At 42.9% G+C, this 72,089-nt stretch overlaps 3 protein-coding genes across 3 annotated transcripts; 2 read left to right on the forward strand and 1 right to left on the reverse strand.

The window, feature by feature from the left end:
* Positions 1-3,194: 3,194 nt before the first annotated feature.
* Positions 3,195-6,872, forward strand: LOC124606850 (cuticle protein 18.7-like). The gene is made up of 2 exons (XM_047138930.1): positions 3,195-3,279; positions 6,271-6,872. The coding sequence occupies exons 1-2, from the start codon at positions 3,268-3,270 to the stop codon at positions 6,721-6,723; spliced, it is 465 nt and encodes a 154-aa protein (XP_046994886.1). The 5' UTR covers positions 3,195-3,267; the 3' UTR covers positions 6,724-6,872.
* An 8,359-nt stretch (positions 6,873-15,231) lies between these two features.
* On the forward strand, positions 15,232-18,802 carry LOC124607113 (cuticle protein 38-like). Its single transcript, XM_047139310.1, has 2 exons — positions 15,232-15,295; positions 18,062-18,802. Exons 1-2 carry the CDS (start codon positions 15,275-15,277, stop codon positions 18,668-18,670), a joined length of 630 nt encoding a protein of 209 aa, XP_046995266.1. The 5' UTR covers positions 15,232-15,274; the 3' UTR covers positions 18,671-18,802.
* A 33,005-nt stretch (positions 18,803-51,807) lies between these two features.
* LOC124606843 (cuticle protein 18.7-like) lies at positions 51,808-55,380 on the reverse strand. The gene is made up of 2 exons (XM_047138919.1): positions 55,346-55,380; positions 51,808-52,377 (listed from the first exon to the last, which is right to left on the reverse strand). Exons 1-2 carry the CDS (start codon positions 55,355-55,357, stop codon positions 51,949-51,951), a joined length of 441 nt encoding a protein of 146 aa, XP_046994875.1. The 5' UTR covers positions 55,358-55,380; the 3' UTR covers positions 51,808-51,948.
* Between the last annotated feature and the right edge of the window lie 16,709 nt (positions 55,381-72,089).

Genomic DNA, 72,089 nt, shown 5'->3' on the forward strand with positions numbered 1-72,089 from the left:
TCCCTATGGAGGTGGGTTACAACAAAATATTTTCGCATTCGGAGGAGAAAGTTGGTGATCGGAATTTCGTGAGAAGATCCCGTCGCAACGAAAAACGCCTTTCTTTTAATGATGTCCAGCCAAAATCCTGTATCATTTCAATAACACTCTCCCATATTTCGCGATAATACAAAACGTGCTACCCTTCTTTGAACTTTTTCGATGCACTCCGTCACTCCTATGTGGTAAGGATCCCACAACGCGCAGCAGTATTTTAAAAGAGGACGGACAAGCGTAGTGCAGGCAGTCTCCTTTGTAGATCTCGTATATTTTCTAAGTGTCCTGCCAATAAAACGCAGTCTTTGATCATCCCTCCCCACAACATGTGTTCCTTCCAGTTTAGGTTGATCGTAAGTGTGATTCCTAGGTATTTAGTTGAATTTACGGCCATCTGATTTGACTGATTTATCGAGTAACCGAAGCTTAACGAATTCACATTAGTACACATGTGGATGACCTCACACTTTTCATTATTTAGGGTCAACCGCCAATTTTCGCACCATTCAAATATCTTTTCTAAGTCTCTTTGCAAATTGTTTTGACCTTCTGATCACTTTATTAGTCGATAAACGACAGCATCATCTGCAAACAACTTAAGACGGCGGCTCAGATCGTCTCCCAATCCGTTGATATAGATAAGGAACAGCAAACAGCCTGTAACACTGCCTTGGAGAACGCCAGAAACCACTTGTGTTTTACTCGATGACTTTCCGACAATTGCTACGAACTGTGACGTCTCTGACAGGAAATCACAAATCCAGTCACATAACAATTTCACTAAAAGCCGCTTGTGTGTTACAGTGTCAGAAGGCTTCTGGAAATCTAGAAATACGGAATCGATCTGAAATCCCTTGTCAATAGCACTGAATACTTCATGTAAATAAAGAGCTAGTTGTGCTTCACAGCAACGATGTTTTCTAAACACATGTTGACTGTGTGTCAATAGACAGTTTTCGTCGAGGTAATTCATAATATTTGAACACAATATATGTTCCAAAATCCTGGTGCATAATGACGTTAAGGATATGTTCCTGTAGTTTAGTGGATTACTCCTACTACCTTTCTTGAAAATTAGTGTGACCTGTGCACCTTTCCAGTATTTGGGTACGGAACCTTCGTCGTGCTAACGGTTGTATATGATTGTGAAGTATGGAGCTAATGCATCAGCATACTTCGAAAAGAACATATTTGGTATTCATTCTGAGCCAGAAGACTTGCTTTTATTGATTTAGGTTGCTTCACTACTCCGAGGATATTTACTTCTACGTTACTCATGCTGGCAGCTGTTCTCCATTTGAATTCTGGAATATTTACTTCGTCTTCTTTTGTGGAGTCATTTAGGAACGCTTTGTTTAGTAACTCTGTTTTGGCAGCCCTGTCTTCGATAGTATCTCCATTGCTATCGCGCAAAGAAGGCATTGGTTGTTTCTTGCCGCTAACATACTTCACATACGAGCAGAATCTCTTTGGATTTTATGCCAGGTTTCTAGACAAAGTTTCGTTATGGAAATTATTATAAGGATCTTGTATTGAAGTCGACGCTAAATGTCGAGCTTCTGTAAAAGATCGCCAATCTTGGGGATTTTGCGTCTGTTTAAATTTGTCATGTTTGTTTCGTTGTTTCTGCAACAGTTTTCTGACCCGTATGCACCAAGGAGGATCACCTCCGTCGTTTGTTAATTTATTTGGTATAAATTTCTCAATCGCTGCCGATTCTATTTCTTTGCAGTCAAGCCACATCTGGTCTACACATATATTATTAATTTGGAAGGCGTGGAGATTGTCACTCAGGAAGGCGTCAAGTGAATTCTTATCTCCTGTTTTGAATACATATATTTTTCGTTTAGTTTTCGAGGATTTGGGGTTACAATATCCAGTCCCGCTACGACAACCTTGTGCTCACTAACCGCTGTATCCGTTTCGATGCTCATTATTAACTCAGGATTATTTGTTGCTAAGAGGTCAAGTGTGTCTTCACAACTGTTTACTATTCGCGTGGGCTCATGAACTAACTGCTGGAAATAATTTTCAGAGAATGCGTTTAGCACAATTTCGGATGATGTTTTGTGCGTACCTCCGGAATTAAACATGTATTTTCGCCAAAATATCGTGTATAAATTAAAGTCACCACCAACTATAATCCTATGCGTCTTTTGATGGAAATAGATAGTTTTGGAGTTCCAAATCTTTAGAGCGAAAATTATACAGTTGGTAGAGAATTTTAAATTCTTTACTTTGAGATGAAGAAATAAACAATATATACTTATAGCAGCAATTAAGGTTAAGGCTACTGTTAAGAAATGTGGATGCCAGTGCCATGTATGCTTACAATGATGAATGTATGCATTACAGCGGTGAATGATATTTTGCCACATTCTCTCAGTAATATAGCCCAATTGTTAATAAGACTTCCATTTTCAATACCTAGTAGTGTTCCATAGCAGGAAATGAACTGTGGGAACAATAAATATGGATGTGTACTTGGTTCCAGGCTAGCATGACTAGAATCGATACAGAAACATAAGCAAGTCTCACATGCACAGCTCGTTCAAGGCATATTATGCGAAATTTTAGCTTGGAACCACTAGTTCCGTATCTCAAAATATTGTGTTTAGGACCCTCTGTCTCCCACACAACTGAGGCGCTAAAGATTCTCTATATTTATATAGCTTCAAACGCTGCTTGTTTTCTTACAAAGTTTGATGGTCATTATGAAACCATTTAAGCTACGGTTGTTCAGTAGTCTAAATAAAGCGTATTAAGCGATGCGCCATCTGTATGAAGATGATTTCAAACATCTTTTATTAGCCGCATAAGCGCATTGCAGTATTGTCTATTTGAAATGAGACGTTTTGCTCGTTGATCTGAAAGTCTGTAAAGACGGTAAAAATTTAGAAATTGACTGTAGTGTACAAGTTTTTTTAACAATGATGAGAGTAAGTTTATTTTATTACAGTTTTTATTTTTTAAATATGTTGCTAATATCTGACAATGGGTTCCGTTGGCTCCTTACCACGGTAGCAACAGCGTTGCCTATAATTTATTGTAATCAGTGTGTGTTGCGTCAGACACAGCGCACAGTCAACGCCCAATGAAGAGATGGAGGGAAGGACACCCGCTAGTACTTTCACGCTAGAGCGGCGCCGGACTGCGGTATATATAGTGTGTGGACGCAGTCCGTAGGCAGAGTTCAGCAGCTGCAACAGCCGACAACCCTCATTGCCGACCATGAAGTGCCTGGTGAGTGCGAGCGTTCGCAACTGCTCTGCGTCGCCGGCCTCTGAGGTGTCGTAATTCGTGCTGTGCTTGACTGCATGGCTCTGCAGCCTGAAAGCTGCGGTTTTCTCCAGAAAACCTGTTGACTGAATGCCAACTCGTCTAGGTTCATAGGTCACGTCATATTTCACCTTAATTTCTTCTTGCACAGCTGATATTTTGTTGTCTCTGCTTAGATCTTTGTTCCCAGTTAGCTGACATACAACACTGAAACTTCCTGGCACATTAAAACTGTGTGCCGGACCGAGACTCGAACTCAGGACCTTTGCCTTTCGCGGGCAAGTGCTCTACCATCTGAGGTACCCAAGCACGACTCACGTGCGTTCTCACAGCTTTACTTCCGCCAGTACCGCGTCTCCTACTTTCTGGAAACATCCTCCAGGCTGTGGCTAAGCCATGTCTCCACAGTATCCTTTCTTCCAGGAGTGCTAGTTCTGCAAGGAGAGCTTCTGTGAAGTTTGGAAAGTAGGAGACGAGGTACTGGCGGAAGTAAGGCTGTGAGGACGTGGTGTGAGTCGTGCGTGGGTAGCTCAGATGGTACAGCACTTGTCCGTTAAAGGCAAAGGTCTCGAATTCGAGTCTCGGTCCGGTACACAGTTTTAATCTGCCAATAAGTTTCATATCAGCGCACACTCCGCTGCAGAGATAAAATTTGACTCTGGAGACATACAGCATTATTTGCAATGTAAGTGCAACGTTGCTAGTGTTGTGCTAACCGACCTCAAGAACTTAGTGGAAAAAGTACCTGTAAACTCATTAAAATACCTAATCAGTTGGAACAGACTCTGGATAAACGAAACTGAGACAGGCAGCACACTGAAAAATAGCCCAAATATCATTAAAAAGTAATTTAATACCAACCAGTTATCCACTAGTATTTTACTTTACTTTGTTTGGTCAGTACACTCAGGATAGCGTGTTATTGATTCCAACGATAAAGATACTTCTCGTTTCTTACCTTATCGCTGCTTTAAATAAAATGCTAGGCAAAATGTCGAGAGTAGCTTGTAATGAATGTTCTCAAGAAATTTCATAGCGCTGCCGGTTTATGCCACCATACATCCTTCTGATTTGCCTTATGTTAAATCAGTTTCCGTCTGTAGCATTTTGAAAATTTAGCTGTGAGGAGAAAAAGAAAATCTAATTCAGCATTATAATATTACATACCATTGCCATATACGAGGTACATATAAAATTAATTTGTTACAAAATACAATCTTAGCAAAATGAGCTGACAGAGCTATGACTATTGCTGCTATCCTCACCTATTTATGCGCTCAGTAAAGATGCATGTTCTCGAGTGGCCGTCTTGTAGACTGGCCAGAGTGCACCATGGGGTGTAGAATTATAAAATACGAAAACATTTATACCAGTGTCTGAGTTCCTCAGTTTTTTGAGGTGTAACAAACAGTTTAACTTTAGCTGCACACAGGAAAAAATGCGAGCATCAAGGCAAAAATTTTAAGTTTGAAAGTTCTGTTGAAAACGTGGCCATTAAAGTAAATCTGGACTGCCACAAGGAGACTTACCCTATCCTGCCGATTGCCAGTCGAGATAGCATGAAACGACAAAAAGTTGTGTTTAGTAGGCACAATATTCAAAATATATATTTTGTCCAAGAGAAACGGACGGAAATGGGGTGCTATCCAAAGAATGTGGAATAGAGATGAATATCGAGTGTCTTACCTATGTACAAACCTAGTTAAATGAAAACAGAATGATTCTCTGTTATCAGAAGAGAAACTTCAACACATATTCTACTTGATTTATCTCCTCACTGCAGAATTATGTCAAGCACTCATTTTCCTGAAGTATAAAATAAAATGGAGATGTCGTGTTATTGATACTATGGGGAGAATTTCGTGTTTTCATGACTAAAACATAATTTTACTCACGTAGTGTTAATTTTCCTTTCGACATTCCTTTCATTATGATGGACCTACTCGATGGAAATATTTTCCTCCATGGGAGACAAACCAGAGATAAAAATAATGATCAGTGTGGTTTTATTAATGTATACAGTAATTGCATTACCCGACAGCTGTTGGAAAGTAATGTGGATCAAGAAAATTTAGATATACTTATGGATTGTGTATGAAGCACAAGGGTAACTTCATGTGTCATTTACAGTCATCAACAACTTCTTAAAATGAAATGTAGAGTAAACATTTTTGAAGGTAATATTGTCAATGGCTGTTATTTATTTTATTTAATGCAAGACACATGGCCCATCATACATGAATAATACATGAACTTTTATTGCAATGGTTAGTAACTGGATCTGCTACTGATAATCAAGTACATACAGACAGCTGAGTGTCATGCATTTCACAGAGCATAGTGTAGACAGTAAGGTGACATTATTTATTTGGTTAGTGCTGGATTGAGACTAGCTATGAAACATGACAACCATGACAGCAGACAGCTTCTATTACACTGAGGCTGCACTACTTGGCCAAGATATCACAACTCCTTACAGGAGGGATCTGAAATGGCAGGTGGCTTAACTTGTCTTTACATTAGAGTTCCTGCAGATAGAGGAGTGCTAAAGAGGTGTAGCGAGACTTCGTTCCCACAATGGTCTGGCAAAACTATCTACATATTATGTCTATACCAAAGACACGCTACAGTTCTGTCAAGACAATGAGTTTAGTGGCTAATGTCGGTGGGACTTAAAAGACAAATGAATATCTTCTCCTAGTGCTAATTTGTTCCACTAGTGGCAGCACATGTAAAAAGGATCTTCCCATAAAGGGCAAACATTTTGCAACTGATTTCAGATGGACTCAGAGTCTTTGAAATGCGTGATGCGAAACAGAAAATATAATCATGTGTGAGTCGATAAGATTAGAACAATTTATGCATATTTTCATGTACCTGCTGTGCTTTCACACATTGCCACATTTTTAGTTTTATGACAGCCTGCAACTTGAAAACGCCTTCTTGTTCTCTCAGATTGTCCTGAGTGCGGTGCTAGCCGTGGCTGTGGCCAAGCCCGGCTTCTTGGGAGCCGGAATCGTGGGCGCCGGTCTGGCAGCCCCGGCCTACGCGGCCGCCCCCGTCGCCGTGCCGGCCATCCCACAGCCTCCGGCCAACATCATCATCGGCCCCGGCGGACACCCCCTGGACACCCCTGAAGTGGTTGCCGCCCGCGGCGCGCACCTCACCGCCGTCGCCCAGACACAGGCCCGCGACGCCATCGTCAACTCGGCCGCCATCCTCGCCGCCCCCGCCGCCATCGCCGCCCCCGCCGCCATCGCCGCCACCCCCGCCTACGCGGTCGGTCCCCCCGCGCTGGTCGGCGGCCTCGCCCCCTCGATCGCCGCCCTGGGCCCAGCGGTGGCTGGCGCCCCTGGAGCCCTGGCTGCCGCCGCCCACCTGCACGCCAAGGCTGCCCTGCTGGGCTGAACTCGACAACACCGTCCTCTGCTGTCCACCGACTGACCATTTACAAGTATTTAGGGCTTCTGCAAGAGCGCCAGCACTGAGGCTACAGATCATTTTGTACATAGATATTTATAAATAAATATGCAAAAATAAATGGAATTACCATCATACACAACTTTTTCACTACATTTTAACATTATTATTTATGAAGTTTCTAACAACCCTACCACAACAAAGGTCAAAAATTAATTGTGATTGTAGTGTTGCTCACGCTGCTAAATATTGCATTTTCGGGCAACAACAATGTTACGTTATGTGGCAGGTGTCATTAGAGCACAGTTAATAAAGTCATTTCTTGAAATAATGGATAAACTAGGCACTCATCTTTTCGTGTTTCCCACGCTGGTCTCGTTGTGAACTCATGGCTCAATCGTCGAAAATCTAAGTAGTGATGATTCCAAGCTCAGATGCAAATACGCCTAGGTGTTATTCTGCGATATTCAAAAGTTTTATACAAGTGTTTCATAAACCATTCTTGAAGATTAAACTTTTGCAAATTAGGACAATGGTGATGTAAAAAAGTAATCAACACTCCGAATTTAAGTTACACTTTTTTTTTATTACTTTTGTTGCAGTATCACGTAACTCGTTGGAAAACATCACTTCACAATATAAAACATACTTGAAAATATCTTCCTCACTGTTACAGTTCACATTTCATAAACTGACTACAATTTGCGCTTCTTAACTTGACGACCAAAGCTTGACTCTCAAATAATCGCTTACGCGCCCAAAAATCACAGTTACAAGTACGTCAAAATCGTAGTGACAAAAGAAAGAATACACACAAGAATAATATCATTGCAATATATACATATCGATGTATCGAAGTACTTCTACGTTAATGAAATCAAATCTGAATATTGTCACAGATATATGTTAACTATTTTACAGAAACATAGTAGAATATTGCTCTTATCGAGAGGTTGAGGTGAGGTGCCGTAATGGTTACGTAATTTAAGTACCATTACAAGTTCCAATCCAGTCTTAAACCTATTTTGATAAGGTGTAATAGACAGAATATAGTGATATGTCCTGTACACATTGATATTCAGCTCCACAGTATCACACATTCTACGCTGGAACACTAGACCGTGTGCCACCATTGTGCTTCATCGTCTTTCTTATACTTCATTAACATTAGGTAGGTTTCATTCTTATGATACATTCACTTCCGATTTCTAGTTTCAGCACTGAGACTCGTCTGTCATCTTTACAGTTGATTTATATAGTATGGCAGCCTGCAAATACTGCTACATTAGTTAAACGTGACTTTAACAAAGCGCTTCACAGAAACATATGTGCTGAAATGAAACGGCTGAGTAGTTACAGATAAGAGCAGTTACAAATACCTGCTCAAGTAACAGATGAAATTTTGTAATACAAATGCTGTAAAACTGTTTTGTTGCTTTTAGGATACTCCACGCTCTACTGTCGTAACTAACATCATATTCATAATGAATGATCTAAGCACATGTATAACCCTCCTTTATTGTTGCTCACAAGATGAAGTATCTTAATATGCACAGTATTTTTTTACTCACCAGCAAGCAGAAAAATCTGAAATATAAAAAGAAGTTCTGAATATCATCAGAAAATACTGTAGTTAAAATTGAAATAGGTGTGTCTTGTTTATAAGTGGATTTTGTGACTGAAATATTTCATGTAGTATGTTAAAATTTATTAAAACATTGTAGAAACAGAGAAATAATGGAACCCTTCCTCTTTGCTGTCCAACACAGCGATGTAAAACTAAAATTACAGGTGATTGTGTGAAGGAATCGGAAAAAACTTCAATACTACTGAAGAAATAATTTGCAAGGATTTAATTTAAGAATGTGATCAATAAGAACACGTCCTTTTATGCCAGTCGAAGTTCACTGATTTAACTGAATATAGATCTGGCGTTGAAAACTGTACTAAAATAAGCAGCATAATGTTTACTTACTCTATTGCTTCAAAGAATTATGAGCGTAACAGCTAAGGAGTCTACCATTCTACTTCAGAGATCCAGTAACGAAGAACATTAAGCAGCAATGCATCATGTGCATGCTCACTGCTAACTTGATGAAGAAGATAAACGTACCAGGAAAAAACTGAACACGTTAATACGAGACATGGCCATTAATAATGTTCTTGTTAACCAAATAGACGACTGAGAAATGTAAGTAACCCGCCCCCATTATTCTACCCCAACCCCCTACCCCTCCCCCCCCCCCCCCCAATCTCCAACTGACATGCCGATCTATGAAAGCCACAATACTTAACACGAAGATAATCTGTACAGCGAAAGTGGTGAAAGTTAGGCAGAGTGTTTCCTACATTAAAAGACCTGAATATCTTGGTCCAAGACCATGATTAATATTCGAGCGTACGGCACGTCTGAATTGAAGAAAATGGATATACCAGTAAGGTGAAGCACAGTTTACTGGAGATCGAAATGTGGTTATCCAGAGGCGTAATAGGGCAAAATAAATAATAAGCGATTATCAATAAGCGCAGATATCTTTGGATACGTAAGTACAACATCACTGGCTATGCACGACGCTGATCTCGAATACTTACGTGACCAATTCTATTCACGTTTTTATATATTTATTAGTGTTTTCTACGTCGGTAGAATAACTTCTGAAGAAAATTCGTTAACTCTGAGAAATTCAGCTAAAGTCTTACTGTAAGAGACCATTATCCAATTACCATTTGATTTGAATTCGTTTAATCAGGTCACTTCGGAGAACATGTTGATGCTTTAAAAAATATGATAATGAGAATGCTGACTTTTAACTCCATCGATGATAGAAATATAACAGTAGACAAATCGTTAGGAGTTATAAGTAACCTCACTCCTCAATAAATATCACACCGCTGCTTCCCAGTGCATACATCTAAAGCTTACTACGGGTCCTCTCAGACCACTTATCCGTCTATAGTATTTTGAAACATTCCGAGGTGGATAAAGAGAAAATTTAGTTCAAAATTATAACAGATATTATTGCCATGTACCTCATACATATTATATAAACATATCCTATAATTTGAGATTTACTCAGTTGTTACATTAAACTACACTAAACTAAACGCCGTCCGAACAAGGAAGGCCCAACGGTACCGACCGGCCGCTGTGTCATTCTCAGACCACAGGCGTTACTGGATGCGGATATGGAGGGGCATGTGGTGAGCACACCGCTCTCCCGGTCTTATGTCAGTTTACGAGACCGGAGCAGCTACTTCTCAATCAAGTAGCTCCTCAGTTTGCCTCACAACGGTCGAGTGCACCCCGCTTGCCAACAGCACTCGGCAGACCGTATGGTCACTCATCCAAGTGCAAAGTAATCTGATCTTCCTTTTGTAATGACCACTAGACGTTACAAAAGATGGACCTGCCAGTATGAAAGAAGGTGGGTGGTATTGTTTTGTCAGTAGGGAAGCAGAAACAGTACAGTTGGTCGACCACAGGAGGGCTCAGTGACATGGAACGTCGAGTACTCATTACATGTCAACTGAGTAACAAATTCATCAGGGACTTTTCAGTCCTACTTATGATGCCAAAGTCGACTGTTGGTGAAGTGACTTTGAATTGGAACGCGAAGAAACAATCACTGTTAAATAAATGCTAGGCATATCTCATGTACCGACGAACAGGGACCGTCGATCACTGCAGAGGGTGCTTGTAAAAAAATCGAAAGCTTTCATTCGTGTGCTAAAAATTGGTATCAGTGACTAGCTAGGAAAATGTATGTGAAGAGTTGAAAAGAATGAGGTAAATGGTCGAGCAGGTCTTTCTAAGCCGACATTTTCTCTGGTGCTAAGCGATGGTTGAGGTTTGCTAAAGAGTGAGGCCACTGGACAGTATGTGACTGGAAATGAATGATTCGGAATGATGAATCACACCATACCCTTAGGCGTTCCGATGGAAGAGTTTGGGTTTGGCAAATGCCTGGGGAACGTTATCTGGCGTCATATGTTGTGCCGACATTGAAGTAAGGAGCATGTGGTGTTACGGTTCAAATGGTTCAAATGGCTCTCAGCACTATGGGACTTAACATCTGGGGTCATCAGTCCCCTAGAACTTAGAGCTACGTAAACCTAACTAACCTAAGGACATCACACACAGCCACTCCCGAGGCAGGATTCGAGCCTGCTGCCGTAGCGGTCGCGCGGATACAGACTGAAGCGCCTAGAGCCGCTCGGCGGTGTTACAGTGTTGGTGTGTTGTTTTATTGCATTAAGAAAACTCTACATGCTAAAGGCTATAAACACATTTCACAGCATTGTGTGCTGCGTGTTCTAGAGGATCAGTTCGCAGACGATAATTATTTACATCAGCACGACAATGCGCCCTGTCATATAGCAGAAGTTTTGAAAAAAAAAAAAAAAGATTCAAATGGCTCTCGACTTAGAACTACTTAAACCTAACTAACCTAAGGACAGCATACACATCTATGCCCGAGGCAGGGTTCGCACCTGCGACCGTAGCATCAGCGCGGTTCCAGACTAAAACACCTAGAACCGCTCGGCCACAACGGCCGGCTCAGAATTTTTGAAGCAGTGGTTTATGGACAACAGCATTTCTGAATTTGAGTGACCTACTCATCGTCCCGAACTGAAATCAATGAAACCATTTTGAGATGACCTAGGACGTTGACTTCGCTCTCGATCTCAGGGTCCAACAGCAGTAGATTATCTGGTTTCGTTTCTTGATCAAGAATGGGTCACCTGTCCACCACAAACATTCAGACACGGCATTGTATGTGCCCCAGCAGAGTTCAAGTCACCAAAACGGCGAAGGATGGAGACACCCCTTATTAATGTCCTCTATTAGGTTTCCTTATACGTTTGACCAGATAGTACACATCCCCCTTTCCGTGGCCTAAATAAAACATTATAACATAGTACTCGAGAGGGAATGTTGTTCGAGCCTGCCACTACTGAATTACATATAACGTATGTGACAATTTAGTGCTACATAATTGACAGGAATCGAAATGTTATTACCCAGAACAGTAATACTGCACATAAGGTGACGTTTGATGTAGCTATTGATTGTGTTTGTGTGTGATTCATAAGGTATTCGTTTGCATATAATGCATTTCTGGATGAACTGCACGCCGCTCTTACCAGCCACAAGTTTGGCAGGCAGTCACATTCCTGTGGAGTGAGGCTTCTATATAGCTCCGTCCATGTTCTTCGGATATGGAAGACCTACTGACCGCATCGGATCCTGTTCTCACTGTAACGTTTTTAACAGATTTCCTGAGGGCTACTGTGGAACTTCTTGAATAAAATCAGGAGCAGAAATTAATAGGAAGACCTGTACCTGGCCTGAAACCATAAATATTTCTCGAGGTGGGGAGCAGCACCACATTTGTTTAATGAGTGAAACAGAAGTAATATCTGGCATTCCCCAAGGAGATGTTACAGGCCCTCTGCTGTTCCTTACTTATATAAACGAGTTAGGAGACAATATGAGCAACCCTCAGAAATTATTTGCATATGATGCTGTCGTTCACCTTCTCCTAAAGTCATCAGATGATCAAAACCAACTGCAAAATGATTTAGACAAGATATAAATACGGAGCGGTAAGTGGCAATGAAAAGTGTGAAATCATCCTCATGAGTAGTAGAAGGAATCTCTTAAATTTCGGTTGCACGATAAATGACACAATTATAAAGGCCGTGAGTTCAACTAAATACTTTGAGGTTACAATTACGAAAAACTTAACTTGGAACGACCGCATGAGTAATGTTGTGGGTAACGGGAATCATAGACTGCGATTTTTGGCCAGAACACATAGATAATGGACCAGGTCTCCTAAGGAGATTACTTATTCTACGCATGCCCATCCTTTTCTGGAGTACTGTTGCATGGTGTAGCATCTGCAGCGGATAGGATTGTCGGAGGACACCAAAATAATTCAAAGAAGGGTAGCTTTACTATCGTGAAATGGGGAAGAGAATGCCACGGAGCGAGCTAGGCTGGGCGAAATGATCATAAATGAAGTAAGACAAATCAGAGTTCGTACGGGAAGTTTTAAATTTTCGTTTTTCCGTGCACTGTTCGAGGTATGGCCGAATTTTTTAGTTCAAATGAAGGGTATTGTTACAGGTATTGTAAATACAGATACAATTCTTCACATGGAAGAACCATTGATTATTTACAGCTGTCATCGCAGAGTGTATATACTGTAAGGTTGTAATTAAAATAAAGTATTCCTTAGATAACTTTAAATCCGGTGCAGAGGTCAGAGCAAAATTATACGATTTGGAGTGACGCTCAGTCAATGCTCAACCGTACGAACAGTGTATTTCGTTGTGAAATCCCCATGTTCCACGCCAGAACTCTCTTGAACCACGTCGCGACGATCACGTCTGCTAGTGAATTTAGAAAATCTTTATACCGCTGAGTGTTATCGTGTCTGAACATTTTTTAGAAAATTTCTCACTCTTTCCTAGAAAAGTACTTGAATTATCAAACTGCTCTGAAAAACTGCTTACAAAACTAGAAACGCACTGATGAACAATCAAACAAGAGTAACCTGTCCAGGTACATTAATGCGGCCACCTATCGGAAGCCTGAATAACTACCTTCTCCAGGGCGGACCGCTTCGAGGCATGCTGGAAGGGAGTCGATGAAGTTCTGGAAGGTACAAGCAGCGATATCCAGCCGTACTGGCTCCAGTGCTGTGCCCAGCTGCTTTAGATTTCTCGGTTGATGACCCATGGTACGAACAGCTCCAATGAGATGGTTCCAAACGTTCTCTACAGGATTTAAATTCGGGGTTTTTGATGGTCAGGAGAATACCACAAACTCGCCCTGGCAGTCATCGAACCACGCATGTTCCCTGTGAGTTGTGTGACGCGCTGCATTGTCCTGCTGGCAGACGCCACCGTGCTGAGCAAAAACAAACTGCGTGTAGCGGTGGACATGGTCCCCAAGTATACATGCATACTTGTATTGATCCATTGTGCCTTCCATGACGAGGAAATGAGTCAGGGAATGTCCTCTGGTCTGGACTCTCCCGACGATTGTTGTAGGGAGTTTGCTTCAGATGTCATACACGCAAACGGCCACCTATCCGATGGAACATAACCCGTGATTCACCTGAAAAGGCCACCCGTTACCACTCTGTGGACGTCCAGTTGGGGTACTGGTGTGCAAACTCCAGTCTTCGACTTCAATGAACAGCCGACACCTTGGTGACATGGACCAAGCACCTGCTGCTGAGATCCATCTGCAGCAGTTTTCACTGAACGGTCGTTCAGGTGACACTGTTGGCACCCTCTGTTCATTTGGCCGGTCAGCTGCTCAACCAATGCAAGTGTATTCGCCCACACGCGTCTCCGCAGCAGTCGTTCATCTATTGTCTGTCATCTGCGGCTCTTGGTCCACTACACTTACCTCGGCGCCGGTTTTGGTTACCGCCATTTGCCACGGTATACTTTAACCTCGGTGGTAGGCAAACCGTTTATAAACTTAGCCATTTAGAAAATGCTTCCACCCTTGGTCTAAAGCCAATGATCACTCTCTCTTGCACGGCAGATAAATGACTCCATCTTCACAATACGACAACGAGTGCACTGTTTCCAATGTTAATCCTCTCCCTTCTCCCCCTCCCCGCCCCCCGCCATATGCTTAACATACCCTCCACTGTCAGCTCTGCGATCTGCCGCCTATGAGTGACTACCGGACGTTTACGTCTGACATAGGCGGTGGTCACATTCATACGACTGGACCGCGAAAGACGAGAGTGGGGTCTTCATAGTACACAGAACGAAACATTTACATTTTATGGTGAGACGCCGGTAGAATCGAAAGTGATGTCTGGTATACACTAAAGATGGGTTGAAGGAACTGAACTACTTACGTTATGTATCAATTATTCAGTGGATAAGACAGCATTTGAAGAAAACAGTTCTTTATCAAGTCGAAGTTCCTGCGACCATTATACCATCGATATTCTCAAGTCACATTTCACATGTTTATATAATTTCGTCTTTGCAAAGAGATCATCAACAAATGATATATTAGGAAAAGATTGCAGTTTCAGGGACTATCTGTACGTGCGATTTTCAGCCGAAACACAGATAATATCTAACGTTCCTTTGTTCTAGAAGTGTTGTGGATCATGGCGTTGGCATTGACCTCTTTAATTTTCTGGACTATATATATATATATATATATATATATATATATATATATATATATGAGACTAAATGTTCGAACCATTAATAGTTTGGCAACTGGAAGATCGCGCACAAATTGTTTAACAGAAATTTCGTTCTCTTCTCAAAGGATATCCTGTCGAGAAAACTAGTGGTCGACTTAATTTTATCCAGCTTGACACCTGTGCCCTTTTGTAGATCGAGATATGTCACGCTGGGAATAGGTCACAGGTGCAGCAACGACAGTACTGGAAGGCCGCCTACCTGCATGTATATATAGGCCGCCGGAAGAACAAGTGTTAGTCACAGTTCACTGTCTGCACCCACGCACGCGAGCACACACACTGCCATGGCGGCGATGCAGGTCCTGGTAAGTTCCCGCCTACTGCACTGTGGCGGCACCAGCGCCGAAGGACTTTGTAGTGGGGTCCAGGCTGTGTCTGCCACACAAAGAGTACAACCGACGCGAGTGCCTTGCTGACAACTCAGTGTCGCCTGCAGCGCCTCTGCTGGCTCGTAACCATAGAGGGTGGACCATAGACGTCTTGAAAACCGTGGCCGCGTCAGATGAATCCCGATTTCAGTTGGTAAGAGCTGGCGGTAGGTTTCGAGTGTGACGCAGACCCCACGAAGTCATTGACCCATGTTGTCAACAAGGAACTGTGCAGGTTGATGGTGGATCCACGTGGAGTGAGCTGTGTTTACATGTAGACTGGGTCCTCTTGTCCAAATGGACCGATCATTGGCTGGAAATGATTAAATTCTCCTACTTGGAGACTACATGCAGCGATTCGTGGACTTCAACGGCGGGATTGTTATGGTTGACACTGCACCATGTCACTAGGCCACAATTGTTCATAATAGTTTGAAGAATATTCAGCGCAATTAGAGCCAACGACCTGGGCAGCCAGCTCACCCGACATGGATCTCATTTAACATTTATGGAACATAATCGATATGTCACTTCATGCGCAAAATTATGAACCGGTAACACTTTCGGAATTATGGACGCCTATACAGGCAGCATGACTCTTGATTTCTGTAGGGAACTGTAGACGACTTTTTGAGTCCACGCTACGTTGAGTTCCTGCATTACGCTGGGCAAAAGGAGGTCCTATATGCTATTAGGAGGTAACACATAAATTATGACACCATAGTGTATCATGTATCAGAAGCACTGGTGGAACAAAGGATCTGATTAGAACACTACGCACTGCGTGCCATAAAAGTATTGAAGTCTAATGCAGCATTAAACCGATTCTTCACTTTTCACTTCGTATTATCATTTACGATTGGAGCAGCTTTCGTGGAGCTGGAAAAATTAAAATTTTGGATTTGAGATTTTGTAGGTGTTCCATACGGTAACTCGTTTTCCTAAGGCAAAGAAAGTATTGCTGTTTACCTGGGTTCGGTGTGGGGCGGCGGAAGGGTGAAGTGGACTGCGGTAGTCGTCGTGGGGTTTCGGACCACTGCGGCTGCAGTATGTTACGACAGCAAAAGGTACCTGTGACCATTGGAGGTACTCTAGCTTACTTATTTAATGTTTACCATTAGATATCAGTTTAATTTTTTGTCAAAAGTAATCTTAAACGACATTCTGAAATAGTGTCTTGTTTCTCCACTAGGCAGTGCCACAAGTTCCTCCAAAAATCGTAACATAACACACACACAAATGTAATACCAACTAATGTAAATACACCCGATGATGGAGGTTTAAACCTTCGAAACGCGTCGTGGAAATAAATGAAACGGTCACTGGTAACAGTAAACTTGGTGTTTCATTTAAAAGCTCTAAAGTTAATGGAAATGTTGATGATGCTCGAGAAGCAGGTAATTATCATATAGATTTAAATACTTCTTGGCATATTTAAATAACTGACAGGCTCCCTGGTTCACAGTCAGTTTTCTTCCTCCTCCTTGGTTCAAATATTCAAGTGGGGCTAAGCACTAAGGGACTTAACACCTGATGTCATCAGTCCCATAGAGTTAGAACTACTTAAACCTAACTAACCTAAGTACATGACACACGTCCATGCTCGAGGCAGGATTCGAACCTGCGACCGTAGCAGCAGCGCGGTTCCGGACTGAAGCGCCTAGAACCGCTCTGCCACAGCGGCCCGCCCTCCTCCTTGTCGAATCCGAGTTTACTATCTATTCCTCGGCTACAGTCCGCGGCTACGTTTATGGCCTCTGGGTCGGGGATGCACAGTAGACAGCTACTTAGCCAGTGAATCAGTGCTCAGTCTGTTTACGTGTTCCGTACTGTGTAAACTTCCGTTCCATTGTGTTTCAAGTACACCAAACCGCGATTGACTGATATCTCTGGTGATCTGAGTGTTCTGTGAGTTTTCTCATAATAGCTAAATACCTAGAAGGCGCCTTGTTCTTCAGACATGTTCAGATTCAGGTGAGCCGGTCTGGGGCGTTGCCAATGTGCAGGAACGTAAAGTAGTTTCTGCGATTTGAATCGCAGCATTCATTCTGAGCTGCGCGGTCGGAAGTCGTTAAGGCTCTCGGCGACTTTAACATATCGCACCTTCGGTCCAGAATGACTCTGTACATATTTCTTTGTGCATTGCTCTTGTTATATCCTTATTTACTTGGGTAGCGGCAATAGATATGTAAGGAAAAGATTTTGCTGTCTAGTGCAAGCTTATCCAAACAGCAGTCGGTGGATGAATATTTTAGTGTTATGAGTCTTGATTACGTTCGCTCAACATCATAATACTGATAACGAGAATAAGTTCCATTACCTCGAACTCTATTGGCAATTCTATCAATTCCTTCTTTCCGTTCACTGTACTGGAACATCTCACTTAGACGTTCCGTCTGTGTCGTCTGCGAAGGAAAAGGCTGTTGAACAGGTTCTCTGAGCTTCCACAGGGGCACTCCAAGGTGTAGCTGTTAATGGTAATTGTAACCACATATTTAAATTTGGTATTTACTTGCTCATAATTAGAACTAAACGTTGCGCTGAGAGGCTGAGACAGTAAATGACCCACTATATTCCTACTGAACATGGATCATCGTTCTACGAAATTCAGACACGTAGCATAGGATGCTACTGTTTGCTCCTGTATGTCAGTGCAACTCGAAGACTTGGCCAGACTTAACGCGAGACTTTGATTGGCCGCAGGTGTTTCTGAGCTCACTGGCGGCACTGTGCGCTGCTAAACCCGGGTACCTGGGGCTGGGCGGCGTCGCCCACGGCGTTGCGGTTCCCGCCGCCCCTGCTGTGGTGGCCGCAGCACCGGCAGTCGTTCGCGTTCCGCCCGGTGGGACCGCCAACATCGTCATCGGGCCCGGCGGCATCCCGCTGGACACGCCAGAGGTGGTCGTGAATAGGATCGCCCACCTGACCGCCGTGGCAGAGACTCGCGTCCGCGACGCCGTGGTCAACGCCGCCGACGCCGCAGCCGACGCCGCCGCCGCAGCCTCTGCCGCCGCTGCTTCAGCAGCCGCCGTCCCAGCCGTCGCTGCCGCCCCCAGTGTCGTCGCCGCCCCCTCTGTGGCCGCCCCCGCCCTTGCCGCTCCAGCCATTGTAGCAGGTAGGACGCCGGCTGCCACTGTGCTCGCCGCCCCTGCTGCCGTGGCCGCCCCCGCCTACGCCGCCCCCGCACTCGTCGCGGGAAGGACGCCGGCCGCCACGGTGCTGGCTGGCCACGCCCCTGCAGCAGCCCTCGTTGCGCCCGGTGCTCTGGCTGCAGCCGCCCACCTGCAAGCTAAGGCTGCTTTGCTGGGCTGAACTGTCGCTTCACCCACACCAACACCTATCTATTCGACGAGCTTCATAATAAGACAAATGTTCTACATCAGACATTTTTCATGTATTACTTTTATTCTTAATTTATGAATTAAATCCCGTGTATGCAAATTATATCCACTTGTTCTTCATTTGCTTTCACTGCAGTCTCCGAAGGTCCTTGGAAATTACCTTCACTATTTCAGTTTTCTTTTCAACTTCCAGAACTAATTCAACCGTGACCTTCTGCTATCTAGCTCTTCAACAGAGACATTCAGTGTACAATTCTTCTCAGTTTTCAATATTTCGAAACAGTAATTACATGGTTATTAAGTCTGGTGGCACACTGGATAAAACAATTACACTCATGTTGAGGAAGAGCACAGTCTATTTTATGTTTGATCTGAGCACTCTGCAGGTCATTTGGAAGCAAAGTCTCCGCCCACTGACCGACTCACCCACCCACCCACCCTCTCTCTCTCTCTCTCTCTCTCTCTCTCTCTCTCTCTCCCTCTCTCTCTCACACACACACACACACACACACACACACACACACACACGTTCACTCCCACACGAAACAATGGGCAATGGTGTCCTAGAAATAAATTGGAGTATTTGCAATCCCCAAGTTCCAGCCAAACTGTTCGGGGGGTTCAGCCTGGTTATCTGTCGATTGCCGGAATTGAAAGTAATGGGGTTCAGCCTTGCCCCATTCCCACACTACTGCTATATTTTGGCTCAAGAGATCTGTATTCTACGAAAGACCGAAAACTTTTCACTACCTTAGAATGGAAGATGTGAGAAGAAAAATGATCAATTCAGACGCGTGCTAATGGGTGACATCCTTTCTTCAAATCTGGTCCAATTAACTAAGCACCCCGTCTGGGATGTCCATACAATCGACAAGACGATACACCCCAACGTTACCCCCTTTCTCCATCTGTTCCTTTGTCTTTACCTGCCCTTGAGATTCGGTATCCCAGTTGGAGGGTATTTACATTATTGACTCCTTTGCTGTCTAAATGAAACTGGTACTAAATGGTTCAAATGGCTCTGAGCACTATGGGACTTAACATCTATGGTCATCAGTCCCCTAGAACTTAGAACTACTTAAACCTAACTAACCTAAGGACGTCACACAACACCCAGTCATCACGAGGCAGAGAAAATCCCTGACCCCGCCGGGAATCGAAACCGGGAACCCGGGCGTGGGAAGCGAGAACGCTACCGCACCACCACGAGCTGCGGACTAAACTGGTACTAACTACAATATACTGGGCACACGAATACGATTACATATGGCCTTCATTAACTTAATTAAACATTTAATTATTCACAGCAACTTAGTTTTTCAGATGAGGATGCACACATCATGGCTCACAGGATCTATTTATATAGATTTTCTTCTCATCTTTTTGCCGTCTGTTTGTCCGGGAGTCAATGCCTGAATAATATAAAACACAATTTGTATCAGAGCCATCCATTTACGCAAAACCGTTTGATTCCGCGGTGTTCCATTGCTTCCTAATTTCATTTCCTGGTTCCTTATACAAAACGTTCTTCTTTTTGCACTTGAACGTGGGTCATAGTTACGGATACGCTTCTATCATTCCAATACGACCTCAGCTCCATCCAATCACTAACCATACTTATTATTGCGTTGAATATATATATATATATTACCGCTGGATATATTTCGTAAACCACCTCAAATACTGACGAATCGATTCCACAGACCGAAGGTGAAGAGAGGGGCTGTGTAATTGTTTAATACAAACCATACAAAAATGCACGGAAGTATGTTTTTTAACTCAAACCTACGTTTTTTTAATTGGAACCACGTTAGTTTTCTTAGCACATTTGAACATATAAGCAAATACGTAATCAGTGCCGTTTATTGCATTGTAAAATGTTAATTACATCCGGAAATATCGTAACCTAAAGTTGACGCTTGAGTACCACTCCTCCGCTGTTCGACGTAATGTGCTGTTCCAGTCTCTTCTGTATCTAAGGTCCATCACCGTTCCCTTTGGATCCCTATGTAATTGGGTGCTCTCCGATAGACACGATCGAACAGCGGAGGAGTGGTACTCAGGCGTCAACTTTAGGTTACAATATCTCCAGATGTAATTAACATTTTACAATGCAACAAACGGCACTGATTACGTATTTGTTTATATGTTCAGATGTGCTAACAAAACTAACGGGATTCGGTTTAAAAACGTAGGTTTGTGTTAAAAAACATACTTCCGTGCATTTTTGTATGGTTTCTATTAACCAATTACACTAGCCCCTCTCCTCACGTTCGGTCTGTGGAATCGATTCGTCAGTATTTGATGTGGTTTACGAAATATATCCAGCGGTAATGTTAGGTGACTCACCCTGTATATATATATATATATATATATATATATATATATATATATATATATATATAACGCAGATATATTTTGAAGCATCACAAACTTTACAAAATTTTGTTTACAAACTGAACAACGATACGATATTAAAATCAGGAATCTATATGTTGTCGTTGAAGTATATTGTCTATTATGTCTGCCAAAACCTAAGGCGCTCAGTCCGGAACCGCGCGACTGCTACGGTCGCAGGTTCGAATCCTGCCTCGGGCATGGATGTGTGTGATGTCCTTAGGTTAGTTAGGTTTAAGTAGTTCTAAGTTCTAGAGGACTGATGACCACAGATGCTAAGTCCCATAGTGCTCAGAGCCATTTGAACCATTTTTCTGCCAAAACCCTCGTAGAAAAGTTTATTCATGGATTCTCAGGAGTAAATGAAAATGTACTTAATTATTAAAACATGAAATAAGATTATAAAATATTTTCCAGTGCTTATGGTTTCACAGAGACGTATGTATAAAACTGCTTACATGTAACACAATGTAAGTTATGCTACATACTCCTGGAATGAATACAGGGAGTTTCGGGACAAATGGATGAATTTATCAATAGAAATATACACTTTATGAAAAATGTTTATTTCTCATAGCTTTTCCGCGAATGCACATTAGTGTCACTCAAAAGTAATTGTTTCCTCACGGAACACTCTATTCTTCGAGGAAAGATTAAACTAAGGTCAAGCACTGGGATTTCAACAACTACCTAAATTTCATTGTCACAAAGTTTCGATGATTTTGACAGGTATGATTATACCGAGAAACCATCTCAGAGTTCTATTTCGTTCTAATATTGGCGCTCACGAGAATCTGGCTCACAACGGTTGAGGAGACCGTATAAAGACGATGCATCATAGTTGTAGGTTCGTGTGTCACGACTATATTTCACCATTTTTGTTTCATTTCCCTGATCTTTCATGGCATAAATTCATCATTGTTATTTTTTATTCTACCAGACGACAATCGCTGGTTTTATCTTCGCAATTTGAGGTTGCAGCTTTTGGATGCAGGCCAATTATTCTGTTTCTTATTTTCCACAACAGTACACCATTCACGAAGTTAATGGTGAGGCCATCATTGAGGGACAGTTATCTCGCTGACATATTGTGTGTTGTGTCTCTGTATCCGGACACAGTAGACAACAGGTAGTACTCAACAAGAGATCAAGATAGCCTCAACAATTTTTAATTATTCGGTCTTAAGAAGGCAAGGAGGAGGTAAGGATTCACTCTAGCAACACGCCCACCTAAAGTTAATTGAGATAACTGTGGAAAATCTAAATGTAGTTATGATACCGACCATACTTCCGCCTAATAAGATTTACGGGAACGTCACTCAGACTTCCAGAATTTGAAACACGAACAGCTGCTAGCACGAGTTTCTTAGAAATGGATACCTTAGGGGTTGCGAAGCAACTCAAATCGCTTGATACGAGCAATTCTTCAGGTCCAGATTGTATACCGATTAGGTTCCTTTCAGATCACGCTGATACAATAGCTCCCTACTTAGCAATCATATACAACCGCTCGCTCACCGATAGATCTGTACCTACAGATTGGAAAATTGCGCAGGTCGCACCAGTGTTTAAGAAGGGTAGTAGGAGTAATCCATCTAACTACAGACCTATATCATTGGCGTCGGTTTGCAGTAGGGTTTTGGAGCATATACTGTATTCAAACATTATGAATCACCTCGAAGGGAACGATCTATTGATACGTAATCAGCATGGTTTCAGAAAACATCGTTCTTGTACAACGCAGCTATCTCTTAATTCGCACGAAGTAATGGCCGCTATCGACAGGGGATCTCAAGTTGATTACGTATTTCTAGATTTCCGGAATGCTTTTGACACCATTCCTCACAAGTGAGTTCTAATCAAGCTGCAGGCCTATGGGGTATCTATAGTCCCAGTTGTGCGACTGGATTCGTGATTTCCTGTCAGGAAGGTCGCAGTTCGTAGTAATAAACGGCAAATCATCGAGTAAAACTGAAGTGATATCAGGTGTTCCCCAGGAAAGCGTCCTGGGACCTCTGCTGTTCCTGATCTAGATAAATGACCTGGGTGACAATCTGAGCAGTTCTCTTAGGTTGTTCGCAGATGATGCTGTAATTTACCGTCTAGTACGGTCATCCGGAGACCAGTATCAGTTGCAAAGCTATTTAGAAAAGATTGCTGTATGGTGTGGCCGGTGGCAGTTGACGCTAAATAACGAATAGTGTGAGGTGATCCACAAGAGTTCCAAAAGAAATCCTTTGGAATTCGATTACTCGATAGATAGTACAATTGTGAAGGCTGTCAATTCAACTAAGTACCTGGGTGTTAAAATTACAAACAACTTCAGTTGGAAAGACCACATAGATAATATTGTGGGGAAGGCGAGCCAAAGGTTGTGTTTCATTGGCAAGACAATTAGAAGATGCAACAAGTCCACTAAAGAGACAGCTTACACTACACTCGTACGTCCTCTGTTAGAATATTGCTGCGCGGTGTGGGATCCTTACCAGGTGGGATTGACGGAGGACATCGAAAGGGTGCAAAAAAGGCAGCTCGTTTTTTATTATCACGTAATAGGGAAGAGAGTGTGGCAGATATGATACGCGAGTTGGGATGGAGGTCATTAAAGCAAAGACGTTTTTCGTCGCGGCGAGATCTATTTACGAAATTTCAGTCACCAACTATCTCTTCCGAATGCGAAAATATTTTGTTGAGCCCAACCTACATAGATAGGAATGATCACCAAATAAAATAAGAGAAATCAGAGCTCGATCAGAAAGGTTTAGGTGTTCGTTTTTCCCGCGCGCTGTTCGGGAGTGGAATGGTAGAGAGATGGTATGATTGTGGTTCAATGAACCCTCTGCCAAGCACTTAAATGTGAATTGCAGAGTAATCTGGTAGATGTAGATGTAGATATAGACTCCGTATTCGAGAATGAGTCGCCAGCACCTATCTATGAACTTGATGGATCCCGTTAGAGTAGGCACGTGTGCACATAGTCGTTGACGCACGGCATTGATCTCAAAACATTACGCCTAGTGGTCTAGGTGAGCTAGTAACGAGCGAGGTTTCTCAATAACAGCGGTCAATTTCGGTGTTGCAAGGTCGCCGATGTAAATACGCCGCTCCCAGGTGTGCCGCATTCTGCTCTGCGGTGAAAGTGCTCGGCGGCCGAGCGAGCACCGAGCGCGGGTGGTTGACTCGCAAACAGGTTGGGCGAGCCGCGAGCCGCGAGCCGCGAGCCGCACGAACGCACGAGAACAACGCCGCACCGCACCGCACCGGCATTTGCACAGCGCCGCGGATCGTGTCGTAACCTTGCACTACTTCCTCCTGCAAGACGAGGGCGTGGCTCTACCGGGAAGCTATCGGTGATCCGTAAAGCTGCAGCTGTAAATGTCAGACGGGCAGGCAGGCACTCGGAAGAATTTGCGTAAGCTGCGAAAAACGTTTCCTTTTTGTGGAACACTCAGACAGTGTCTATCAGTGGATACGTTCGATAAAATAAGGGATGAACGTGACCTGCTTTGGCGTTAGTGCCACAGTGCATACCACTATGCGATGTCGATATAGAATTGCATTCACTGTTGTACCTGTTTGTGCCGTTAGAGAGACAGGTTATGCACTTTTGAATACATCGCTGGAGTAGACAGTGATCAGTGTCGTTACTAATAGTTACTATTAAAAGCAGTGATTGACCAGCAGAAGGAGGCTCCTGCTCATACAGCATTTTGGTCTGAAGATGACCACTGGCGTGATCAAAATCGGTTACCAGAATAAATAAATTTGTGATCAAGACTAATTTTAATAATAACTATTACACAAGTTATACCTTCCTCAATGACAGAAAAATTAAAGATCTTATGGGGCCAAACTGCTTAGGTCATCGATCCCTAAGCTTACACACTACCTAATCTAACTTAAACTAACTTACGCTGAGGACAACACACACACCCATGCCCGAGAGAGGACTCGAGCCTCCGACGGAGAGAGCCGCGAGGACCGTGACAAGACGCCCAAGACCGTTTGGCTACCCCGCGCGGCTCCGAAAAGACAGAAGTTCAACACACCTCCACTTAGAGTATGGGAAAGTTCTGACAGTAAGAGAATTCGTCCTTAAGTAAAGCAGAGCGTACGAACTCCCGTACCATAATCGACACCAAGTTGCATGACGTCCACATCTACATCCACAGCGTATTCCGCAAGCCACCAAATGGTACGTGGAGGAGGGTACTTTAAGTGCCAAGGCCGGCCGGAGTGGCCGTGCGGTTCTAGGCGCTACAGTCTGGAATCGAGCGACCGCTACGGTCCCAGACTGCCATGCCTCGGGCATGGATGTGTGTGATGTCCTTAGGTTAGTTAGGTTTAATTAGTTCTAAGTTCTAGGCGACTGATGAGCTCACAAGTTAAGACACATAGTGCTCAGAGCGAAGCCATAAGTGTCAGGAAGTCGTTCTGAAAGTATTTGTATGGAGTGTAGCCATGTATGGAAGTGAAACGCGGACGATAAATACTTTAGACAAGAAGAGAATAGAAGCTTTCGAAATGTGGTGCTACAGAAGAATGTTGAAGATAAGTTGGGTAGATCACATAACTAATGAGGAGGCACTGAATATAATTGGAGAGAATAAGAATTTGTGGCACAACATGAAGAAGGGATCACTTGGTAGGGCATATTGTGACGTATCAGGGGATCACTAATTTAGTATTGGAGGGCAGCGTGGAGGGTAAAAATCGCAGAAGGAGGCCAAGAGATGAATACACTAAACAGATTCAGAAGGATGTAGGTTACAGTAGGTACTGGGAGACGAAGAACCTTTCACAGGATAGAGTGGCATGCAGAGCTGCATCAAACCAGTCTCTGGACTGAAGACCACAACAACAACATCTGATCCCTCCGACCTTGTTCCACTCCCGAATAGTACGTGGGAAGAATGATTGTCGGTAAGCCTCTGTATTGGCTTTAATATCTCGAATTTTCTCCTCGTGGTCAATACGCGAGATGTATGTGGGGGGGGGGAGTAATATGTTGTCCGATTCCTCCTGAAAAGTGCTGTCCCGAAATTTCAATAGTAAATCTCTCCGTGATGCACAAAGTCTCTCTTGTAACGTCTGCCGCGGAAGTTTGTTTAGCATCTCCGTAACGCTCTCTCGCCAGCTAAACGATCCCGTGACGAAACGCGCCGTTCTTCGTTGGATCTCCTCTATCAGTTCTACCTGATAGGGATCCCAGATAGACGAACAACACTCAAGAATCGGGCGAACAAACGCCTTATAAGCCACTTCTTCCGTGGATTAGTTACATTTCGTTAAGATTCTTCCGATGAATCTGAGTCTGGTAATCTGCTTTTCCCACTATCTGCTTCATAAGGTCATTCCACTTAAGGGCGCTCTGGATAGTTACGCACAGATATTTTACGGCAGACGCTGTCTCCACCTGTTTGTCATCAGTTGTGTATTTGTACAGTAGTGGATTTCTTTTCCTATGTATGACCCTGACACCATCGTATTTCTTACATGGTGGAGAATGTATCAACGAAGCGGTCGGCGTCGCTATGGAGATCACATAATTTCGTTGTAGCTCTTTGTGGAGCATTTAGAGGGTATCGCTTTGGACACGACTCCTGCAAAGCCTAGTTTTTTTTCTGCTACATCGACGATACCTTCATCATGTGGCCTCGTGGACAGGAAAAGGTAGAGAGTTTCTGGAACACAACAGAAACATCCATCACCACATAACGCTCAACCTGGAAGTGTGGATGGACGGCACCTTGCCATTCCTGGACGTTATCGTCCGCCTAAACCCGATGGGGTCTCAGCCACGGCATTTACCGCAAGCCCACCCACACGGATCGATATCTGCACGCCACCAGCTACCGCCACCCAGCACAGAAACGGTCTGATCTGAGGAACTTGGTACATCGCGTTGAAACCGTGTCAGTATCTGAAAACCTGCCGAGGGAGCTCAACCACTTACGCAAAGTTTTCGATGAAAACAGTTACTACAACAGACAAATTTCACAAGTGTTTTCGTCTAAGCCACGAAAGCAGTAGGCCTCCGAACAAGACACGGGGAAGTACGCGTTTTTACTGTTTTGTGATTCAATAACTGGGAAAATTAGACTCCTAAAGAGACATAAAAACGCCACAGGCTTCAGGCCCCCAGCAAAGTTCCGGCATCTAATGAGGCCTGTGAGAGACGATGTAGGCTCCAGAACACCTAGAATATACAAAATACCGTGCGGCTATCGGCAGTTTTATGTTGGTTAGCCTGTCCGCACTATAGAACAGCGTCAAAGAGAACATCAAAGGCATTTCCACCTATGCTATCCCGAAAAGTCATCTATAGCGAAACATGCACTGGAAAAAGGACTACGAATTGCATTCGACGAGACTTCTATTATTAAACAGATCAACAGCTTCTGCTAATAAACGAAGCAATAGAGATCAAAATATCGGACAACACCCTCAATAAGGACAGTGGATTGCAACTAAGTACGGCGTGGGATGCTGTGATTCAGGAGTTGAAGTGGGCGCGGCCGCAGTGCCACCAAAACATTACCACGTAGGTTGCGGGACTGTACACCAATGACGTCATTGGGAAAGGTGCTGCTATGTAAACACGGCAGCGGCATCCACAGGACCGTTCACCACTTGACAGTGGTAGAGGAGGTCTCTGCCAAAAGCTTGCGGGCAGTTAACCACTGGATGTGGTTTGAGATTCGAGGACATTTTATCAATTCTACTTCTGTCAGTGAGATTTCAGGCCTCGAACCAACCCGACTGCTGCACACCACACTGCGCGACAAACAGGAATGTTGGTCTGGAGTGCAATTACTTTTCATAGCAGGACCGCTTTTGGTGTCATCTGCGACACAATTACAGCACAGCGGTATGTCGACGTTATTCTAATCCCCACTTCGTTGCCCTTCATGTCACACCATCCAGGACAGCTAGATAATGCCCGCCTACACACGGCGAGAGTTTCTCCTGCTTGTTTTCGTACTTGGCAAACCCTACTTTGGATACCTCCTCCCCGACAGAGAATGTATGCAGCATTATCGGCAGGGCCCTCCAATCAGCTCGATATTTTGACAATCTTAATCGCCAACTGGTCAAACTTTGGCACGATACTCTTCAGGAGGACCTCCATCAACTCTATCAACCAACCCCAAGCCGAATAACTGCTTGTATATGGACCAGAGGTGGACCAACACGTTTTTGACTTGCTCAGTTTGTGAATCTGCATCTACATCTACATTTATACTCCTCAAGCCACCCAACGGTGTGTGGCGGAGGGCACTTTACGTGCCTCTGTCATTACCTCCCTTTCCTGTTCCAGTCGCGTATGGTTCGCGGGAAGAACGACTGTCTGAAAGCCTCCGTGCGCGCTCTAATCTCTCTAATTTTACATGCGTGATCTCCTCGGGAGGTATAAGTAGGGGGAAGCAATATATTCGATACCTCATCCAGAAACGCACCCACTCGATACCTGACGAGCAAGCTACACCACGATGCAGAGCGCCTCTCTTGCAGAGTCTGCCACTTGAGTTTGTTAAACATCCCCGTAACGCTATCACGGTTACCAAATAACCCTGTGACGAAACGCACCGCTCTTCTTTGGATCTTCTCTATCTCCTCCGTCAACCCGATCTGGTACCGATTCCACACTGATGAGCAATACTCAAGTATAGGTCGAACGAGTGTTTTGTAAGCCACCTCCTTTGTTGATGGACTACATTTTCTAAGGACTCTCCCAATGAATCTCAACCTGGTACCCGCCTTACCAACAATTAATTTTATATGATTGTTCCACTTCAAATATCTTTCTCTTCAATAAATCATCCAATTTTCTGAAATTTGAAATTGCAGTCATTTGTTTTATCTGAACATGTACATCACATGTACCGATTTCTGAACAATTCGGATAACTCCTTCATGGTGTGTCGCTTTTACTGTCTAGTGCATAACATTGTAATATTTACAAGATGGCGTTCTATCCTATTGCTGGAAATGAATAGGCAACTGTGCGTTTGAATAAACTCTTGAGCAGTTATTATCAACGAGTCGAGACATGTTCGTATTTAGGAGGCATAATCGGTATTGACGTCATATGTATGTAAATTCTATTATGTGCTAAGATGTGTACGTGTGCTCAGTCGGCGAGGTCTGATACTTGTCCTTCAACCACTTTCCATGGAAAAAAATGGTTCAAATGGCTCTGAGCACTATGGGACTTAACTACAGAGGTCATCAGTCCCCAAGAACTGAGAACTACTTAAACCTAACTAACCTAAGGACATCACACACATCAATACCCTAAGCAGGATTCGAACCCGCGACCGTAGCGGTCACGCGGCTCCAGACTGTATCGCCTAGAACAGCTCGGCCAGTCCGCCGACTTTCCATAGAAGCTCACAAAAGTAGCACGTGAACCCCGACCAGCTTCGCCGGCTCCCAGAAGCCCGTTCCCTGGTGCAGAGCCTTAACAGTCTGCCCTTTATAAAGATAATTATGTCAATGGATTTCCCCAAATGCGGCCCAGATCGTCTCTAGAATTAGTACACATTCGTCTTTCGCCTGTTAATATACTTACAGTTCCGTGTCACGTCGCCACGACACCGCCAAGCAACACTGAATATCATGGTGCTTGGTAGTCATGACGTTTTAGCTCTTTTTGGTATTTTCTAGGTAATACGATGTCAGTTTTTGTCTACCTTCAACAAGCATGGAAACCTGATAAGGAAGATTCGGCCTTCAAAATATTTGTGTCTAAATAATTTACTGCTGTGGCAGAGATATCTTCTAAAATCTCATATTATCAGCTAAGAACCTGCAGCAAAATTCCCTTTCAAAAATGGAGAAAATGACGGATCTCTTTAACTAATCAATTGCAAAAAGCATCGGACGTACAGCAGGACTATGGGTGACCACGTACTACCCACGAAATGTACACATAAATTTCACTTCCGTTTCATACAGTATTTTGATGCCGAAAATTTATCTTCTGAATTAGGTCCGTCAGTCAACAAATGAATTTCCATCACACACCCTGGTGTAAACACTTGAGCGACAGTGAAGGGAAGCGAGCGAGCGATCGAGAGAGAGACAGAGACAGAGAGAGGGAAAGAGAGAGAGAGAGAGAGAGTGCGAAAAGACCTTGATAAAGACTTATCTTCATTGAGATCGTTAAAAGCGGTGAAGTAGTTGAGGGGTAAGTCGGCCATCATGACAACGTCCGAACCCCCACATCCAGAGATGACATGCTATTATTTGTGGTACAAAAGTACCACTCAAGTTTCCTTAACTCATTGAGGTAAATTCCTAGATGTTTCCTGTAACATGGCACGACATATGTTCTCGCCAATTGGCTGTAACTTACCGTACACAGCCTCTGAAATTACAAAGGCCAAATATTTGTGGCTCTCACTCTATTCTGATAACGTCATGACCGATACTCTCCCTAGCGACGAAGTGTACTGACAAATACAAGTGTATAAAACAACATAAGTGAATTCGGTGTCCGGTGCTCCATGTCACAGTTGGGAAGTATTTCAAATGCTTTCTATTTCTGGAAAAGAGTACCGACCTGACGGCGTAGATTTTATTAATTTTTCATTATATATGTGATTTAGGCTCCAGAAATTACATCTCCAGATGATACTAAGCATTAGACAGACTGTAGATGTGTGTGTTGAAGGTGATGTGGCAATATCACTGAATTTAGAAAATGCGGTTTATGAGAGGCAAAGAATATAACGGAAAGCATTGCAGTTAAAGTATAAAAATTGTCAATAGTGCAAGCTTTAATTTTATCACTAACGCCTCAGTCTCTACTGATATCCAAATTAATTCAAAAAGCGAAGCAAGAGGTACGAAGTATGGTGAACGTATAAGGAGAACTGAATATAGCTAAGACTGAAAGTCGTATTCGTTGAAGATCAAAATATGTTTAATTGCGCATGGCATATGGTTTCTTTTTTATGCCTCTTATGAGGATGATGTATGCTCATCCATTTGTGAATTTGAGAAAGGTGCCTCGTAAAATGCTCGGTTTAATAACTGAAGCTTGAAATGTCAGCTGTCGTCAAAGAACCTGCAGATTCTAAAACACGCAGAATAGGACAGAGTAGCAGGAAGTGTAGTGAGAAAGACACATAGGCGAAACACTGATATGCATTTGTAGATCCAGGATGTGAAGCTGCGGTATTGTTCCATTGCCTATGATTTTGTATTTCAGCACATTCTATGGTTCATGAATAAATATACTTCTGTCATCGTAGCTGACAATGAACCTGGAAAGTTTTACCTTGTCGTGCAATAGCTTCCTAGAGAGGAAGTTTTAAGTTGATTGTAGTTAATGTTATAGACATTAATACCACTCAAAATTTCTCACTTCACAATCAGTCCTCATTAGAACCCAACTTTATGATCTCTAGCTAAAAAAAAAAAAAAAAAAAAAAAAAAAAAAAAAAAATCGGTCAGTGGTATTTAGTTACATCAGACAGTTATGTGAATAGAGTCAGTTCTAATGACCATTCCTCAAACAGCTTTATATGAGCCTCTTCTTATAGCCATTAATCACAAAGGTTGCAAGACGATTGTGAAAAACTACTATCGCTGCTATTACTATTATACTTTAGAAATCAGGATGTCAACAATGTTGATTGATCAGTCAAAACATATAGAACTCATGTCACATTATATGATTGATGTCTCTTCATTTACTAACGCTCCTCATTCCAATCAATTCCTATAGGAATTTATAGCATTCAGTATTACAGCGCTGATCAAACACAAACCTAATAATCTATCATTCTGTCTCTCAGCGGTAGAACAATATTGGAACACATCGTTTTAAATGGTTTAAACGCAAATGTACATATGGACACAAAGGTCAGTATAAAATAAATTTAGTACCAATAATCGGTTGCACTCACTATGTGTTTCTACAGGGAAATTACGGACATTTTGTGTATTACACGAGGAGCTTCATGTGAAAAAAAGAGCGTAAGAAGTATACTGGTTCCAAATACCCTCTCTCAAACGCCGCACAGCGTTTTCCAATCGATGGTTCACGCAAATGTAATCTGATCTCACTCGGTCTTCATTAACTTTCACGGTTCACTGAATGTGAAAGGCAACCAGCAATAAACATTGCACTCTCGAGGATTTAAGAAACTCTTCGTGATGAAATGCAAAAGGGCAAACATTATAGAGATATTCGGCATTAACCCCATCGGTAGTACTTACGAGAGTGACGTAAAGGTGTTAAGTTGGGAATTCTGTCCAACGGCGTAGTTAACTCGCCAAGCCTACAGTGTGTGTACTAAGAAGATTTTGACGTCTATGGAGCGGTGGAAAGACGCTATCAAGCAACGTGTTGGGAAAATTTTTCCCGGTTTCATGGGGATTGTATTCAAATTTGTCCATATAAATCATAAACGAGAAAATTTTTCTCCTTAAAGGAAAGTAGCTGGTTGCTGTGCGTGTTCGTGTGTGTGTGTAGGTAACGGGGGGGGGGGGGGGGGGGGTTGGTGAGTGTGTACTTTTTGCAAGGGGTAGGGAACAGTTACAAGACGTAGTAGTAGATTGTATAATTATTCTTTCTTAACCGTAAAAGAGACTGTCATACATGAATGACAAGATACTATATAAACTTGTGTATCATAAGTTCAAGACTTCGTTACTGTTCCATACTTGAGGCATGTATTACCATGTATTGTTAGGATTATGCTCAAGTGCTCTAAACTTTAAGATTTATAATACCAGAGAACTTATGTTGCTATACATAACAAACGGTTTTTCTGCTATAATGGTTACCGTTATAGTTAATTCACGAAGAGATTATGCATTTGATTCACGAAGCGTATCTCTTATCTTTCGGATGAGATCACTTGAGATGAAACAATATGAGACAATACTGCTTACCAAGAGGCTCTAATCTCTTTTCCGTCTACACTTCTGTACAAGATCGCTTATTATTTCCTTCTCGTATCAATTGCAAATTGAAACTAAATCTCATTCTTTCTATCCGATGTGGACGATTTTCTTATTGCCTAGATATTTCAGAAAGTGCACTTAAGTCTATAGCCGTTGCTCACAGACAAGGAACTATCCAAAGAGGAGATCCAGGGGCTCCGGACCCCCCCCCCCCCCCCCCTTTCCTCACACATCACCTAAATGAAATTGCACAAGATATAGCTGCCGCATAGAAGATATTTTCATTGTCAGTCATACGAAGAAAAAGGGATACGCTCTATCTTTAGTCAGGAAGGCCAACGATGAATTTAAACTGGCTATACATATATCGCACTATGGGCCATCACCCACCCCTATTATATCCAAGGCCAATCGTTTCTGTTGGTTGAGCTCAGTTGCTGTCTTTCTATCACTTGGCAGTTTTTACTTGCAGTTGATTTTAAAGTAATGCTACCGTTTATTGTTTTTGTCTGTCTGCTATTGCGATTGTCCCTAATTATGGATAAATTTGCAACAAGGAAGAAGAAGAAAACTGATTTTAATTCGTCCGCTAACGTTATGTAAAAAATACGTACGCACTACTATAATAGCGTCAATGCTTATCTATAGCAGTTTAACGATAGCCCCTGGTCTAGGGGCGGCACGGAAACTCAGTGTGTTCGCTTGGAAGGTAAGCTGCCCTCTGTAATGAAAGAACAGAGTGACTGAATCAATGATGAACTTGTACTGGTGTCATGGGCATCCGCCCCGAAAAAATGTAACAGTAACGAACAAAATGAGATTTAAATAAAGAAATGGTTTAAAAAAATTAACGGCAGCATACCGTCTCTGATTCCTAATGAAAACTTCCACGGTACAGGTTTAGAACCCACCACCGATTAAAGTTGAAAATGTTCAAAAGTGTGTGAAATCTTATGGGAATTAACTTCTAAGGTAATCAGTCCCCAAGCTTACACACTACTTAACCTAAATTATCCTAAGGACAAACACACACACCCATGTCCGAGGGAGGACTCGAACCTCCGCCTGGATCAGCCGCACAGTCCATGAGTGCAGCGCCTAAGACCTCTCGGCTAATCCCGCGTGGCGATTAAATTTCAAGTAATTGTCAGAAGTGGTGCTCGAAGACTTCCGGTGTAAGAAGCCACCCTCACTTTTGCCGTTGGCCTTGTCAAAGGGGGCGGAGGAACGGGCAGAGGTTTAGTGCTCTCTCTTGTCCTAGGGGTGGGAAACTGCCCCCAAATGCGGAACAATCAGCATTTATCAACGGTTTGAGGATGCAGAAGGCTATGGAAACAACTGCGTTAAAAACACATAATGTGTATCCACCTGACATGTGGTCTGTAACTGAAAAAGTGTCATGATGATCCCTCCATTGGCAAAAGATTCCGGAATAGTCCCCATTCGGATCTTCGGCAGAGGACCATCAAGAGGACGGTGCCCACGAGAAAAAGATTGAATAACCACCGAAAGGATAACTATCTACGTGTCGGAGCGTGGATGCCAGAAGTTTTAATTTGGTAGAGGAGCTTGGAAATCTGAAAATGGAAATGCAAAGGCGCAGTCGATGTATATCAGGAGTTAGTGAAGTGAAATAGAGAGAAAAGGATTTCTGGTCAGATGAGTATAGTGTTATAACAACACCAGAAGAAAATAGTATACCGGAGTGGATTCATTACGTAGGAAGGTAGGGCAGAGAGTGTGTTACTGTAAACAGTCAGTGAGAGAGTTCTTTTTATCAGAATAGGCATAAAACCAACACCGACAAGGATAGTTCAGGTACGCATGCCAACGTCGCAAGTTGGAGATGAGGAGATAGAAAAAGTATCTGAAGGTGTTGGAAGAGTAATATAGTACGTAAAGGGAGATGAAAATGTAATAGTCTGGGATACTGGAATTTAGCTTTAGGGGAAGGAGTAGATGAAAAGATTACAGAATAATATGACTTTGGAACAAGGAATAAGAGAGGAGAAAGACTAATTGAGTCCTGTAATAAATTTCAGCCAGTAATAGCGAATAATCTGTTCAAGATTCACAAGAAGGGGAGGTATACTTGCAAACGGCCGGGTGATACGGGAACATTTCAGTTCAGACAAAGATTCGGAAATAAGATATCGCATTGTGAGGTGTACCCAGGAGCAGATAATGACTCAGATCACAATGTAATAATGATGAAGAGTTGGCTGAAATTCAAGAGATTAGTCAGGAAGAAACAATACACTAAGAAGCGGGATACTGACGTAGTAAGGAATGACGAGACACGCCTGAAGTTCTCTAAGGCTATAGATACAGCAATAAGGAATACAATAGTAGGTAGTACAGTTGAAGAGGAATGGACATCACTAAAAAGGGCAACAACAAAAGTATGTAAAACGTAAGTACAAAGAAGGTTGCTGCGAAGAAACCGTGAATAACAGAAAAAATACTTCTGCTGATCGATGAAAGAAGGAAATATAAAAATGTTCAAGAAAATTATGGAATACAGAAATACAGGTCGCTGAGGAGCGAAATAAATAGTAGGTGCTGGGAAACTAAAACGAAATCGCTGCATGAAAAATATGTGAAGAAACCGAAAAAGAAACGAATGTCGGAAGGACTTACTCAGCATACAGGAAAGACAAGACAGCCTTCGGTGAAAATAATAGCAATAGTGGTAACATTAAGAGTGCATCAGGGATTCCACTGTTAAATGAGAGCGGATTGATGGGAAGAGTACATTCAAGGCCTCTGTGAGGGGTGAAGATTTCTGTGACGTGATATAACAAGAAACGGGAGTCGATCTGGAAAAGATGGAGGATCCAGTACTAGAATCAGAATTTAACAGAGCTTAGGAGGACTTTAGATCAAATATGGCAGAAAGGGATGCATAAAATTCCATCAGAATTTATGAAATCTTTGGGGAAGTGGCAATAAAACAACTATTCAGGTTGGTGTGCAGGATGTATGAGTCTGGCGACATACGATCTCACTCTCGGAAAAATATCATCCACACAACTCTGAAGACTGCAAGAGCTGACAAGTGCGAGAAATATTGCACTATCAGATTAACAGTCCATGCCTTCGTGTTGCTTACAAAAATAATATACAGATGAATGGAAAAGCAAATTTAGGATGTGTTAGATGATGATCAGTTTGGCTTTAGGAAACGTAAAGGTTCCAGAGAGCAACTCTGGCGTTGCGGTTGATAATGGAAGCAAGGCTAAAGAAAAACCAAATTACGTTCATAGGATTTGTCGACCTGGAAAAAATGTTCAACAGTGTAAAATGGTGCAAGATGTTCGAAATTCTGAGAAAAATAGGGGTCAGCTGTAGGGGGATACGGGTAATATGTGATATGTAGAATTTTTGCGTGGTTACACGGTACGGTAGCCGTTGTGATGTGGAATGTGTCAAGTGCGCAAGAAATGCATATGAAACAAGATTTTTTAATATATGTGTATTACAATACAGAGTTAAGGATGAATATTTCTATTATTTACCCCATACCCTTAAATGGCACAAAATGCATATACTATATTTATAGATTTATTTTTTCCTATAATAGAGCCAAGACGGGGTAATAAGAGTGTACGACCAAGAGAGAAGTGCTGGGATTAAAAAGGGTGTAAGACAGGGACGTAGTCTTTCGCTCCTACTGTTTACTCTGTACATCGAAAAAGCAATGATGGAAATCAAAGAAAGGTTCCGGAGTGGAACTAAAATTCAAGGCACATGGATATCAATTACACGATTCACTGGTGATGTTGCTATCCCGAGTGAAAGTGAAGAAGAATTACAAGATGTGGTGAATAGTATGAATATTCTAATGATTACAGAATGTGGATTGAGAGTAAATCGAAGAAGGACGAAAGAAATGAGAAGTAGCAGAAATGAGAACAGCGAGGAACTTAACATGAGGATTGATCGTCATGAAGTAGATGAAGTTAAGGAATTCTGCTACCTAGGCAGAAAAATAACCAATGAACGAGGGAGCAAGGAGGACATCAAAGCCAGACTAGCACTAGCAAAAAGGGCATTCTTGGCCAAGAAAAGTCTACTAGTATCAAATATGGGCCTTAATTTGAGGAAGACATGTCTGAGAATGTACGTTTCGACACAGCATTATATGGTAGTAAAACCCGGACTGTGGTAAAACCGGAATGAATGAGAATCCAAGTATTTGAGATGTGGTGCTACAGACAAATGTTGAAAATTAGATGGATTGATTAGCTAAGGAATGAGGAGGTTCTGCGCAGATTCGGAGAGGAAAGGTATAGGTGGTAAACACTGCAAGGAGAAGGGATATGATTATAGGACATCTGTGAAGGCATCACAGAATGACTACCACGGTACTGGATGGTGCTGTAGAGGACATAAACTGTAGAAGAAGACAGAGATTCGAATACACCCAGCAAATAATTGAGAACGTAGATTGTAAATGCTACTCTGAGATGAAGAGGTTAACACAGGAGAGAAATTCGTGGCGGGCCGCATCAAACCAGTCAGAAGACCAATGACTCAAATAAATAAATAAATTAATTAATTAAAAAATAAACTTGTTCCATAGCTCATGTATACGACATTTCGTAAGGGTCTGGAACGTGTCAGATTAACGTAAGGTTTCGTTACCGCAATGTAATAGTTTATTTATTTTTACAGTTACTACATCATATCTAAAAATCGTCTATTGATTGGAAGGAGTTGTCCTCCAGAAATTCTTTTAATTTGTTTTTAAATGCTGTTTGGCTATTTTTCGGACTTTTAATACTGTTTCATAAATAATCAAATACTTTTGTGGCAGCATAATTCACCCCTTTCTGTGCAAAAGTAAGATTTAACTCAGAATAGTGAAGATCATTCTTTCTTATAATACTGTAGCTATGCACTTTGCTATTCTTTTTGATATGGAATGCGTTATTAATAACAAATTTCGTAAGTGAATATATGTATTGTGAAAGTACTGTGAGTAGCCTTACTTCCTTAAATCAATGTTTGCAAGGTGATACCGGTTCCTTCCAGCTGTTATTCTGATTACGTGTTTTTGTGCAAATAAATATTTTTTCTTTTAATCATAAATTACTTCAAAACATCATGCCTTATGAAAGCAGTGAATAAAAGTAGGTATAGGTATAGTTTTATAAATTCAGTGGAACCATCTGATGTGACCTTAAAATCAATGTGGCTAGAATAATGTCCAAACGCCCTTAACAAAGTAAATGTTCTACCCTCGACTTCTCATTAGGACTGGTGGCACTGGGGAACTCTGAACTGATTTCGTATAAACATGGGTCCATCAAAACAACTTGTGAGGTAATGGTGTTACATAGGCAGTGGTAAGTGTGAGTGTGGCTAAAATGAGACTATGGAGTAGTTTCTCAGATGCCTGTTACTGACGATGTCCAGTGAATGCACTCAGGAGGAGCTTAACAATGCAGTGATACTGCTGCAATACACTCTGCGTTCTGGGTGAGCTAAATATGATGCCTTTTTACCAGTTGTATGCATACTTTGTAAAACTGCTTACTTTCCCTATAGGAGAGGTACATTTACATACAGATCGAAATTCTTTTTGATAACATACATATCACATTATGTTCCTCTGCATGACAAAAACGTTACAGATGATAAAAATACACATACTTTTAGTGTTACATGTTACGTATACAGCGTGTCGCCTAGTATGTCGGGAAACTTTGGCGAAATGATAGTTCCTTAAAACGAAGTAAAGAAGGTCAGCTATACATGTGTTCAATTAGTTTTACTTCCTTAGTTACAGATACTTTTTATGTGTCATATTTGATTCATTTCTGTCATTTGGTTTCCAAATTTCCAACTTTGTTCTTTAGCTATTTCTTTCCTGTCAAATATTGTCCTAACTGAATTGCTCAAAGGTCTACCGTTAGCTCTAACACAACATTCTTAACGTCACATCATGAAGTGTCTTTCTCGCTTCCGTATCCCACGTGTTAGTTCTTTTTGCTGAACTCATTCTTGAACTCTCTGGCCAAGAATGTCATGATTCGCAACATATCTTGAGCACACTGTGTCCTTTTAATGCCTCCCAAAGTAAAAATCGAGTGCACTGAGAACAGCAAATCAAGCAGATCAAGATATTGCCCTCTCACGACCTATCCATGTATTTGGAAGAAGCTGATGTAAAATCGTTCTCGCTTCCAGGTCAAAATGAGGTGGTGCACCATCGTGCATGAATCAAATGTTCTGACGTAGGTGTGCTCGAACACTTTCCAGAAAAACTTAAACACTCCGTTTTGAATTTTAATTTACAGTAATACAGTGGCAACTACGATAAACTTATTAGTCGACCACAAAATTATTGCACCTGCGAGAAAGGGCGCTCCTGTGAGCTTATCGTGAGGTTTTATCCTGATAATTCACAAGGACACCTTGAACCAGTCGACAGTATAGCACAACTGTCCTGAAAGCATTCACAGTCGGATGCGTTTTCGTTAGTAACAACTGTACTTATTTACTGTAACGTCACGTATGTTTCTTTTAATGGCCTTGGGAGGCAAAGTGCAATGACATCGTGATCAGGTAGTAAGAAAGCTATGCAATTACCAAAACTAAAACTTGAAAAGAAACAGTGCTGTAAATTCGAAAATAAAAAAATCAGAAACAAAGCAAACGTGAAGCAACAAAAAACTCTATGAAGCTGAGACAATTACGTTGTTTTATTGTCTATAAATTCTTTATCTTTACCCCGGAGGTTTCCCACATATTGCTTAATACACTTTATATACTTACATGAACATTCCTCAAATGATTATTTCAAGTATTTTCACTTGATGTTAAGAAGGATTATCTGCATGGGTAATGGTCCGTCGGACTGGCGGTAAGTACTTTCTTTGTAAGTACCAGGAAATGGACTCTGCTCTGTTAATCTAGCGACTTGGTTGTATATCGTCCGGAGCCTTCATAAAGATCGATGTCTAATGAGGACACGCGACATTTCACAGAAGTATGATGGCGGGATGCAGTTCCTTGACTTACGGAAATTCAAACTGTTCCAACATGTCCACATCTGCATCATTTGTGCTCGGACTCCAAGAACTCGTCCTCTTTATGACACTTCCGAATTTCTTGTACCATGTGTACTGCTGGCCGGACGCAATTCTGGTGTGCGTCTGCAACGTGCCCAATGTTGTACTGGATCCGTGTGTCAGATTTGATCACCATCAACCTTTCCACAAAATGTGCAACTTGCTGGTGGGTGGCCATTTTGGAACACACTGTAAATACTGTTCCACTGGTAACCCGCAATTTCAGGAATCGCAGGAGATTACTTTCTGCCCATCCCCTCAGCCCACACCCTCGGCCTCGAGCCAGTTTTCTCGCTGCTGGTAGATAATCACTCCATACAGAATTTCCGACTCATACCGTACTGTTGGCTGATTTGTCTGAGCGACTTTGACGGTGGCGCAATACGTCGATGGCCGGATAATCGTTGTCCGCCAAGCTAGAACTTAAAATGCACCAGAAGATCGGTCACAGCAGAGAAACCTTATTCATCACTGAGGATAAATTAACCACCCACTTGAAACCCACAAAACTTATAAAACACCAAGTTCAACCTACAGGATTGATTACTTATCCTCTACCCCAGCAAGGGCTGTAGAACGACGTCTCCACGAAATTGTTTTAATATTTAGTATTTTCAGTTGATCACACTCTAGTCCCACGTGTACCAGGAACTCGCAGTGCGTGCACAGTATCCGACAGGACCAGCGTCCAGGTGCGGCCAGGAATGATAACGTTAAAACTGCCATACATAATTGAGCCGGAAGTCAACTTGGAGGAATTAAGTAATTTTTGAAAAAGCCACTGTGAAACACGACTAGAAGCTAGCCCGCTAACGTACGCTGTTGACTACGCACGAACGCTTTAGGATATGAACACGAACATTTGAAAGTGATTTGCTTGGCTCAGAAAAACTGCCACCACGGTATCCACGACATTACAGAGGTAGATTTTATCGCTTACGTATTAAACCTGGTGGTATATGTACATAACTCTGGGAAGACAAAAATACACTCCTGGAAATTGAAATAAGAACACCGTGAATTCATTGCCCAGGAAGGGGATACTTTATTGACACATTCCTGGGGTCAGATACATCACATGATCACACTGACAGAACCACAGGCACATAGACACAGGCAACAGAGCATGCACAATGTCGGCACTAGTACAGTGTATATCCACCTTTCGCAGCAATGCAGGCTGCTATTCTCCCATCGAGACGATCGTAGAGATGCTGGATGTAGTCCTGTGGAACGGCTTGCCATGCCATTTCCACCTGGCGCCTCAGTTGGACCAGCGTTCGTGCTGGACGTGCAGACCGCGTGAGACGACGCTTCATCCAGTCCCAAACATGCTCAATGGGGGACAGATCCGGAGATCTTGCTGGCCAGGGTAGTTGACTTACACCTTCTAGTGCACGTTGGGTGGCACGGGATACATGCGGACGTGCATTGTCCTGTTGGAACAGCAAGGTCCCTTGCCGGTCTAGGAATGGTAGAACGATGGGTTCGATGACGGTTTGGATGTACCGTGCACTATTCAGTGTCCCCTCGACGATCACCAGTGGTGTACGGCCAGTGTAGGAGATCGCTCCCCACACCATGATGCCGGGTGTTGGCCCTGTGTGCCTCGGTCGTATGCAGTCGTGATTGTGGCGCTCACCTGCACGGCGCCAAACACGCATACGACCATCATTGGCACCAAGGCAGAAGCCACTCTCATCGCTGAAGACAACACGTCTCCATTCGTCCCTCCATTCACGCCTGTCGCGACACCACTGGAGGCGGGCTGCATGATGTTGGGGCGTGAGCGGAAGACGGCCTAACGGTGTGCGGGACCGTAGCCCAGCTTCATGGAGACGGTTGCGAATGGTCCTCGCCGATACCCCAGGAGCAACAGTGTCCCTAATTTGCTGGGAAGTGGCGGTGCGGTCCCCTACGGCACTGCGTAGGATCCTACGGTCTTGGCGTGCATCCGTGCGTCGCTGCGGTCCTGTCCCAGGTCGACGGGCACGTGCACCTTCCGCCGACCACTGGCGACAACATCGATGTACTGTGGAGACCTCACGCCCCACGTGTTGAGCAATTCGGCGGTACGTCCACCCGGCCTCCCGCATGCCCACTATACGCCCTCGCTCAAAGTCCGTCAACTGCACATACGGTTCATGTCCACGCTGTCGCGGCATACTACCAGTGTTAAAGACTGCGATGGAGCTCCGTATGCCACGGCAAACTGGCTGACACTGACGGCGGCGGTGCACAAATGCTGCGCAGCTAGCGCCATTCGACGGCCAACACCGCGGTTCCTGGTGTGTCCGCTGTGCCGTGCGTGTGATCATTGCTTGTACAGCCCTCTCGACGTGTCCGGAGCAAGTATGGTGGGTCTGACACACCGGTGTCAATGTGTTCTTTTTTCCATTTCCAGGAGTGTATGTCTGGTTGAGACACTTTTAACTCCATCCATTTTACAATTCAGTTGTGCTCCGTGCATCGTTTATATTCAGAGCTACTCCAATCAAATTTCTGTCAGTTTAATCTTGTGGTTGACAGTTAGCATATTATACATTAGATTTGTGACAGCATTGCAATATGACTGTAAACAAGCTTTTTTGTTCATCTGAAAGAAATGTTACTTGAACAGTTAAAGTATCTCTGTGAAACTGATGACTGTTGAATATTACACATAAAATTAATCCACGAAATTCTTAATTTTAACCAAGGCATTACAAAAAAATACGTTGGTGTTAAAACAACAAAAGAAAAATAGTCTAATAAAATTCAGAAACTGTTGAGAAAAATTTAAATTATATAGTTCTGTAACTTTGGAATTAATTTCGCTGAGTGCTTCAGGCAACCACATTGAATTCCGCAAAATACAAAACAAACAATTTCTTTATGTCGTCGCGACTTTTATTTCCCAGGACCAGTAGGCAAACACCCTTTGATGCTATTAACATCCTTGGGTAAATGACCTTGAATGTGCCTGATGATCCGAAGGATTCATTTCTAGCTCGCTCACAGATCCTAAGAAACTCGTAAACATTTCAACATTGAATGAAAAAAAAAAGTTATAAAATAATTTGCAGGACCATAGTTCCACAGTAGATAGCTGTTGTTCCACTAACAGAATAACAAATAAAATTTCAGTACTTAAAGCGCCCATCTTCTAGAGCGAGTGACCAAAATCATCACTTTTAAAGAGTAAATAAAAATGTTTTTTTTCCTAATTTTTTTGCTCTGTCCCCTCCATTCCCCCCCCCCCCCCCCCCCCCCTTCTGTGAGTGTATTGAGTGAACTTTACACATTCTGCATGCAAGTGCTGCGATCATCGCCATATATGACGCTTCTGTCCACATCTGCCAAAGTTAAACCTTTTGAGTAAACGTGGAAGCAGAAGTTCATTGATTTCTTCGAGATCCTAGTAGCATTCGAAAGTGGAAAAGTAGCTTCCATAGAAAGTATTTTACTTTTTCAGTTACCTTGGAATCTCCAATATTCCCACAGCAGTTAACTTAAAAGTTACATTAATGAACATTATAATAGACAGTAGCGAGATTAATGAGAACAGCACCTGTTAATTTCCGCATTTGAAAGCCATCTCTAATTTATTGTGTCAGATGCAAAAACTGTGATGTGGAACACTTCCCTACGGATTATCAGTTGTACAATCATACGTATCGCAGTATTTAACTCCAGGCTGGTAATGGGTCCTTTGTGGACCCTTCTGTGGTTTAAAATTTACTGAAGTATTGCTTTTCCTACGTATAATAGATGAGTTGCAGTAGTAAATGCTCCTGTTAAATATTATTGCTCCATCAGAAATAAATCTAATTTAGTCAACGCAGACTAGCTGTCTCTGCCGGCCAGAGTGGCCGAGCGGTTCTAGGCGCTACTGTCGCAGGTTCGAATCCTGCCTCGGGCATGGATGTGTGTGATGTCCTTAGGTTAGTTAGGTTTAAGTGGTTCTAAGTTCTAGGGGACTGATGACCTCAGAAGTTAAGTCCCATAGTGCTCTGAGCCATTTTTTGAACTAGCTGTCTCTCCAGTTTTTATTTATTATTCTTACCCTTATTGAATTTTCCTATTTCTCCATGTTATCAGTTATTATTAGCATTATCAAGTTTTTCCAATGTTAATGGCTCGGGAAATATAGTACGTTGTGCTTCTTTCACCTGTTCCATAGCCGGCCGGGGTGGCCGAGCGGTTCTAGGCGCTACAGTCTGGAACCGAACGACCGCTACGGTCGCAGGTTCGAATCCTGCCTCGGGCATGGATGTGTGTGATGTCCTTAGGTTAGTTAGGTTTAAGTAGTTCAAAGTTCTAGGGGACTCATGACCTCAGATGTTAAGTCCCATAGTGCTCAGAGACATTTTTCTTAAAAAAAACACACACTGTTTCAAAAAGTAAACGCTGGCTGCTATTCATGGCGTGTCCCGGTAGTGTTTGTATATCATTAACGTAGTTCGCATACGCCAAAGATTTCAAGTGTCCACAAAAAACATCCAAGGTATTAAGATCGGGGCTACGAGCTGGGTAACGTACTTGACTTCATCGACTGCTCTGAGCCATTTTTTGAACTAGCTGTCTCTCCAGTTTTTATTTATTATTCTTACCCTTATTGAATTTTCCTATTTCTCCATGTTATCAGTTATTATTAGCATTATCAAGTTTTTCCAATGTTAATGGCTCGGGAAATATAGTACGTTGTGCTTCTTTCACCTGTTCCATAGCCGGCCGGGGTGGCCGAGCGGTTCTAGGCGCTACAGTCTGGAACCGAACGACCGCTACGGTCGCAGGTTCGAATCCTGCCTCGGGCATGGATGTGTGTGATGTCCTTAGGTTAGTTAGGTTTAAGTAGTTCAAAGTTCTAGGGGACTCATGACCTCAGATGTTAAGTCCCATAGTGCTCAGAGACATTTTTCTTAAAAAAAACACACACTGTTTCAAAAAGTAAACGCTGGCTGCTATTCATGGCGTGTCCCGGTAGTGTTTGTATATCATTAACGTAGTTCGCATACGCCAAAGATTTCAAGTGTCCACAAAAAACATCCAAGGTATTAAGATCGGGGCTACGAGCTGGGTAACGTACTTGACTTCATCGACCAATCTATTGAGCACTGAAGATAAATAAAACTAATGCAACGAACTTAAGCTTGAGAAGGGGAAATGAAACTGTTAAATCTCTATTCACTGTGTAAAAATTGCGAAACTTCTAGTAATGAGTATCGGTTCTGAGTTGAAATGTTGTAATTTCACAAAGGTAGAGGAAAAAAGAGTGTCATCAGCATGTTATCCCATTACAGTCCTGTTATCAGCGTGTAACAGCCAGTGTCTTTTAGTTACATACTGTTCACATGTGTATTCAGTTCTTTTACGGGCAACAAGTGCACGAAATGTGAATGAAAATTTCAGACTGCATAAAAGATCCATAAGAATAAAAACCAAATATAAAAGTCGAACTCATCGTAAAGTGCTGTTCAAAAAACTGCTGGGGATTTTAACTGCTTCATGCGAGTATATTTCACAATCAGTTGCACATATCAAAAACAACATAACTGAAAAAAACAATTCTGTCTATGGCTATGGAATCTAGATTGAACTTACATTTACCAAGAAAGAATAAACATAAAACTCAAAACAAAATTTTCAACCAAGGAATAAAACTCAAAAATAAATTTCCCAAGAAGATTAAAGAAATCACCTATACAAAGTTATTTAAACAGACACTTAAGAGTTGTCTGTTAAGTAATACATTCTGTACAGTAAAGAATTACTTAGATAACACAGAGTAGGGGCTTGATAAATGTAACATAAAGAAATACTAAATACGATAGTAAAATTTCTATCTATCAATCCACATCACACACACACACACCCACACCCACACACACACACACACATATATATATATATATATATATATATATATATATATATATATCTGTGTGTGTGTGTGTGTGTGTGTGTGTGTGGGTATGTGTGTGTGTGTGTGTGTACTAATACCTTATCCTGAGGTCAACATCTCACCCACTATAAACGGATACTGACATAGGTTAATCAGGGTAGCAGATCGGAAGTTGCGGTAGAATGGCCCTGACATCCGTTGACGGTGTGTGTAATGTAGTGAAGCAAGTTGTGTATAGTGTGTGTCGTGTGAGAAATGAATGAATGGTGTAGTATCAGCCTTTTAAATCGTTAAATAACTTATCCGTAAAACAGTATTTTACGCTAGGGATAAACCGAATGAGACAGTGCTGTTTTAAACAGAGTGGCCTTGTATTCCGGAGGATGGATGCTCAAATCTTCATCCAAACACTCTGAATTAGGTTTTCTGCCCTGTCGCTAAATTGCTTCAGGCAAACGCTGGGACGGTTCCTTCTATAACGCCACGGCCCGGCCGAGTACCTGACCGATCCTTGTCATGCTAGACCTGTAACTATGTGGTCTGTACATACGAATTGCTTCATTTTTGTTTTTTCACATCTGCAGCCGTTCTTGAAATGGCACTTTCTCTAGGAGGCCACAAAAGTCATTTGATAGGAGCTCACCGTACCTTGCACCAAGCAGCCTGTTTCGTAGTATATAAGGTCCTATTAGACTATCTCCAATAATTCCGGCCTATTCTTGAATTAAAAGTCGCCAGTGATGCCTCACTTCTTCAGCTGCATCTGGATTTGCATCAGCCTGTAGATGTGTAGATGTATGAGGGCTATTCGTCCGATCGGGCGCGAAATTAAAACCACAGTGAAAATCCGATGAAGCTTTGCACAGATGTGTTGCGCAGTGTCTCCAGTACGCCCGTAAATCATGTCACGTAGCTCTTTTCAGTTCTGAGCCCACAGTGATCACATAAAGATGCCTAGAAAATAAAACGTCACGCCAAGTACGGGTGCCTGTCCGAAGATTTCGCCTGATTTCATCCAGCCCGTATAACGTAACTGTGGTGCTTTTCCTCCTTCATGACGACTCTCGGTAGCACACTGCAGCTATAGCGAGGACGCTCCTGCGGTGTATCCGATGGGAAGTCTTTGATCGCCCACCGCACTGCCCGGATGCGACTCGCTGTAATGCACATCTCCGGCACACATAAAACGCTGGCTATGAAGACAGCATCATGCCACAGACAACGAGCTGCTGACCAGCGCAGGGAATTGGCGGAAATCACAGGCGGCTGCGTTCTGTGATGAAGATATTGGAAACCTGGTACAACGCTACAAAAAATGTCCAAGTCGGAGCGCCGAATATGTAGAGGATTGGCTTGAAGGATTAGCTAACTGTTACAAATAAAACATTTTTTATTTTCACTGTCGTTTCAATTTTGTGACCTATCTGAACTTACTCTAGAATAGTCCTCGTAGGTTATGAAAAATGGCAATCTCATCTAGCGTGAAACCAATCTCGCCTGTGAATAGAATCCTTCTTGGGAAAAGTTAACGTTCATTACATCCTTGCAATAGCCATAGGCAGAAATGCGTTCTGGTAGGTTCATTTTTAGGCCGAAGGGCTTGAACACATTGTTCGTGACATGGATGTAACAGCCGTTCATGCAGAATCGTCCACACTGTTGAGTGGTACTTAAGTAAATAAATTAGTGAAATCAAAGTGAACTAGAAATTAGAATATAAATGGAAAACTTGGTTTAGTTTAGAGATTTACATACTCGCATTCAGTGGGCAGAACAGCAGAAGAGACAATGACCATGAAGTCAGCAGTTCCACATAAGCGGGCGCTGTCGATTCAGCCGTCAGGGCATCGCCCGACCGGCTCACGTGTTTCTCAGTTGTCACATGTGAGCAAAGGCCCTCGCCTACATTCCAAGAGCCAATGACCGACGTTAAGAAGATTTTTCGAGAAGCTTTTCAACGTGACGGAAGAGGCAATGACCGGCTCACGTGTTTCTCAGTCGTCACATGCGATCAGAGACCCCCGCCTACATTCCAAGAGCCAATGACCGAGGTCAAGAAGATTCTTCGTGAAGCTTTTCAACGTGACAGAAGAGGCAATGGCCGTGAAGTCGTTCACCTCCAGTGAACTGAAGTGAATAAATACGCGAGACGCGGTGGGCCCGAGAGAGGAAGATGGAGGAAGAGAGATGAAGACAGAGGAAGACAGATGAGGACAGATGAAGACAGATGAAGACGGGGACGGAGACGAAGACGAGAGACGAAGGAAGAAAAGAAGAGTAGCAGTAGTTTTCAGTCAGTTTCGCTGCTGAAGACCGTCATGCAAGAAGGGACTGCATCATGCACAGACGCACCAAGTCCGCCGCTGTAATGGAATAGCAAGCAGCAGCCGCGGCGCCAGAAGACAGAAGTTAAAAGGTATTGGAAGTCTGATTTTTACGTACCCGGGTGACTCGTGAGGACGGGAAGGAGACGGCCTCACATCAGTAGTTACCTGTGAGCTGGGATGAAGACCTGACAGCCGAAGACTGGCAAGCGGGAGTCCGTGGTTCGAGTTCGGGACACTGGCCTTGCCCCGCCGCGCCGCTCCGCTGGTCGACGCACAACACACGCGGCCGCTTAGAGAAGAGAAACACTGGGACGCCACACCCAAGGTATCATCCGATGCACGACTCCGCTCGCAATAGTTAAAACCGGCCACCTCGCGCTGCGCGTCTCCGGTCAGCAGGGCGAGACGGCGACACGAGATACACACCGCTACGCGTAATCAGACGCCGCCGCCGCCGCCGCCGCTGCCGCAAGCAGAAGACTTCACAAACGACACAGCCGCCGCTCTCCGAACCAGAACATCCCGTAAGATACATTTGTATAAATCTTCAATAAAAGTTATCTTATGTAAAAATGATGTTTCATTCGACCTCATACCCGAGCCAAGGAAGAACCCACCCTGCCCATATGTTGTTAAGAGAGAAAAGTTAATTTATTTAATATTTTCACCCTGACAGAATGCTTTAGAATGCTCATCCTGACAACTGACTGCATCCAAAGAGAAGACCCAGTTACAATTGGTGTCAGAAGCCGTTGTAGTTGTTACAACACTACTGGACCACTAACCCTGAAAGATGGTGACATTCGACCTACGCTAGTTCCAGGATCTTTTTCCATTCCTTGCAATACTCGCTCCTCCAAAACACGAGTATGAATGGTGTGAGGTCTGTCTCGAAACACCGGTGTACGTACTAAGGAGCCAGAGTTTGCCAGTGCCTGGAAAAGACGGCTGAATAAATGTAACTTGTGTTATAGATTTTGTTCCGGATGCAAGGTACAGATTCGATGGCTGCATCCATTTTCGAGACCATAACAGAATATAATGTTTTCCATTTTCCGTATGGAATAATAGGCTTGCATGATGCTGGTGAATGCAGGGTAAAAATACAGTGTAAAAGCATTTCACAAACTTACCAAAACAGATACTGCTTCCATCAGAACTAAAATACGAATTGCACTGTTCCGGAACTGTGAACACTGTTTACAGACAAAACACTAACAGACTTCTAGGACATACTGTACCCACCGACAGTAACAGAAGAAAGTGTCCTCATTTGTAGGTCGACCTTAATGACAAAGAGCTTGAATAGAAGAGACGTGTTTAACACTAGCGCAGATGAAGAATTGCTTGTTGCTCTTCCTGGACATTTTTGTCTTGTTTTGGTTAATACTACCATTTCTCAAAATATTGAGAACTTTTTAGCACCCTGTATATGAATATCTGTGAAGACTGTGGATATTCATGTCGATGACAAACACATCCCAGACTATCTCAAATGATGAAACATGGAAAAAGAGTCGACATTTTGAGGCAATCTCGATAATCAAATTACAAGAAAGGTTGGCTGAACTGTTGTAAGTAGGCTGTTTAGGTTTTTATGTTGGTAACGGCAAATAGCGATCTGAATAAAAATCACTGACTGTGCTGTGGGCAGTCTGTGGCTGGTTGGACTCATTGTTGGAATATTCGCTTGTATAGTGGTGGGCACTTGGATGTGAACAGCGCCTAGCGTTGGGCAGTTGGAGGTGAGCCGCCAGCAGTGGTGGATTTGGAGAGAGAGATGGCAGAGTTTTGAGAGGTTGCTGTAAGCGGACGATCTGGACGTGTGTCCGCCAGAAAAATGAAACTTCTAAAGATGGATGTCATGAATTGATGATATATGATGACTTTTGAACGCTATTACGGTAAATACATTGTTTGTTGGGCAGTTGGATGTGAACTATTGAGGTAAATACATTGTTTGTTCTCTATCAAAATCTTTCATTTGCTAAGTATGCCTATCAGTGGTTAGTGCCTTCAGTAGTTAGAATCTTTTATTTAGCTGGCAGTATTGGCGCTCGTTGTCTTGCAGTAGTCCGAGTAACGAAAATTTTTGTGAGGTAAGTGATTCATGAAAGGTATTGGTTATTGTTAGTCAGGGCCATTCTTTTGTAGGGATTATTGAAAGTCAGATTGCGTAGCGCTACAAATATTGTGTGTCAGTTTAGTGATGAGCACAATAAGTAAAGAGAAGACTGTCTGAGTACGTTCAGTTTTGCTCAGCTGTTTGAAAATCAAGTAACGTAGAAGTTTACCAGCACAGTCATTCATAATTTTTCTAAGTGGGCGTTATACTGTAATCTACCAAACGAGGTGGTGCAGTGGTTAGCACACTGGAAAAGCATTCAGGAGGCGGGTGTTCAAATCCACACCCGCCTACCCACATCCTCTAAATCCCAACAGTCAGACGCAGGGTAGTTCCTTGGAGAGGCAAGGCTAATCCTTTTCCCCATCCTTGAATCTTTCCAAGCTTGTGCTTCGTCTCCAATGAGATCGATGTCGTCGGCATGATAAACTCTAAACTCGCTTCCTTCTTTTCCTAAGTAACGGCATGCAACAGAATCTCTGTGGAAGATACAGCAGCAGTCAAATTGTACATTAAGGCTCTCCTTCGGAATCGAGAAGGAGGAAGGTGGTTCGTGTTATGTTGAAACCACATTACAATAGATTTATCTTTCGTTAATAAAAGAACCTAACACCTTGTCAAAAAAGAAAAATATTTTCTTATTCTAAACGCTGATTTATGTATGATAATATACAAGCTTTAGTATTGTATGTTGTATGTTAACCGGGGACCTAGAAACGATGGAGAGGCTCCATCTCCGCTGCAACCGCAGTGCTCCATAACCCCACGATGACTACTGCAGTCCACTCCACCCCTCCGCCGCCACAAACAGAACTCAGGGTTATTGTGCGGTTCGGCCCCCGGTGGACCCCTCCAGGGAACGTCTTACATCAGACGAGTGTAGCCCCTATGTTTTATGTGGTAGAGTAATGGTGGTGTACGTGTACGTGGAGAACTTGTTTTCGCAGCAATCGCCATCATAATGTAGCTGAGGCGGAACAAGGGGAACCAGCTGGCATTCGCCGAGGCAGATGGAAAACCGCCTAAAAACCATCCACAGACCGGCTGGCTAACCGGTCCTTCGACACAAGTCCGCTGGGCGGATTCGTGCCGGGGACCAAGCGCTCCGTCCCTCTCCAGAAAGCCATACGTTAGACCCCTCGGCTAACCGAGCTGACAGATTTACTGTCACTGTTATACAGTATATAAAGACAGGAGCATTTCGCTTGGGGCTTTCGAGTGAAGTACATGTTATGTCATTCCATATTGCCAAATAAGTCAAAAGCGAAAGGTGCTCATTTTGTTGACGTGGAATTAACAGGCATGGGAAACAAGGGGAGCAATATAGGTGGATCGATAGTATGAAATGGTAACTTGTTGGTAGACATGGCATGATTTCTTTGAAGCTCTTTATTTATCAAATATTTGTACCACAATCAGTAATACATAAGCCTCTCGAGTGAGGTGGTGATGAAACGTGTACGATGCGTGGAGCATGATGTCGACCCATAAGAACAACCTCGGTCCGCGTTGGAGTTAGCCGTGGTAAGCAGCCTTAGCAGCCAGCAGTCCAGGGAGACCCAGGGCTCCAGGGGCGAGGGCGGCTACCGAGGGGGCGACGACAGCGGGGGCGGCGTAGCCGTAGGCTCCGTAGGCGCCGTAGGCGGCGGCGGCGGCAAGGGCGGCGCCGTTCACCACAGCGTCGCGGGCCCTCGTCTGGGCGACGGCCGTCAGGTGGGCGGCCCTGGCGGCTGCCACGGCAGGGGTGTCCAGCGGGTAGCCACCCGGCCCGATGACGATGTTGGCCGGGCCGTAGGCGGCGAGGCCGGGGTGGATGCCGCCCACCAGGACGGGGGCGGGCTGCACGGCGGCACCGAGGCCCGCGGCGTAGGCGGGGCCGACGACGCCCGCCCCCAGGAAGCCGGGCTTGGCGAGGGCCACGGCCAGCACAGCACTCAGGACGATCTAAAGCAGAAACCGACGCAACGTCACGCCAAATACTGTACACTACTTATCAGATTCCTTAGTACCTACGCTCCCTATTTCTGGTTTATAATGCGTTTTGTAATATGTAAGCAGTGGAAGATACCTAACCAAGGAATGAAACTTTCTGGCAAATTAAAACTTTGTGCCGGACCGAGACTCGAACTCGGGATTTTGGCCTGTTGCGGGCAAGTGCTCTACCATCTGAGCTACCCAAACTTGACTCACGGCCCGTTCTCACAGCTCTACTTCTGCCAGTATCTTGTCTCTGGGCGTGAGTCGTGCTTGGGTAGCTCAGATGGTAGAGCACGTGCCCCGGAAAGGCAAAGGTCCAGAGTTCGAGTCTCGGTGCGGTACACAGTCTTAATCTGCAAGGAAGTTTCATATCAGCGCACACTCCTCTGCAGAGTGAAAATCTCATTCTGGTAACCAAGGAATGTTTATTGTCACATGATACTTTCAGATACTAATCATGCCCCCAATAGTAACCTCTATCATGTTCAACAAATACGAGACGGTAAATCCCTAATACGTCTGTCAGTCTATCTTCTTGCTGATTGCAAAATACAGAGAGCTTCAGTAAGGCTCAGATGAAGAAATAAAAACTGCTGATGTCGGAGGTGGCACAAAAGTTGCTGGAAGGGTGACGATTGATAGTTCCATCTAAGCTGAAATCAGTGAAGTAAAACTGTCGTCAATCCAAAGGTTGTTTTCGACATCACACCCAAACCCCTAGAGGTCAAACACTCAGATACGTACCAAATGTTGTGTGTCGACAGAGTATCAATGAAAACCCCGATTTAGTTCGGGCTATGCGCTGTGGTCCAGTAGAACATGTGTAAACGGCAATTAGAAGTGACGCCAGAACCACACAGCACAGGAAAAGCTAACTGTGAACGATTGTGTTGAAGATCTAACTCGGCTGAGCTGATGCCAGCACGGTGGCTCAGCGTGTTGGGTCAGAGCGTAGGTGCCCTCTGTAATAATAATAAAAAAAAAGAGTGAACGGTTCTTTGATCACCTTGAACGGGTGTCGTGGGATGTCCGTCCCAAACAAAATGCAGCAGCCATTAACGGACAAATTGAGATAAAAGAGAAAGAAAGAAGTAATTAGCAGGGCGCAAGATCGTCGCACGAAAAGTATCACGCTCAAACACCACTGATAACATATTTTTTTAAACTGCTCGGTTTTGGAACTGTTACATGGAAGAACATTTTCCTGACGTGTAAAAAGATTTTTTGGAATTTGCAGCAATGTTCTTTCTGGAATCTGCTTTCGTTTCGTTAGTTGAAAGTAGCAAACGTATAGGGTACGTTTGTATAGATAGATGTGGTGTTCTGCGGGGCATCTGCGACAGAATACCACACCTATCTATACAAATGTACTCTATACGTTTGCTACTTGCAACTAACGAAGCGAAAGCATACTTCCAAAAGAATATTGCTGCAAACTCCGAAAAATCCTTTTGCATATCAGGAAAATGTTCTCCCATATAACCGTTTCACACGTAAACAGTCAACAAAAAATTTCATCGGTGGGATTCGAAAGCAGCGCCTGTGTTACGTCGACTTTGGCCCTACCAACTCACCTATGCCATATCTTCAACAGAATTCTTCACAGGTACGACTTCCCTGTGCTCCGTAGTTCTGGTGTTACTTTTGATTATCGTTTACGGATCTTCTACTGGACGACAGCACATAGCACGAAGTAAATCGGTATTTTCATTGATACTCTACAAACGCACTACGTTTGGGTACCGATCTACGTGTTTGACTTCAGCAGGTCTGGCTGGTCCTGTTGAGGTGGTATGGTGCTGACTTCCTCTGGTCGTTAAACTTCCCAACGAGATATAGGGGGATCTACTGTTTAACGTGGATGCCGATCCACGGTGCAACTCAGCATTTTTCACATAAGCAAACATTGTCAGGGGTGAAAGAATTAATAGTTAAAAATCATAGGAGTGACTGGGGACAGAATCCGAGACATTCGTATGTGTAGTTGGCACTTTAGTACTTAGTGAGAAATCAGCTGTAATTCACCTCAGATGATTTTTGGGGATCAGTGGAGAAACCAGATGAGTCTAAAATGGGATGGATGTTTTAAAGATCTTCTTGTGTAGGAATCGAATGTCGTTATCAGGGCACAAATGCATAATGAAAGCAACACTCGTGTAGTCTTGAGAATAGCTAAATCACCGTCCAGGGAACATGAATTCAGACTTGCGTGATTTTATGAAACTATGGTAGAAAAGTGTGCGAGAGTTTCCTTTGATTCGTCCCAAGAAACGGGATGAGAACCGTTGTAAGGTAAACGAATTGAAACTTAGAAATATCTGGCATTTAGAATGACAGCACTTGTTGTTGGATCAAAAGAAAATCGTGGTTGATGTTAGGTCTATAATAGCAAGCCATACAGCCAGCCGCTAGCTACAAATTCTGAGGCAGTCGGTAGGTGCAACTTGACAAGAAGAAGGGACCGGTTGGTAGGACAGGTTCTGAGGCATCAAAGGATCACAAATTTAGCATTGGAGGGCAGCATGGAGGGTAAAAATCGTAGAGGGAGACCAAGAGATGAATACACTAAGCAGATTCAGAAGGATGTAGGTTGCAGTAAGTACTGGGAGATGAAGAAGCCTGCAATGGATAGAGTAGCTTGGAGAGCTGCATCAAACCAGTCTCAGGACTGAAGACAACAACAACAATAACGGTATGTGGAGATAACACGACTTATGCCGACGTAGCCGCTAATGTAATATACGTTGATCTCCGCTTATCCACAAGTGCCGACCAGTGCCGAAGTGCTACATGAGTGAGATGTAAACTCAAGAAATTCTACCGTTTCGCTAAGGACCTGATCCTTTTACTGATGCTACTGACGCTTCTGCGATATTTCGAGAGAGAACTAAGGATTCAAGGAAAAAGACAGTGTTTGTGAGATAGAGCGACTCACCAGTATCTTCATGATTGCTGGTAGTTGATCGCTGCTGCTGCAGTACTGTGAGGCGTTGTGCGGATGGCCTCTATATATACATCCAGAGGTCAGCGTGAAAGTGCGCGGCCGGCCTTCCAGACTCCTCCCAGGGCGTGGACGCGGCACGCAGAGAGAGGCGTGCGTACCGGGGAACAGGTGGCGGATCGCCGCCATCTTGGCGAAACACAAAGTCTGCGGGCGGGTCTGGTCTCACTTTGGCGGTAACGTTGCACAGTTACCCAGTACTCCGGTGCAACGATACCCCTTTGGGATACAATATCAGTACCTAAGCCAGTTAGCGAAATGTGGGACAGTTCGGCAAATGGAAAGAAGTCTTATTGTGTCCGCCACTCTATACCTTCATCTACAGATACATGAGTGCTCTACGATTTATACTGCAGTGCATGGCAGAGTGTTCATAGGAACACTTTCGGACTATTTCTTTTTTCAAAGTATTCGCAGTCAGCGTATTATAAACTCTACCATTCGCACTCAGGTTCTTGGCAGAAGCTTCATAGAACCACTTTCAGGCTATATCAGTTTGAAAAAAATTCGCAGTCAGCGAATGAATTTCGAAGATCGGCTACTGCAATTTTGACCTTTTGGTTGTTGTCAAGCTGGTAACAGTTCCAAACAACATACATTTGAAAATGAAGAAAAGGTTGAAATTTCAGCAGTGGATTTTTAATCAACATACAGTCAGCGGTTCAAATGGCTCTGAGCGCTATGGGACTTAATTACTGAGGTTATCAGTCCCCTAGAACTTAGAACTACTTAAACCTAACTAACCTAAGGACATCACACACATCCATGCCCGAGGCAGGATTCGAACCTGCGACCGTAGCTGTCACGCGGTTCAAGACTGTAGCGCCTAGAACCGCACGGCCACTCCGGCCGGCTACAGTTAATGGCAAAAACAAAATTTCTCAGAGAATATTTTGAGGCTGTGAACCCACAGTAAATACAACTGTGTAATTTCGAAGTATGTCTCGACGGTTCCTCATTCCAATAGCACAGGGGAAAACACAATACCTAAATATTTACGTGAGAGCTCTATAGCACTCCGTCAACAGGCCACAAGTGGCCCATTGGGATCATCCGACCGCCGTGTCATCCTCAATGAGGATACGGATAGGAGGGGCTTGTGGTCAGCACACTGCTCGCCCAGTCGTTAGGATGGTTTTCTTTGGCCGGAGCCGCTACTATCCGGTCGAGTAGCTCCTCAATTGGCATCTTGAGGCTGAGTGCACCCCGAAAAATAGCAACAGTGCCTGGCGACCCGGATGGTGACCAATACAAATGCCGACCACGCCCGTCAGCGCTTAGCTTCTGTGATCTGAAGGGAACCGGTGTATACACTGCCGAAGAGCTCTGATAGCCAATCACTTATCTTATTACGATGTTAATTTCTCCCTGTATAGCTTGAAGCCAATAATGTATTTGCGCGTTTGGACAAGGTGAAAACTGCAGAATGAAATTTCGGGAAAAGGTCTCGTCGCAACTAAATTTGTTTCAATGATTGTCACCCTAACTCGCGTATCATATGCGTGACACTCTCTCCCATATTCCGCGATAATACGAAATGTGCTGCCAATCTTTCAACTTTTTCGACGTCTTCCGTTATTTCTGTCGGATACGGATTCCATACTGCACAGCTAAAAACCAGAAGAAGGGCGGAAAAGCGTATTGTCTTTAACAAACTAGTTGCATCGTCTGAGTTTTCTGTGAAGTAAACACACCCAGTCTTTGGTTCGATTTCACCACAACGTTTTCTGTGTGATGGTTCAAATTTAAGTTCTTCGTAACTGTCAATCCTATACGTGTACTTCAATCGACAAGCATTAAATTAGTGCAAAGTGTAACCGAAAATAAACCAACTTTTTAGTTGTGAAGTCGAGTTCCTCTCACTTTTTATTGTTTAGGGTCAATTTCCACTTTTCGCAACAATGCAGATGTCTACTCTTTATCAACATCTAAATCTACGTTTTCAGTAAGTCAAGGTATGGTAAAAGGTGGAGGGTACCCCCTACCGTTAGTAGTTATTTCCTTTCCTGTTCCACTCGCAAATAGACTAGTGTGAAAACGACTGTCTTTATGTGTCCGTACAAAACCTAATTTCTCTTATATTCTGCGAATCGCCTGTTCTCTAAACCTCCTCAATAGTGTTACACGAAAAGATCGTCGTCATCCCTCTGTGGATTCCAGTTTGAGTTGATTGAACCTGCCTGTAATAAATCTAGCAGCACGCTTCTGAATTGTTGAGCTGTCTTCCTATAATCCGACCTGGTGGAGATCCCAAACACTCGAGCGGAAGAATGAATCGTACTAGTATTATATATGTTGTCTCCTTTGAAGACAAGTAACACCTAGAACTCTTCCAATGAACCGAATTCGATTATTCATCTTTGCTGCTACAAAGCTTACGTGCTCGTTCCACTTCAACGTTGCGCCCAGCTGTTTAATCCACATGGCTGTGTCAAGCAGCATACCACTAACACTGTATTCAAACATTAGAGGACTGTTCTTCCTGCTCAACTGCATTAACTTACATTTTACTCTAAATCAATTTGCAGTTCCTTTTGATCTTCTGATGGCTTTACTAGATGGTAAACGAAAGCATCACATGCAAAAAAATATAAGAGGGCTGCTCGGATTGTCTGCAAAACCAATTACACGATTAGGAACACAGAGGGCTTGTAAAAACTCCTTGGGGAGCCCCACATATATTTTCGGTTTCAGTAGATATTTTCCCTGAATTACTACGATCTGTGAACTTCTGAGAGTAATGTAACCCAAAAAAATCGTCCAGTCCACGCCACACAGCCCCTGCTACCCGTGTAGCCGCCTCCTGCATGTAGTGGGCAACTGACCAGCGAAACCCTAAACCCAACCACCCTTTGGCCCAAGTCAAGGAATTTGCAGCCCACACGGTCGCAGAACCGTCTGAGCTTCTGATTCAGACCCTCCACTCGGCTCTGTACCAGAGGTCCACAACCGGTCCTGTCGACTATGCTGCAAATGGTCAGCTCTGCTTTCATCTTGCAAGCAAGACTGGCAGGTTTTACCACTTCTGTTGGCCGCTCGAAATCGGAGAGAATCTCTTCTATCCAAAGTGACATCACTGGGACCGACGTGAGCAACCACCTGGAGTTGGCTGCACCCTGTGCTCTTCATGACATCCGGGAGGACCCTTTCCACATCTATAATGACTCCACCCGGTATGCACACGGAGTGCACTTTGGTTTCCTTTCCCTTCTTGGCAGCCATGTCCCTACGGGTCCCCATAACGCGCCTAGCATTGGAGCTCCCAATTACCAATAACCCCACTTTCTGCGATTGCCCAGATCTTGCAGGCTGAGTGTTTTCCTCTGAAACAGGACTGGGGACATCATCTGGCTCAGTGACAGTGTCAGCCACAGACAGCCGAGGGGCAACCTCCCACTCGACCACAGGTGAGGGGTCAACTTCAGTGCGAGCAGTAACTGGTTTTGCCACCAGTGAGGACCGATCGGAGGACTCGGACATGCTGGACGACCGTTGGAGACCCTCGGCCGGCCCACAACAGTGGTGCCCATCCACTGCAGCCTCAAGCTGTGTAACCGAACCCCACACAGCCTGAAGCTGAGAGCGAAGTGTCACCAGCTCGGCTCCATACTAAAGACTGTGGAAGACCAAACTAAGCAGATAAACGGATTATCGACTCGCGCTACGGAAATCTACAGTAGACCGTGACGAAAACACAAGAACTGTGTCTTATAATACGTAGATATTCAAAATACTATCTACCGAAGCACTCAGGTGAAACTAGATAATTCGCCCCCGATTAGGAACTTGTAATTTGTCACAAAATCGGCTTACTTTCCGACGCAGACGAAAACGCGAGAACTGTGGCTATTATATATTAAATTTACACGCAGAAACTCAAGAAACTAAACTATTAAAGCACACAGAAATTCGCTCCAGGTTAGGAACTCTTAAATGTCACAAAAGCGGTTACTTCCCTGTTGCTGCTTGTGTCTCCGTCGGCTACTACTGCCCGACCGTTCCCATGAGTTGTCATCCATTGAACATGTCTGAGATATTATGGACAGACATATAATTTTATAGCAACCTGCAGCCAACAGTCTTCACGAATTGACACTTCATGTGCTTCAGAACCGGCTAAACTCTTCGACATTCGAAATCTGTGTCCTTCCAGCCTACAACGGATTTAAGAGTATATTCGTGGGCTCACACGTTGTACTGGTATTGAATGTGGACATCAGTTCCGGCTGGAATGACAGTTTATCAGTTTAATAGCTGTTATGTGATGAACGTCTCAAAGATCGATAAATAACCGTTGGGCACAGTTACAGGCGCAAAAATTCATCATCTTTTTGATGTACCATATTACAGTCGTTGGATGCTTATAATCTATTATTATGCATTTGCGTACCTAACAAACGAGACTTGAAATATCGCCATTGGTTCATCGCATTTGACTTACGTGTGCCTTACTTGGATTAGTCCGTGACTTTGAAGATAATTGGATTCACCGACAGTTTTCTGATCACATATGAGGCAATGTCAAAGGGACTGAGTAACGATAGTTTGCAGTAAATCTTTTCAAATTCTTCCTCTTATCGTTTTAATTTCTAATTGAAACAATCTATATCATCCACGGATTGTTTATTTGGTGATACCTGCAATGACTGGCATTACCCTGTGTGCAAGGAAACTCCTACTTCAGAAAATAATATTAAATAACGTCTTACGTTCCAATAAATGTTGCCATGTACGAGAAATGACTATGACAAATACTTTTCTTGAAAATATGCCACCAAAATAGATGCCTAATTACAGACGTCTTGAATATGCCTGTTTTCGTAGGAGCTATGTCTCTTAATCATTAAGAAAAAAATGGTTGAAATGGCTCTGAGCACTATGGGACTCGACTTCTGAGGTCATCAGTTCCCTAGAACTTAGAACTACTTAAATCTAACTAATCTAAGGACATCACACACATCCATGACCGAGGCAGGATTCGAACCTGCAACCGCAGCGGTCGCGCGGTACCAGACCGTAGTGCCCATAACCGCTCGGCCACTCCGGCCGGCCTAATCATTAAGAGCTGTGTCGCTTATTTTCCATAGATTTATCCATATATTGTTTTATTGATGCTTCATTGAGAATGAATGCGTATGTACTCTGAATGTGAGGCAGTGCTACGATTACGTTGTACAAGTTCTACTCTGTCGACTGAGAACGTCGAAGCCATTGATATGTGAGATCAGTTATCTTCACCTTCTTCTATTCGCATGTAAAGTCTCTTGTATATAAGTGTCTCCTCCACAGTAAGTAAATTGGCTTAAAAAGATAGTGTTTAACGTTTGCTCATAACGTTTGTCGTTTTAACCACCACTTTCATTGTGAAATTGTAGAAGAATGGATGAAACACTCAGGAAATTTTGTGTACCTACTTTAGTATTGATATACAGGGAGATCCAATGATCGTGACCGGGCCAAATATCTCGCGAAATAAGCGTCAAACGAAAAAACTAAAAAGAACGAAACTTATCTAGCTTGAAGGGGGAAACCAGATGGCGCTATGGTTGGCCCGTTAGATGGCGCTGCCATAGGTCAAGCGGATAGCAACTGCGTTTTTTAAACATAGGAACCTCCATTTTTTATTACATATTCGTGTAGTACGTAAAGAAATATGAATGTTTTAGTTGGACCACTTTTTCGCTTTGTGATAGATGGCGCTGTAATAGTCACAAACGTATGGCTCACAATTTTAGACGAACAGTTAGTAACAGGAAGGTTTTTTAAATTAAAATACGCAACGTAGGTACGTTTGAGCATTTTATTTCGTTTGTTCTAATGTGATACATGTACCTTTGTGAACTTACCATTTTTGAGAACGCATGCTGTTACAAAATGATTACCCGTAAATACCACATTAATGCAATAAATGCTCGAAATGATGTCCGTCAAACTCAATGCACTTGGCAATATGTGTAACGGCATTCCTCTTAAAGGCGAGTAGTTCGACTTCCGTAATGTTCGCACTTGTATTGACAATGTGCTGACGCCTGTTGTCAGGCGTTGTTGGTGGATAACTATAGTAAATATCCTTCAACTATCCCCACAGAAACAACGCCGGGGACGTCAGATCCGGTGAATGTGCGGGCCATGGTATTGTGCTTGGACGACCAATCCACCTGTCATGAAATATGCTATTCAGTACCGCTTCAACCGCAGGCGAACTATGTGCCGGACATCCATCATGTTGGAAGTGAATCGCCATTCTGTCATGCAGTGAAACATCTTGTAGTATCATCGGTAGAACATTACGTAAGAAATCAGCATAGATTGCACCTTTTAGATTGTCATCGATATAATGAGGGACAATTATCCTTCATCCCATAATGCCGCACCATAGATTAACCCAGCAAGGTCGCTGATGTTCCACTTGTCGCAGCCATCGTGGAATTTCCGTCACCTAATAGTGCATATTATGCCGGTTTTCGTTACCGCTGTTGATGAATGATGCTTCGTCGCTGAATAGAACGCGTGCAAAAAATCTGTCATCGTCCCGTAATTTCTCTTGTTCCCAATGGCAGAATTGTGCACGACGTTCAAAGTCGTCGCCATGCAATTCCTGGTGTATAGAAATATTGGTCGGGTGCAATCGATGTTGATGTAGCATTCACAACACCGACGTTTTTGAGATTCCCCATTCTTGCGCAATTTGTCTGCTACTGATGTGTGGATTAGCCGCAACAGCAGCTAAAACACCTACATGGGCATTATCATTTGTTGCAGGTCGTGGGTGACGTTTCACAGGTGACGTTTCACATGTGGCTGAACACTTCCTGTTTCCTTAAATAACGTAACTATCCGGTAAACGATCCGGACACTTGGATGACGTCGTCCAGGATACTGAGCAGCATACATAGCACACGCCCGTTGGGAATTTTGATCACAATAGCCATTCATAAACACGATATCGACCTTTACCGCAATTGGTAAACGGTTCATTTTAACGCGGGTAATATATCACGAAGCAAATACCGTCCATGCTGGCGGAATGTTACGTGATAGCACGTACTTATACGTTTGTGACTATTACAGCGCCATCTATCACAAAGCGAAAAAAGTGGTTCAACTAAAACATTCATATTTCCTTACGTACTACACGAATATGTAATTAAAAATGGGTGTTCTTATTTTAAAAAAAACGCATTTGATATCCGTTTGACCCATGGCAGTGCCATCTCGCGGGCCAACCATAGCGCCATCTGGTTTCCCCCTTCAAGATAGACGAGTTTCGTTCTTTGTAGTTTTTTCGTTTGATGCTCATTTCGTGAGATATTTGGCGCTGTCACTATCAATGGACCATCCTGTATATTACATGTTTTTATGAATCAATCTAAATTTTTCTTTTGTTCTTATCTTAATTTCGTAACAAAAATTTACAGCTAAAACTAGAATGGTTATTTACAACCAAACAAATTTCTCTGTTTATTTACACATCCTATAGGCTGTGACATAGACTATCCGACCAAAAGTATCCGGACATCGAGATGTAATTGGCAATTGTCCACAGGATACCATGAGAGGTGGGCTTTCCAATACAAATAGAGATGGAGAGTACTGCGTCGTCAATACAGAAGCAGAAATAGGAGAACTACACACTTAGGAGATCTGATTGACTTATAATGAGAACTAGTCATTGGATGTCACCTGAGTAACAGGTCCATCGTAGATATTATCCTAGTCAACATCTTTGGGATGAGTCATAAGATCGGCCTCGTTCCAGATCACAGCTACTAACAGTACTACCACCTCTGCATTTTGCTCTGGAGGGAGATTGGGCTGTCATTCCTCCATAAACACTCAGGCATCTCATTGAAAGCGTACTCCACAGAGGTCAAGCCGTCATAAAGACGATGTGAGGACACACCCCATATTAGTGTTCACTAAAAGATGCCCGGATGCTTTTGATCAGATACTGTATGACTTATCTTTTCATATTCACTTGATCTAGGAAGGGCGTTTACTGACAACTGTAACTACAAGAAGCCCACATAGATGTTAGAGGTCAGATGCCTACGATAATACAATTGTATAGTTGCAGGTTTTAGAGTGCTGGTTATCTACTGAATGGGCTATTTGTATTACGGCGGTCAGGCACTTGCGCAGCACCGCACTGCTGGCAGATGACGGAAACGCTCTCTTCCATGTTTACACCGCGTGTGTTCTCCGGGTCGTATAACACTCTAGGAGCACTGAGTTGGAACGATTGTGGGCAGCGGCCTAGGCTGCAGCCTTGACTTCTAGGCCAAGTTACAGCTGCACTCACGCCATGTTAGTCCGCTGCAGAGATCTAGCCGACACACGTCATGCCGTGACACGCCTAATAACGGTTCACTTCCAAGATCGTTAGATCTGCGAGGAGTTGCACATATTCCAAAGCACAGCCGAGGAAAGAATTGCCCTACCGACCGGTAGAACTCACAGGTGAAGGTAAGTATAAGTTTGTAGGTCTGCACAGAAGTAGTGGAGTGCAAATAAAGTAACGTCAAGGAATAATGAAATTAGTGAACATTAACCTAATAGTGGAACTGCTGAATAACTAGAAGTATAAGATACAGTTACGTTTCACAGACAACGCTCGTGACATAATCATACACTTCTTATAACCGAATTCTCATAGTATGCGGTGGGCGAAATTTTTTAAGCCTGTTATTCCCATTAGTTTCATGTCAATAGAAGTAGTTGACATGTAATTGTGTTTTTCTTCGAATGTTAGGAACATAAGTTTTATCCTCCCCGAAAATCCTCACCTAAAGGTTATTGACTGAGAACGATAGTAAACTTGAGGAAAAGTGATTCAGAATTAACATAAAGTAAGAGGATGAACTTCTGGATATTATTCCTAACAGGGGACACATGAAACTTATGCCGCTTCAGGATTAAGCACCTGGAAACCAGAAAATGGTTTTATTTCCCGACATTCTAGATTATCATGCATAGAAGCTTCTGGCGAAGTAGATCGTTCGTCCACAGAAAATAAGCCGTTGTTCTCGACGAATAATTGTTCACAAGGTAGCATTTGAGGAGGAGATGTTGAATCGTGTAGGTAAGATACATCAATACGCATCCGTCAGTATTGTCGTGGAATGCACACTTGGACGAACACAGAACACTGGTACTGCAGTCGTTTTTCTGCTATCACAAACAACATTCGCAAGCAATCGGCTGAAATGATTTTGAATCAACGTCAATGGAGTATCCACCGCACGACTTAATTTCCCAAGTAATGTATTGTTCACAGATGAGACGTCTTTTAGAGGTGGTGGTGTTTTCACGCGACAGCCGTGTCTATATAAATGAAAATAAATACGTCCCAGTCTTCTGAGATCAGCAGCAACGATCTCGTAAGAACCTATGGGCTGGAATTATAAAAGATCAACCATTTGGAACTTATTTGCTGCGGCACTGCCTGTAAGGTGCATGTTACCTGCTATTGAATAACGATGTGCAGACGTAGTTGTTGGACACTATGCTATCTATTCTTCAGTATCAGATGTAGTTTCAACACAAGGATGCACTGCCCTACTACGATATTAGTGTTCATCTGCACCTGAGCTACGTATACTCTATTCGTTGTTTGGGAAGCCGAGGTAGTATGGCCTTTTCAATACGTTGTTACGTGAATCCATTGCTGCATGAAAACGCAGTAGAAACAGAAGAGAACTGACTAGTAGGGACCCGGTAGTCCATTTTCTTGTACAATGAACAACAGCGATATTTGTGTGATTATATTTTATGCTCCATTGTAATACATGCAGTGAGCCTGCCAATTTTATCAGTTGTCACGAGTACCTTTCTATTCCCATGAGAAGTAAATTGTTGATGTAAATATAAATCTGAATACTCCTGTCCGAGCGTTCCATTTGTTTCTTGAAGAACTCAGCGTACCTTTACTATTGTACAATTAAAATCCCAAAGATTCAGGACATGCTGCATATCCCTCTTTTAGGCGATGTGTAACCGATGATAGCAGAAACTGCATGTTCTTCAGCATTTTCGAAATAAGAAACGCTGCATCTCAATCATGTCATGTAACCCGTATCGTTGGATTTATTATCGATTTCGTGCTGTGATTAGGTCGCCATTACCGGGACGCGGATGATATACACTGTAGACATCGTTTAAGAATGTAATTGTGTCAGTGTATGTTGTGACGCACAAGTGTGTATCAAAAATAGACGTAGACCACGTAAGTTATGGGAATGCAGCCAGGTTACGTCATAGACCACAACCAATATTTCGACAAATGACCACCCTGTAATTTTCAAGGCAAAACTGCTACAGAGACACACAAACACACACACAAACACACAAAAACACACACACTCACTCACTCACACACACACACACACACACACACACACACACACACACACACACACAGACCGACACACACAGACACGCTGTAAACACTAGTGCCACCACGCAACCAAGAAGCCAGAAGTTATAGATAGTGAGGACTGCTAAACAAGGGACGAGGTAGCGTTGACTATGTCCCACATTACGAGCTCGACGGATTTCGTAAGTCGACTAGAGGGAATGGGTTTGAAAGACTCTGATATTCTACTAGGTCTTGATGCGGTCTCTCTCTTCACTCGGCATCGTGTGTCGGATTCGTTAGGGTTAATTGAATTTATTTATGTTTTGAATTAACGAACCTATTTCGTCGTGAGTTGACTTCCACTTACTTTTTATTTAGTGGCCAGTACTATGAGTAGGCAGATGGAGTTGCGATGGGAAGCCCGTTGTCACCTGTTTATTGAAAACTTCGTAGAACGTGCCTGCGGTTGGTGGCTTTGAAACCCGCTTGTTGTTTCAGATATGTTATTCCGCCTAATGGCAGTGAGAATGAACGACATTTTAGAGTACCTGAATTCAGCTAACCTGAATATCCGTTTCACGATGGAGGTGGAGAAGAGTCGCCGGCCGCTGTGGCCGAACGGTTCTAGGCGCTTCAGTCCGGAACCGCGTTGCTGCTACGGCCGCAGGTTCGAATCCTGCCTCGGGCGTGGATGTGTGTGATGTCCTTAGGTTAGATAGTTTTAAGTAGTTCTCAGTCTAGGGGACTGATGACCTCAGATATTGAGTCCCATAGTGCTTAGAGCCATTTGAACCTGCCTTCGCTTCCTTGAGATATTGGCCAGAACGAAGGTTGTTGGTACGTTGGGATATTTTGTTTATAGGAGGCCTACGCACACTTACTTGTACGTAGAGTCTGATAGTTGTCACCATGCAGCTCAGCTTGAAGTGGTATTTCGTAACTTGGTTCACAGGGCCCTCGTCATTTCAGAACCTGAGAGTTTGTCGTAGTTAACCCATCTTGAGGTCACCTTTCGTCAGAACGTATATAGTAAAAGTCAGACCAGACGTGGGTTGTGCTATCGACCAACCGTCCACCGGATGAGTGATGATAATACCGAGTTGGGACCAAGGCCTACGGTCATTCTGTGTTACGCAGATAGCGTTTCCAACAACACTGATACTATTTTGCAGAAATGTGAGTGAAATTTGTTTTTCGATCTCTATCTACCCTTAGGGCCCTTTTATGTTCTTTTAAGGATGTTCTTAGTTTGCGTAAGGCGCGTGTCTATTGTTTGCCTTGCAGTTGTAACATGTTGACGTGGTCGCCAGCCTACAAGGACCGTGGAAGACCAGTGTACTTATCCTAAGCGCCATACACGATTACAACAACTGAGCATATCGTCTATTGCAGAACATTGTCTTGCCACTCGACATTCTATGGAATATAACAACACGGAGATTCTGGGATGCACTTCCCGCTGTTACGGTATCGTTATTAAGGAAGCCGTTGAAATTAAACTGTCAAGTAACCTTGAAAATTGAGATGGAGGTTTTTGCTTAAATTCTACATGGAATACTGCTCTCTCCTTGGTCCAAAAACAGAGGATCAGAATTAATGTTATCACACCTGTTGTTTAGTAATTTTTACAATCGATAACTTCTGACATCTATCATCTATGTTTGGTGTGGTGACGCTAGTGTTTATAGTGTGTGTGTATGTGTGTGTGTGTGTGTGTGTGTGTGTGTGTGTGTGTGTGTGTGTGTGTGTGTTTGGATATGCTTGTTATCTTTTCAGCAAATTGAGGTTTTAAATTCCATTGTGCAGCGCATACGTGCTGCAGCTTTACTTGAAAATGACAGGGATGTCACCTGTCAAAATATCGGCGGTTGTCGATTGTCGATAACGTCACCAAGCTGCATTACCGTAAGTTGTCTCAACATTGTATACTCCAGGAGAAACCATATTTCTCACAGATAGTGATGTTAATGTGATGGGACTCCTAAATGAATTTAATTAATTATTCTCGAAGGCACAACCTGTGTCACTAGATCCAAGAGAACTCAAAACTATCTCATGCCGTGAGAATGTGGATGCAATAGAGTTTGGGATGATGAAACGGAAGACCTACTGTCGATAATACTGGTAGAGTAGCTACTATACCCTTATCATAAACAGGTTAGCAAGCAACGGAGCCGATTGGAAGTTATCGCATAGTTCCGTCATAGTGTTGCATTACAGCACCTGCATTGAGTCTAATGGTAGTCACTTCTAACAGTTGCTACCATCTTTCGTTGCCGCTGTGTAGTGTGGGATTTTGTCACAGTGAAATACTAACATTTTTTCTGACTAGAAGTTATTTATCTCGAAGTGCTCAATAGAGCGTCCTCTGTCAATTGTAGAAATTTACTCCTTAATATCTTATGGAAATGCACGTTAAAAGCTACTGAAATTGCACAAGAATATACTAAATGAGCTCTAGAATGACGATGCCGTATGATATAATCAAGAGATTAACATAAACTATCGGAGTTGGTATAGTGCCGCAGAAGGAATGTGGTAACCGTTTGGACTTTACTTGCTCTATGGTGACACGATAATGCACACTGAATTCAAAGATTAGAAAGATTTAGTTCCCCTCCAAGCGCATAAGACAACATCTTGAATCACTGATGATGAAACAAGTGAATGAACAAATGAAAATAGTTCTGCAGTAAACGGCGTGCAGCAATGGGGGACTGAAACGCTTTAAAAGAATGCACCTAGAAATTTGTAATTCTGTGAAAATATTGATTAGAACTAGAAATCCGAGAGGACAAAATCTTCCTGACACAAAGGGGGAACGATGCCCCAAGAAACAACATACAGTTGCTAAAATTAGGAGAGAGAAGATAAAACAGACAAGATCGCAAAGATTTAACTAGCAAGGTATTTGGTGCCGGAAGGGGCAGAAAAAAACAAAGAAGTGTAAAATGGAAACGGTATGCTTAAACAAATAACTAAATAAGTGAGTAGAAATCTTGTTCAGATATGCGTTAAACAGTTGAACAAAGGTAAAGTGAGTGCATAAGTCACACGCTGCGTGGCAACCAGTTCCTTGTAAACGTTGTTAAAGGAACATTATAGCGAATAACACCTGGAAAGAATGGTTCAAATGGCTCTGAGCACTATGGGACTTAACTTCTAAGGTCATCAGTCCCCTAGAACTTAGAACTACTTAAACCTAACTAACCTAATGACATCACACACATCCATGCCCGAGGCAGGATTCGAACCTGCGACCGTAGCGGTCGCGCGGTTCCAGTCCTGGGAAAGACAACACTTGGAATTTTTCTAGTTGTTCATGATGATGAAGGGGACAGTTCTAAACTATGAATTACTTAGTTTGTAATAAGTAGAAATGTAGAACCGCCAACTAGTTGAAATATGATGGTGATTTTCCACTGGCAACAAAATTGTATATAGAGAGTGAAATATTTCGTTGTGCTGCAGGAAGATTTTTCATTGCATAGCCCAACAATATGAACCTTCAATCAATGACGCATGCCTCAAGGCCACCAGTACACAAACTCAAAGAATGTAGTCCGCATAGTGATAACATATCACACGTTTTATCTCATTAAAATAAAGTTTGTTACTTGTATAATAGTAGTAAATCCACTGTTGTATGATTTACGTAAAATACGATGAGTTTATCTGCAAAAAGTGCATTCCAGGCTTCATTCTAGGCAAATTACCACACTACTTGAAGCGTTTTGTATCATTATGTATACCGTTAGATAACTTGGGACGTTACGTGGCTCTACGCCAGAACTGCCTCCGGAAACCTGACTACCGTTTTAATGGAAATAATGCTGCTAGAGGTGACAGGCACGTTAGCCAGCTAATTACACAAGATCTACCACAGTAGAGCTGCAACGGTAGCAGTGGTATCGATGTTAAGTCACATGTTGACGTCTCCAGCACCGTTTTGCTCTGACATTTTTCTTCTTGCAGTTCTGATTTCCATTGATCAGAGTTGTGTAAGCTTTCGTCAGTACACCAGTAGTTAGTGGTTGCTACGAATAGGACATTGTTTTGATAACGACAAGGTGAGGTCTAGTTCGTATCTGGATCAAATGTAATACTCGAGATGTGAATTTAGGAAACGTGACACAGTCACCTCAGAAAACGTATTAGTGTTATAATAAAAATCATGGTCGTCTACATTTATCGTTTTGTACAGCTATCGCTCCCTTAACTTGCAAAACTTCAAAACTTCTTTATCTCTTTATCTACAGATCACTGGCCAAATTTACAATATTCTTATTTCAGTTCCTTTTGTTATCGTTAATCTATATCTTAGAGTGAAAATACTCATCTCTCTTACATTGTAGATTGTAATTGTCCTGCAAAATGTCATTTCTGACTCTTTAATCAGGCTTTATATCGTTTTTGTAGTAACCAGTAACTTGGTAACTTGTAATGACAATTGAAGATTAATTGTTCAGCTATGTTTCCTCATCGTTGGCTTTTGATTTTTCTAATGAGTACCTCTTAATTGTGGTGCATATTTTCCCAGAATATGGGGGTATGAATGTAATTAATTGTAACATCCAAAACTGATTTCCAGGCATAAATACTTAAAATTGTGATGCGTTCAATATTTTTATATTTGCAATACTTTTTATTTCAATAAAAGTAATGATTTTATACCTTCATTGAAAGTATAAATGATATTAGTTCTGAATTTAGATCAGGAGAATGCTCCCTTTTTTAACTCATTTTCATATTGTATCCATCGCCAGGTATCACCTGCGTACAATCTGTTTAACAGAGTACACTGTGACTTTGATACACTCCCTCAGAATTGCATTGTCAGTGGCACCTTGCCCTCTTGTCACTGGAATGCCTTTTAAGCAGCCATTTAAATAACCAAGTAATGAAGCATACTACAATGTTGTTGTTGTGGTCTTCATGCCAGAGGCTGGTTTGATGCAGCTATCCACGCTACTCTATCCTGTGCAAGCTTCATCTCCAATTGCCTACTGAAACTTACTTACTTCTGAATCTGCTCAGTGTATTTATCTCTTGATCTCCCTCTACGATTTTTACCCTCCACACTTCCTTCCAATAGTAAATTGATGATTCCTTGATGCCTCAGAACATGTCCTACCAACCAATCTCTTCTTCCAGTCAAGTTGTGCCACAAATTATTCTTCTCCCCAATTCTATTTAATACCTCCTCATTAGTTAAGTGATCTACCCATCTAATCTTCAGCATTCTTCTCTAGCTCCACAATTCCAAAGCTTCTATTCTTTTCTTGTACAAACTATTTATCATCCATGCTTCACATCCATACATGGCTACACCCCACACAAACACTTTCAGAAACGACTTCCTGACACTTCAATCTATACTCGATGTTAACAAATTTCTCTTCTTCAGAAACGCATTCCCTGCCATTACGAGTCTACATTTTATATCCTCTCTACTTCGACAATCATTAGTTATTTTGTTCCCCAAATAGCAAAACTCATTTATTACTTTAAGTGTCTCATTTCCTAATCTAATTCCCTCAGCATCACCCTATCCTCAAGACATTGTCCATTCCGTTCAGCTGCTTTACCAGGTCCTTTGCTGTCTCTGACAGAATTACAATACTACAATAAGCAAGCAAATAAATAAGTAATAGGCTCTGAAATACACACTTTATGATTGATTAGTCGAGTGTCACTTGTTGAACCTCTTTTCGTGAATTCCAGCATTTTCCGTAGTCCACAAGTAAACACTCGTATTTTAACGTAACTCACACTGAAAATTTCAAAAGTAGTTTTTCAAAAGAAACTATCTCCTAGGTATCAACATTTTGTAGTATTGGAAGAAACATACATAAATCTACCGCAAAACCAGGCAACTGCTACACATTCTTCATTGATTTCCGAACTATAAATGTATCTTACTTCAAAATTGAACATTTATTTCGGTGATAACCAGTTTCGACCAGTGATTGGCCATGCTCAGATCGTCACAACATGATGCTGGCGTTGGTGGTGAGTGGAGCGGGGAGCGGCTATTGTAACTCCACGAATGTCAACTGCTAAAAGTTACAACACCCGCTCCATTCACTGCCACAGCCTACTACCATGATATGAGATGAAATAAATGTTTTTGCGGCCAAGACTGTTGAAACTAATTTTAAATGACCGCTGCCCCCGCCCCCCCCCCCCCCCGGAGAAGTGTTCTCAAAAATTGTAGGCGTATTTTACTTGCAAAAATTACAGTAGCATAAGAGGGAATTCCTTCGCTTTCACTGGAGTCATAAATGGAATGATTTAGTTTGTTGAGAAAGATCTAGTATC

The sequence above is a fragment of the Schistocerca americana genome, chromosome 3 (genome assembly GCF_021461395.2).
Source record: "Schistocerca americana isolate TAMUIC-IGC-003095 chromosome 3, iqSchAmer2.1, whole genome shotgun sequence".
Classification (NCBI taxonomy): Eukaryota; Metazoa; Arthropoda; class Insecta; order Orthoptera; family Acrididae; genus Schistocerca; species Schistocerca americana.

Excerpts from the sequence above, each read along its gene's own strand:
- LOC124607113 (XM_047139310.1), top strand. The coding sequence starts at position 15,275 with ATGGCGGCGATGCAGGTCCTG. Across the intron at positions 15,296-18,061 it reads TGGCGGCGATGCAGGTCCTG|GTGTTTCTGAGCTCACTGGC; the intron begins GTAAGTTCCCGC and ends GATTGGCCGCAG.